At 38.7% G+C, this 71689-nt stretch overlaps 3 protein-coding genes, 1 long non-coding RNA gene and 2 other non-coding genes across 8 annotated transcripts; 2 read left to right on the top strand and 4 right to left on the bottom strand.

Annotated features, from left to right (window-relative positions):
* Window positions 1–3530: 3530 nt before the first annotated feature.
* HMGB1 (high mobility group box 1) lies at window positions 3531–11588 on the bottom strand. Of its 2 annotated transcripts, none has more exons than XM_063305719.1 (5): window positions 11422–11588; window positions 7103–7264; window positions 6788–6933; window positions 6414–6588; window positions 3531–5393 (listed from the first exon to the last, which is right to left on the bottom strand). In XM_063305719.1, exons 2-5 carry the CDS (start codon window positions 7250–7252, stop codon window positions 5217–5219), a joined length of 648 nt encoding a protein of 215 aa, XP_063161789.1. In that variant the 5' UTR covers window positions 7253–7264; window positions 11422–11588; the 3' UTR covers window positions 3531–5216. The 2 variants fall into 2 exon arrangements, with proteins under 2 accessions (XP_063161789.1, XP_063161790.1); XM_063305720.1 differs by lacking the exon at window positions 11422–11588 and adding an exon at window positions 10559–10637.
* An 11928-nt stretch (window positions 11589–23516) lies between these two features.
* LOC134498376 (uncharacterized) lies at window positions 23517–27268 on the bottom strand. The gene is made up of 3 exons (XR_010068030.1): window positions 26957–27268; window positions 25598–25663; window positions 23517–23585 (listed from the first exon to the last, which is right to left on the bottom strand). It is a non-coding gene; the product is annotated as an uncharacterized LOC134498376 (long non-coding RNA).
* Window positions 27269–36587: 9319 nt separating this feature from the next.
* On the top strand, window positions 36588–51050 carry USPL1 (ubiquitin specific peptidase like 1). 2 transcript variants are annotated; one of them, XM_063305717.1, is made up of 8 exons: window positions 36588–37362; window positions 37911–38039; window positions 40011–40629; window positions 41613–41726; window positions 43221–43350; window positions 46141–46266; window positions 46884–47044; window positions 48638–51050. In XM_063305717.1, the coding sequence occupies exons 1-8, from the start codon at window positions 37174–37176 to the stop codon at window positions 50566–50568; spliced, it is 3399 nt and encodes a 1132-aa protein (XP_063161787.1). In that variant the 5' UTR covers window positions 36588–37173; the 3' UTR covers window positions 50569–51050. The 2 variants fall into 2 exon arrangements, with proteins under 2 accessions (XP_063161787.1, XP_063161788.1); XM_063305718.1 differs by having other exon boundaries at window positions 37245–37471.
* Window positions 51051–54670: 3620 nt separating this feature from the next.
* TRNAV-AAC (transfer RNA valine (anticodon AAC)) lies at window positions 54671–54743 on the bottom strand. Its single transcript has one exon. It is a non-coding gene; the product is annotated as a tRNA-Val (tRNA).
* Window positions 54744–55238: 495 nt separating this feature from the next.
* Window positions 55239–55312, bottom strand: TRNAN-GUU (transfer RNA asparagine (anticodon GUU)). Its single transcript has one exon. It is a non-coding gene; the product is annotated as a tRNA-Asn (tRNA).
* Window positions 55313–58470: 3158 nt separating this feature from the next.
* Window positions 58471–70881, top strand: ALOX5AP (arachidonate 5-lipoxygenase activating protein). The gene is made up of 5 exons (XM_063304450.1): window positions 58471–58576; window positions 63830–63929; window positions 67743–67813; window positions 68545–68626; window positions 70154–70881. The coding sequence occupies exons 1-5, from the start codon at window positions 58507–58509 to the stop codon at window positions 70314–70316; spliced, it is 486 nt and encodes a 161-aa protein (XP_063160520.1). The 5' UTR covers window positions 58471–58506; the 3' UTR covers window positions 70317–70881.
* Window positions 70882–71689: the final 808 nt, after the last annotated feature.

Raw genomic sequence — 71689 nt, 5'->3', positions numbered from 1 at the left:
AGGCTATATTTTATGTAGGTTAGCTTAGAGTGCCTTAATAATATTGCACTGTGGTTTTGTCCAGACAGAAAAAGCATGAGAAGCAAACTAAAAACAAATTGTGGCTTTGTTTTATTGCTTTATTAAATACAGCACATCAGAGAATCAGTCTGGCCTAGTGGTTAAGGCTCCAGGCTAGAAACCAGGAGACTGGGAGTTCTAGTCCACCTTAGGCATGAAAGCCGGGCCTGTTGCTCTCTCTCAGCCTTTGATGTCAGGCTCAGGCAACAAGCCAGTCAATCAATTCCTGTTGCAACCAATGGATCAACTTTTGGTTAATCTGAAAAAAGTGGACCCCACATATGCAGGAAAAACACTAGGAAGGAAAAAAAAAAAGGCACATGAATACAAGGTGGAAGTCTTTATTTGCAAGCATGTGTTATCTTGCTCCCCACTTTTACTTAAGAATTCTCTGAACTAAGCCACAACTTGAATTGGCACCCGCATTGAGAATTTGTGTTATAGATCACATTTGTGCGTAAAGAAACGGATACTGGTGCCTCAGTATCAGAGTAAGGGCTAGGATAGGGGGTTTAAACTTACAACCTTTCGGCAGCATGCAGCCCTCCAAATCATTTGCTACAGTTCAAGGCAATACCTTGGAAATCATACTTAGGAAACTGCAAGAACTGAATCTCTCGCATGGTGAGGAGTACCCCAAAGGAGGATAACAGCAGTGTTCCTGCCCATTGCAATGAGTGTAACCAGGGAGATGAGAGCAAGCCAGACTGACAGAGTCAAGAAGCAGGGGGTGGGGCGGTTTAGAGGAATAGAAAGAACTTCATTTGCACACCGAGCAGGAGAGAGACCATTGAGTTTTCCAAACTACATATCCTTCTTTAGACTGAGAAGAAGCAACTCCACATCTGTGCAGGGCCGGCCAAGGAGTGTCTGTGCTCCTGCTTAAGGCTGAGGCCTCACTCGACTGCTGCTTCTTCCACCTCCACAGGTCCTCCTTGCTCCAGCTTTAGTCTGAGGAGAAAGCACAATCCTGTCCAAATGGGTCAGGCCGAAGAGTTGTTGCACTCAGCCCCATATCAAGGCACTGTAGTTCTCGGCCTGGCCTATCTGGACACAGAGCTGTGTTTCCTTCTCCGCCTAAATCCACAGCAATTAGGAGTTGCCGGAGGGGCAGGCAGGTAGGAAAGAGAAGGCCCTAGCTCTTGCCCAGTCTGTGATGGACTTTCGTTCCCAGAGTGGCTCAGGTAAAGAGACGCTGCATGGGCAGGGTACATCTGTGAGCCCAGGGCAAGGTGACTGCCCAGGACCAGCTGTAGCAGGAGTTGGGTGGGGTGGGAAGACATGTTTGCCTGGAGATTCAGCAATATTGCATTACTAATGAATTACCAGGATGTCTTCTGCAGAGCCAACAGTTAAGTTGCTCCTAGAGACTTTCCTATTCACGTATCAAAGCTGTAATATCCCTTGGGCTAATAAACCGATCCTCATGCAAGACTTGTGACATGAGCCTCAGACCTCTGGTCTAGGAGATTAAACAGAAATGTTGTAAAGCAACAAAAAGCTCTTTCTCATCAAAACAGCAAATTGATTCAAAATATGCAGAAAAATGTTGAAAAATCCAGTGCATTCCCTCCTAATGCTCATTTGTAAGATGCTCTTATGGAACTGCTGAAACCCATCCTTGGTTTCCTCAATTTAAGGCTTATATCGCTAAAAAAGCTAGTTTAATTTTAACAGCGCTAAATTATTCAGGCTATAAAATCACAACTACAGTGCAAAGAGCTCCAGAAGTATCACTGAGAAGATGAGTATGAAAAAGACAAGTGCAGTTCAGCATCAGTGCAAAGGGAGACACATTAGAACAGCATTTCTCAACCTTGCAACTTTAAGACATATGGACTTCAACTCCCAGAATTCCCCAGCCAGCCATGCTAGCAGAGGTGTCCACAGGGTGCGGTAAAATGAAGTCAAGATGGTGGAAATCAAAGCCCCGTTTTGTGTGTGTCAAGACATGGAAATTTTTATGTATCTGGTCATGCTTTGCAGAGCTGAGAAAAATGCAGGAAATGGCAACTCAAAAGATGAAACTAAAACTGCCCTAAAAGGACGATCAGTATTTGGGGCTATTTAGACAGAAAAAGGACTTTGCAAAGAGAAAACATCAGCCTTTTCTCACTTAAGGCTGCAGTTTACAATCATCTAATGAATTTACAGCAATTCAGGACAGATAAAAGTAATTCGGTATGTAAGTCTGAAAGAATGATGGCATCACAAGGGATTAAACAAAATTATATTAGATAATGCTGTCAGCTACTACTACTACTAATGGCCAAACCTCTTCATGTTGGCAGACAAAATGCCTCTCAAAACTCCTTGCCAAGGATACACAAGCAGAGGGTGCTATTGTCACAGGTATCCAGGTGCCTGCTTCAGGAATAAAACAGCAGCTTGATTTAGCAAGGCCTTTTACATCTTATTTTTTTAAAAAATGGCTAAAATAGTACTTCAGTCTGAAAGTCAGTTTCAGATATGGAAAGTGCATACTGTACACATGCAAGATCTTTAGTTCAGTAAGACATGAAGTGCATACATTTCCAAAAGCCGAATCTGACTAAAAGTATTTTAAAGATGCCCGGTGCTATGCTTTTAGTGTCAGTCTGAGAAAAGATCACTTTGAAAAGACAGTATTCTCATCCTAGAGGTATTTGCAAGACATGCTTAATGACGGTTTACTCAACCCCATTTCGGAGGAACACCGAAACCCAAGGATTGGGTTCCCTCTTTAGGCTAAAATGTGTTCTCTGTATTGTGCAAATACAACCTGTCTTAAAAGGTGCCCTACCTTACATTTTAGAATTAAAAACTTGTTATGGGCCTCTTATGTTATGATGCATTTAGAATCAACAATTCATCCTTTCACTTCAGTGTGAAAGTTTTCTATTCTTTACTTTCTGCATAATTGGGATTATAATTACATTTTCAAAACCTCTGAAATCAAAATATTTTTTATTAATGGCCCACTAGCTTTCCACATACTCTGAAGTCATGTTATTTGCATTAATTGTTTAGCAAGTACCACCATCACTTATGTGACAGTATTTACAATAGCTGGTGGCTCTTCTAAATGTACGCTAAATGAGGTGCTAGGGCAAAGGGAAATTACCTAAAATCAAGCTTGGTTTTAAGAGTTAACATTGGATGAAATTTTTACTTGCTATCTGGAGAAATCTTGACCTGAGACTAATTTCCCAACTGAGATGCATAGGATTGCATTGTCCAAGAACTACATTAAAAAAAACATTTCTTTTTCCACAACAGATGTCTGCTTAGTAGAAACTGCAGACCCACCGAAGCAATTTCAGGGGTCCTGAAACTCCTTCCATAAACATTTGTATTTTTGAAGGTTAACAATACCACTCCATCTTAGTGACAAATACTACTGCTTATGGAATTTCAATAAAGTGTTTGTATATACTTGAGTGGTTTAAACCAGTGAAAATATTTTAAGTAAAATAATTTAACTAAATATATAAAACCTCTGTAATTATTATTTTATTAGTATCAACCAGGAAATCAGATGTTCAATATTCTCCTGAGGTTATACATAAACAAATGCAAAATTGAAGTAAGAATCTTAAAAGTCAAAATTGTATAACAAAACAATACTCCATCAAAAAAGTGTGTAAAATTACAAGAATGCTATTTTTTAAACACTGGCACCATTATTTCATAACTACAGAATTGTCAATCAATCCCCAGATCATTCCACTGAGTTCATAACTGCCAGCATTTTTACTGAAAATGCAAAAAATTTAACTTTGGTTTTCAAAGCAATCTGTATTTTATCAAATCAGAGGTTGTTGGAATACCATGTTACATTTCACAGCTAAATGAAAAAAATGTACTTTCCCCCTACTGCTATTTTAACTTACAAAATGGGCAGACATCAAAAATGTTATAAAAGATAACAGAAAAAGATACATCTCATTTTAATTTGAGACAATACAAAATTTTGAAAATGGGCTAAAACTAGTAGTGGATTGAAAACATGAATTTATACAAATCAAACAATGGTATCACTTATAAAAAACATTAGCAAAGTAAAGTATTTTATTGTGGGACGTTTACTACCAGGAGTATCCATGGCATAAAGCCCACAATTATCACTTGACATGGTATCCTAAAAGGATTACAGTAATTTAGCATTTAACTTTACCTGCTTAGGTAGAGTACTCTCTCCTCTGTATTAAAGTATTTGCAAATTCAACTTACTACCGGCCAATGAAGAATACTACACGTAAATTCCTTGCAGATCAAAGCGAGAATATACTTTCCCAGTGGTCTCAGAAGCACCCTAAGTTATTTTTCTCCTGGAAGTACTTCATGCCACAGAACTGGGTTTTAATTCTCATCCTTCCAAAACTGGTAAATTTATACAACTCAGTAGAATATTGTACATAGCAAAAGTTGAGCAAATACAAATTGGTTAAGAACATTTTTTTATTGTGACCAGTTACATGGGGAAAAACATGTTTTTGCATATTCTGGTATATATTTATTTCCTACCCTATCATGATTATATAGGGCATGTTGCTCAAAGCTCTTGTATCATTCTATCAACTTATTACATGAAGAGACAAAATTCTGACGTGATCCCAAAAGGGCAGAAACATAAAAAGTTAAGCTTTCCAGAGGAAAAAAAGGGAAAATGTTGACTTTACAAGGGCACCTATTAAAAGGACAACAATACTAAATTTTTTAAAAATGTATTTACTTAGAAGCAATCAGAATGTCAACAGCTACAACTTTTTTTCTTTTTTTGCAATTACAGAGTGGTATTTAGTTAACAGAACAACTATTATTTTATGATGCAGACAACTGAAGATGAATAATAAACTACATCTGCTTGTATAACTAATTTGTGCTGTGCACCAACAAGAACCTGCTTTAAACTTCCATGCCAATTTACAACCCCCATTCTGTACTAGGCAACATTAGTGGCCGCTGAGATACCACTAAAGGACAAGTCTACCAAGAGACGTATTTGGTAGCTTTTAACTATACAAAAAAAGAAAAAGGAAAAAAGACACTGTACAGTTTAAAAACAAATCTTACACAGCCTTATGCTTAATTTTTTTTTCCTTTCTTTAAAAGGAGTGAGTTGTGTACAGGGGGGTTAAATGCTTTTATAGACAAGAAAATCTGATCTAAAAGACTTATTCATCATCTTCTTCCTCTTCTTCTTCCTCTTCTTCCTCCTCCTCTTCCTCCTCCTCCTCTTCATCTTCTTCATCATCATCTTCCTCTTCTTTCTTTTTCTTGCTTTTTTCAGGCTTAGGAGCTACCTTTTTGGCTGCATCAGGCTTTCCCTTAGCTCGGTATGCAGCAATATCCTTGGTTTGAAAAGCAGAAAGAATTTGGTTTACACAATATGAACTCTGTTCATAATAGGATCAATAGTTCTTCAGTTTAAATGCAAACCAGTCAAAATTGTAATTCTGAACCTAAAACATGCTTGGATGACACAGAAGACTGGTTATCATTACACCTAATAAAGTTTAAATGAAAGAATTCAGCTTAATGTCTAACAAATTTCACATTCACTTGAAGAGTAGATAGTGCCACCTTCAGCATGTAAAAACTATATTCCTTTGAACTGCATAGTAAAACTCAATAAACTAATCCTCAAATATTTCATTTTTATTTGTTTTTTTAAAAACTTTTTTTCAATGACACAAGCCCATAAGTGTTTTAATATTCTAAAATGTGTTCTAAATTTAGAAATATTCTGAAAGTTCTCTAGGGCTGATACTCAACTCATAGGATTCACCCTGCTGCTACAAAGCCATAGTTCATAATGTTATTAAGTCTATCTTTAGTTCCAGTTCCAACAAGGGAATAAACCATGTATTATAATCCCAAAACTAAAAGTGGTTTCATATAGTATATTATTTTGTCAATATCTTTAAGTACAAAATCCACATAGTTCCTATCATGGTTGTGAAAATTCAGTGGATACTTCTTTCATATATTCTAAGATAGGAGCCTATTTTTTTATATTAATCAACATGCACTAAAGCCATAATATTATGAATCTATTAAAGTTGACTATGAGATACAAATATCATTAATCCAAATTATTTTTTAAAAATACTACCACCTAGTCTTTCTAATACTCCAGCTTCCACATTTACTTAAAAATATATTCCACTGAAAGGAAGACTTTTTATACCTGGGCGCATTTTTTGGTTTATTTGGTTTTTCAACCAACTAGGAATTTTAATAGAAAAAGAGAAAACAAGAATTCAGCATGCCAGAAAAAATGCACCAACACATGGTTGTATTCCTGATAACATCAATGAAAGTCACAATAAATACCTGGAATATTTATTTATTGACTGATTGTAATTTACCTTTTCATATTTCTCCTTCAGTTTAGCAGCCTTCTTTTCAAAGGGCTGCTTATCCTCTGCAGATGTATTATTCCACATCTCTCCAAGTTTCTTTGCAACATCCCCAATAGAAAGACCAGGATGTTCTCCTTTAATTTTTGGACGATACTCAGAGCAAAATAAGAAAAATGCTGAACTGAAAATAGATTTACAGAACAAGTAAGATTTAATAAATGAGCTATGCATATCAGCTTCAAAATATTTAGTACTATTCACAAACAGTACTATAACAGGACACTAAATATAGTGAAACACTATTTTTCAACTGTTAATCTTCTGCATGAGTATCAGTGTAATACCACTACAATATATCCTAATCATAAAAATTTACTTACGGAGGCCTCTTTGGTGCGTTTGGATCCTTGAATTTCTTTTTTGACTCTCCTTTGGGGGGTACGTAACTTTTCATTTCTCTTTCATAACGAACCTTGTCAGCTCGTGCCATATCTTCAAATTTCCCCTTTTCCTTAGCAGACATAGTCTATATGCAAAATATGACCAGAAAGCATCCACAATCAAAGTCTATCTCCAGTTCCATTTTGGAATTGAACCTCTTGTCAGTAAATTATTTGTTTTAAACAACAACCTTTAAATTATATTAATGTAAGCATGCTTTGTACTATTATTTTAGCAAATAAAACGAATAGTACCTTCCACCTTTCTGAACATTTCTTTGAGAACTCTGAGAAGTTCACTGAAGCATCTGGGTGTTTCTTCTTGTGCTCTTCCCGGCAGGTTTGCACAAAATAGGCATATGAGGACATTTTACCTCTTGGCTTTTTAGGATCACCTTTGCCCATTTTTGAGGATTTCTAAAAGACAAAGTAAAATTCTTGGCAAACCATTTTGGATTTCCATAGTAAATAAGTTGATTAATATTGGTCAAATTTACATTCTGAGATAAAGCTGCATTCTTACCTGCTTTTGGGACTATTTATTTTAAAAGTTGCAATCAAGTCTTCTTTATTATTTATTTATTTAATTTATTTAATTAAATTTATGTCACCATCCATCTCCCCCAATGGGGGACTCCGGGTGGTTTACAGTAAAATACTAAGATACTTCTTTGATTATTATCTAGGCTTGAGATAATAGCCCCACAAGTATGTGCAAGGCCCCCAAAACCCTTCCCTTCTCTGACAGAAGGGGAAAATACTAAACACACGAGCAGAGAATATATTTATTAAGCATAATGTAATTATAATTTAGTTTATGTCTTTGCCACACCCACAACTTTTTGGAATGTGGCCTTGACACCCCAAAGGTCAACTATAGCCCTTGGCCAAGGAAAAGTTTTCTGATCTACAGAATTAAATAATGTTATGGCAATGCACGGAAATCTGTAGCAAAAGTTGGGACATCCTCTGGAAACAGAAGGAAAGGAGTGTATCAGAGCCCTGTATGTGCCACATTAGGTTTCTGGAGATTTAATTGCCAGCATATTTGCAGATGAATAATGAAGATATAAATCAGTGACAAATGTTCCATCTTCCAAGTTTTTATTATTGGATGCAAGTTAATTTTTATTGATGTGCCATAAGATTCCAAACAGCCTGGGCTTATACAAACTATCACAAAATGTTACACTAGAGTTTCAGAGTATATTTTCCTTAACTGCAAGGAATGTGTGTATGCATGTGTGTACACACACACACACAAATTTTATGACACATAGCATAAAATCCTAGATGAAAAATATTTTCTACTTGTATGGCTAGAAGTCAAGGAACACTAAAATTTGAGAATCTTTTTTTTCTGCTTTCAAACTATGCTGCCAAACACACCTTGCTTATTGTGTAACACTACCCCAAACTACCCTATGTGTACACAGGTATGCATGTACATTAACCTGAAGAAATCTGCCCCAGTTATTTCCTATATTTAAATTCAAGTACGCTCACAATTTCTCATTTTCTTCCCTCAGGTATAAAATTAGGCCAAGGATCACAAGTTTTCCTCCCATGTTGCTTGACAATCCTTCATATGAGACCCGTACAGTAAGATGATCTATGTACAGAAGCATTCTCCTTTACTCTACTCACCCTTGTTATGGTGTGGAGTTTAATCACAAATACTAATGAAACCATTGGTATTCATATGCAACAACCAATTTCCCATCAGATGAAACAGGCCACGGCCTGCAAAGGGGCATGCCACATTCTAAAATGCCAGAACATTTTTTGCAGATTAAGACCAACCACAACATTTCTGGAGATGTTTTCAAACCAAACTGACATGCTAATGCTCCACCAACCTTCTGGATTGTGTGAATATAATTTTTCTAAGTTCTAGAACACTGGGATGGGGGGAAGAGGAATGCATGTATCATGGACTTTTCCAGACACTAAGCACACAGTGAGCATATTCATAGAGAGGAATTTCCATGTGCCAATTCAAAACAAGCTTTATAAGGAAGAAAATATTAAAACTGGTTAGGGAAATTGGGGATTTATTAAAAAAAAGGTTGTGAAGGGTTCCAGTATGATTTCTACAAAATGAATAAATAGGCAATAAAGTGACAAATGCAGTTCTGCATGAACACTTTTACAACTGAGCCAAAAAGAAAAGCCCTACTTCTTAAAAACAATGAGAGGTCTGAGCTGCCACCAACAGACCTAGAAAAGGATGTTGGTAACACAATAAAAAGAACTGCCCCAGTGTGAATTAGAGAAATAAGGGATCAAAAATATAGCTACCAGAAGTTCCTACTATGGAGAAGATAGACCTTACATCTGATCCAGCAATATTCAAGTTAATGTTTATAATTTAAGTATTTTTGTTTCTCAAAAGTTTAAATGGTTTTTCATATTTGCATTGAACTTTTAAGGAGCAAAAATACTGAGTTTTCTTAGTCATGAAGCACTTCTCTGCTTTAATTTGAACGACTTAAGTAAGGAAATGTGTAACAGTTTTGGCTAGTATTGTCATAAAAAACACAATTTCCTATCAGTTCGGCCTGTGGACAGAAAAAGATTTTTGTTTTCTGACTAAACATGTCCAGTCTAAAGTTTCTGTCAAGTAAACAAGACTCAAAAATCAAGAACTGCTCATGCCTGTAGTGGAAACACAGGTCAGAGAAACTCCCAGAATTAAATAAGGATATGTGAGTAATTGGACTAAATAATGGAAAAAGACAAAAAAAGGGAAAAAATATAAAGAACATGCTGTTACATTTAATTTGCCTTAACATGTTATTTAAATGAATAATTTGCAAACATACTTTATTAAACGTGTAATATAGCACATCTTAAACTTTTGTTAATTTACATCCTATAATGCAGAACATTTTTAAAAAGTAAAATAGAAAAAAAATCACACCATAGTAAGCATTTTAAACATGCCTTATTAAGTGTTTCCAACATTAATCAAGTATGTAATTTTAGAAAAGCTTTGGGGTAAAGTCAAGTCAAGTCCACATTATGGGTAAGTGAAGTATCACGTGCGGGTTTTTTTTAAGCTTGTTGAGAAAAAATACCTAATAACTAATCGACTTTTTTTACAAGGACGCTGGAACCCAGCAGTAACCACAGCTAAAACCGTACAACTGTGGGATCCATCTGTTTCCATGTGCTTTAATATTATACGAAGAAGCGGGGCGGATTTTTTTTTTTTTTTACAATGGCGCAGGCTTCTGCTTAAGAAGGTCACCACCGGCAGCAGCAATTCTCCTTCCATTTTGTGCAAACGCCTTGTTGATGAGAGAAAGTCCCCTTGAAATGCGATTCGCGGGCGCTCCGCTACAGCGGAAAGGCTGCGCTGCCAGCGGGTGCGCGGGACCCGAGCCCTGCCCGCTGCTTGGCGGCGGCTCTATACCAAGAGCGCTCCCCATGCATTGGCTTTGCAGCAACTCGTTTAGCAGGAAGAGAGGCCGCTTCTCGGAATGGCCGCTGCTCAGAGAATATGGCTCCTTCCTTCCCTTTGTGTGTGTGCGTGTGTGTCGGTGCGCTCTGTACTCTGGCGCACACACTCAGCATTGCAAGCAATGCGAACGGGGGGGAGAAGTGTCTCGTTTCTCCTAAAGCGCGCCAGAACCTCTCCTTTTAATTTTATTTTTTAAAGCCCCAATTAAGTCCCGGGGGGGGGGGGAGAGAAAGGCAAAAATTCACCTGCGGCCGATCTGGACTTTTAAACGGTCGCCGGCGCTCTTTCTCGCCCAGGGAGAAAAGGCGCCTTGAAAAAGTTCCCCTGAACTGCGCCCCCGCCCGCCCGTCCGCGCCTCCCCCTGCCTGCGCGCAAGCCAGCCCTCCTCTCGCCTTGTTTTCTCTTGCTCTACACACGGCTCTCGTCAGCCATGTTACAGCAAGCGCAGTTCCCGAGGTGATTTATCGCCCCGAGGCCAGCAACGCCCAGAAACACTCCTGCAATTCAGCATCGCGGGGCTTCCTGCGGGCGAGGCGACCCCCCCGCGCCCACTCCCCATTTTCCCCCCGTTTTTTCTCCCCACCCGACCGACCACGGCGCCCGTGTGGAGAGTCCGTCGCTTTCCCCCCCAACCCCTCACAGACGCTGCAGCAATGGCTAGATGGCTCTGTATTGCCGTGCTATGTAAGCAGCTTATTCACACTTGGACCGCTTTCCGCCGCCCCGCTTGCCGGGCTAAAACGGATCGAGTCTTCCCTCCTCCATTTACACGGATTTACGGCGCCGATCCTGATCGTGACTGTAGGGATCTTGGGCACGGCGGGGAGGGGGGGTCCCAGGATTTATGGTCCCTTTTCCCCACTTCTTGAAACTCCCCAGGAGGCTTTATTTTTAATGACTTAACCGCCTTCCCGCCACCCTCCTCCGCCTCCGAGGTGCCGAGGAAAGTGTGTGCTCAGTCCCAGCCCGATTCCCCCCTTTGTGTGTGTGGCTGTGAGGAACGAATCCTGCCCCTCGCACCCCAAAGCCTTCACCGTTGCCAGGCTTGGAGCGTCGGCCTCCCCAACTCCGGCTGGCTGCCTAGCCAAGGACCCCGCAGTATACTCACCCTGTGCCACACTCTCGTACACTCAAGAGCCGCAGTTCACACAAGTCGCAAACACGCTCACACTGGCCACCAAGGCTGCCTGGATCTCGTATGTAGTCCAATGCACTGCAATGGCTGTGAGCTGGATCGATACGCAGCCTCCTCACTCTTCTCGGCACTGGTAACATTACTCTCAACACAGCCTTCTTGTCATTGGCTGCCGCCGAGGCAGGAGCTAAGCGGGTTGGAGGAACACCTTCCATTGTCCTGACCAGAAGAGGCTGCTGATTGGTCGCGGCGGGAGATACGTCACTGGGGATTGAAAGGGCGCGCAAATGTAAAAATGAGTGGAAGAGAGATGGCTGAGGCGGGATGTACAGCTCTGAGGCTGAAACTGCTGCTCTAGCACAGTGTATGAAGAGAGCGGTTCGTAGGCAATGGCATAACTTTCAGTGCAGGCAAAAGGAACCTTACTGCTTTAGCCGCACCGTCATCCGCACCGTCAAAAACGCCCTTTCGCAGCCTGGGTAAAGGGTTCTAAAACCACCCTGAACACTGATCCAGTCCTTGTTGTTAAATACAGAAAAAAACAATAAGGGAATCTTTAGCCTGATGCCCTTGTGCTAACTTTAACTAAGCGGCTCATGGATCTTAAGTATACATAACTTCCCAACTAAATACATTTGGCAGAGTATCCCATTCACAAAAGAACAGATACAATCCTACAAAAATTAATCCCATTTTCTATATGAATAAACTGAGGTCTAATTATAAACTCTTTGGTGGAAGACTTCTATACATTAAATGCATATTGTTACTATAAAACCCTTGTCTTAATACTTCTTACAAACTACTTTTTATACAAATATCCTAAGACAAGCTTTTACATAACCTTTATTCAAGTAGGCAACACATAATGTGATCTAAATATGAAGTATCTGAAATACTTATATTTTAGAGTTGTTCAGACTCTCTCCATGAACCTGTAGCTCAGCTGTGGAATTAAAGAACTGTCTTATTCATAGTCGGAAGACCAAGATTCTACTAGAAGCTTTATTTTAAAGTGATTAAAACTGCTGCTACATGTGTGTTCGCAGTTGTTTCATAAACACAAGGAAAAATGAAGTTATATTCTAATTTTATAATATAAAGTAAGACTGTTCCACTTTTCAAAAGTTGTGCTCAAAATGCAAAATGCAGTTCTAGAATGACAAGCACTAGTCATTGACGTTTTGGTTTTCCACATTTCTCATTTGCTTATAATAGATTGCCATGTTTCCATATGCATACTCCAGGATTGTATTACTGTAGTGTTACTACAGGTCATCCAAAGTACTAAATATGAATGATTTTAACCATTTATTCTAGTTTCACTCTATCCCATTATGACTGAACAGATCAAATACTTTAAATGGGGGGGGGAGTTTTCAATGCCTCACACAAGTAGACAGCCCATGTTCAAATGGAGGTAACACAGAGACGTGCTGCAAGTATTTTGAATTTCTTCCAGGCAAAAGGGGAAAGTTTTGAACTCATGGCTATCCAATTATTTGAAGCTAAATCCTGTATGAAGAATTGTTAGATCTATATCCAAAATATTATCCCCAGAAAGGTTCAATCTAAATTCTTGAGGACAGTGCTTTAAATCTCCAAGTATGTCTCAAGTGCCATCCTCTGGCTAGAGGTTGGCCTCCTCAGAGAAGAACCTTGTGCTTGCTGGCAATTAAATTTTTAAATAAAGTTTAACTTTATCCAATTTCCCTGGTCCCTTAATAGTTTCTGGCCAATTCCTATTAATCTGGAAGCAGAGCCTATTGGATAAACTGTGTACCTACAGTCTGTCTCCAGAGGTTTTCCTGTCCATGGGTTCTGATCAAGCTAGAATACCTCTTAAAATAGAAATCCTGGATATGAAAAGGCAAAATAAGCTTAATCTAGCTCCTAACAGTACCAGGCCTTGGAGTTAGAATCTGAAGCAAAGTGTGCAGCCATCCATATATTTCACCACTTTGGAACTACCTAAACCTAGAAGAACCTTCTCTCAGGCCCAAATTAACATTCTTCCAATGGCATGCTTATCCTGGAAGCTCAGGGATAGTCAAAATGGTTTGCCAGGTCCTATTATCCTATAAATACAGTATATAGGGATCTGTACAGTAAACTTGTTATACCACTGTTGGCAAACTTCCCTGGCTACCCAGATAAATTCTTCCTCAGCTTGTTACTTGTGGACAGGCAACCTGCTATGAAGTACTGAATTCAAGCACAGCAGTCACAGCTAAGGGGAACGAAGACTGGGAAGACAGATGTATGTGAGGCCACTACAAGGAAGAACGATGCGGAGAAGGACAAGTGGGCTGGGGAGGTATGTGGCAGCTAAAGGAAAGGAACAGTGGGAAGAGGACAAGGTGAGTATGCTGCACTAGAATCCGGGCACAATGGTAGCTAAGGGGCGGTAAGGGAAAGCAGGCTGGCACACAGGGAATGTGAAGGAGAAAGGAACAAGGAGCAAGACTGGTTACATCAGCCTTGTCCTCATCATCTTACACAGCTCCTCCAGGTTTTTTCTCAGCCAAAACCTGGAATCAAAATGATCCATGTTTTGTTTTGGATGGACCACAACCCATCCAGAACTGTTTTCCCAATTCTGAGACAAAACATACTTGTTTAGTGCACCAAAGAAAACACATTTTCTATTTCATGGACACCTATACTGATATTTATTTATTTATTTATCAATCAATCATATTTTTATTACCGCCCATCTCCCGCACTCAGGGGACCCTGGGTGATTCACAATAAAACAATTTAAAATTCAATAAAATCAGAATAATATCGATAATCAATGAATATATAATCAATAAATAATATAACAAAATTGGAGGATGCAGCAATAGATAACAAGATGTCACCAGCAAAACTACTGATCTCTCAAAAGTCGTGGAAAACAGTCTCCCACTGTTTTTATATTACTCTTGGGTATAGTTCATTATACCAAAAAAGGGGAACACTAAAGAATGTTCAAACTATCGAACAGTGGCACTCATTTCACATGCCAGTAAGGTAATGCTCAAGATCCTGCAAGGTAGACTTCAGCAATTCATGGAGCAAGAATTGCCAGATGTACAAGCTGGGTTTAGAAAAGGGAGAGGAACTAGAGACCAAATTGCCAATATCCGCTGGATAATGGAAAAAGCCAGGGAGTTTCAGAAAAACATCTGTTTTTGTTTTATTGACTATTCTAAAGCCTTTGACTGTGTGGACCATCACAAATTGTGGCAAGTTCTTAGTGGTATGGGGATACCAAGTCATCTTGTCTGCCTCCTGAAGAATTTGTATAATGACTAAGCAGCAACAGTAATAACAGACCACGGAACAACAGACTGGTTTAAGATTGGGAAAGGAGTACGGCAGGGCTGTGTACTCTCACCCTACCTATTCAACTTGTACACAGAACACATCATGCGACATGCTGGGCTTGAGGAATCCAAGGCTGGAGTTAAAATCGCTGGAAGAAACATTAACAATCTCAGATATGCAGATGATACCACTTTGATGGCTGAAAGCAAAGAGGAACTGAGGAGCCTTATGATGAAGGTGAAAGAAGAAAGTGCAAAAGCTGGCTTGCAGCTAAACCTCAAAAAAACCAAGATTATGGCAACCAGCTTGATTGATAACTGGCAAATAGAGGGAGAAAATGTAGAAGCAGTGAAAGACTTTGTATTCCTAGGTGCAAAGATTACTGCAGATGCTGACTGCAGTCAGGAAATCAGAAGACGCTTAATCCTTGGGAGAAGAGCAATGACAGATCTCGATAAAATAGTCAAGAGCAGAGACATCACACTGATGACAAAGGCCCGCATAGTTAAAGCAATGGTGTTCCCCGTAGTAACATATGGCTGCGAGAGCTGGACCATAAGGAAGGCTGAGAGAAGGAAGATAGATGCTTTGGAACTGTGGTGTTGGAGGAAAATTCTGAGAGTGCCTTGGACTGCAAGAAGATCAAACCAGTCCATCCTCCAGGAAATAAAGCCAGACTGCTCACTTGAGGGAAAGATATTAAAGGCAAAACTGAAATACTTTGGCCACATCATGAGAAGACGGGACAGCCTGGAGAAGATGTTGATGCTAGGGAGAGTGGAAGGCAAAAGGAAGAGGGGCCAACCAAGGGCAAGATGGATGGATGATATTCTAGAGGCGACAGACTCGTCCCTGGGGGAGCTGGGGGTGTTGATGACCGACAGGAAGCTCTGGCATGGGCTGGTCCATGAAGTCACGAAGAGTCGGAAGCGACTAAACAAATGAACAACAACAACAATAGTTCATTAATATGTATTTACTATAACTTCTATGCATCTCAATCAAATCAACTTACAAGTTAGATGAAACTGCAAAACAATAATATACAGGTAGTCCTCACTTAATGACAATTGGGACCTGAATTTCAGTTGCTAAGTGAAGCAGTTGTTAAGCAAATCCGACCCAATTTTATCATCTTTTATGGTGGTTGTTAAGTGAATCACCACAGGCATTAAGCAAACCACATGGTTGTTAAGTGAATCATGTGGTTCCCCACTGATTTTGCTTCCCAGAAGCTGGCTGGGAAGGTCAAAAACGGTGATCACATGATCACAGGATGCTTCAATAGTCATAAATGCAAACTGGTTGCCAAGTGCCTGAATCGTGATCACGTGACCACAGGGACACTGCAATGGCCTTACATGTGAGTACCAACCATAAATGGGTTTTTCCAGCACCGTCATAAGTCCAAACCATCGCTAAACAAATTATTGTTAAGTGAGGACTACCTGTAATATATAATCATAATGAAAACTTTCCACAATTCCTTCGTATTTTCATATTCTCAATACATATATTCTAGTATTATCAATATTATCAGTTCTGGAAGGCTCTTTGAAATAGCCAACTCTTTACAAGCTTCCTATATGTCACCAGGGAAGGGGCCTAAATCACCATCAGGGACAAAGAGGGGTTCATAGAGAATACTTTTTTCTGTGTCCCCTTCCCACCAGATTTCCCAGTGGTTGGGATTACCAAACAAGTCCTATTAGTGCAGATTGTATCTGGAATGGGCAGTTTCAAGGATATCCATGTTCTAAGCCATTATAGAATTGTACAGATAATAACCAGCACCTTGACCTGCACCCAGAAATAAACTGGTAGCCAAGTGCAACTTCCATTAAACAGGGATTAAAAGGTTGTACACGGTTCCAGTAGAAGAGATCTGTAGCTCAGGACTGAACTGTGGAGTCCTTCGTGATCTCTGAGCTTGGTTGTTTGCTTACAGACATTTGATTACCTGACTAGGTAACATCGTCAGTGCCTGTGACAGCACTGATGATGTTACCTAGTTGGGTAATCAAACATCTGCAACAACCAAGCTTAGAGAGCACCAAGAACTCCACAGGTTGTATATGGTTTAGCCCATTAATAAACAGGCAATCATATTCTGCACCATCTGAAGTTTCTAGGTGGGTCTTCAGGTTGGCCTTATATATAATGCAGTAAGCCAATCAAGAGGTGTCAAAAGCATGAGTGACTGTCACCAGACTCTCCCATTCCAAGAAAGACCAATTGATGCACCAACCAAAACTGGCCAAATACCTTCCTGGCACAACCTTCATCTAGTCTTCTAACAGAATGCAGGCCTGATATTTCAGGAAGAGCACAATCACATTTACAGCTAAAAGTGGAGCCATCCTTGAATCAGCTGGCTTCTGGATCAGCAGCCACTCCAACTTGCTAGGGTTTAACTTGAGCTTTAACACCTGATCTACACTTCTACTAGACCTCCTCTTCAACCTAGGTTGGTGAAATAAAGTTGGATGTTTGTTTGTGTATTGATGATACCTCTTCCTGTGCCTGCTCCAATAGCTTCATACAGATGTTAATCAAAATAGAGTAGAGGGCGTAGACTTGAGATACCCCATACTGGACTGCTTGAGGGCTTGACCTTTCCTCCCTTACAACCACTGACTAGTATTGCCCAGTTAGGAAGGAATGGAACCATCACTGATCATAGCAATCTGGAAGGCTGATGGTATTGAAAACTGCTGAAGGATTCAACAGTACAAGGAGAATCATGCTCCCACCATGTAAGTCTATCATAGATCATCCATGAGAGCAACCACTGTGATTTTTATCACATTTCCAGGCCTCAGTCTTTGCACAAAAAACCCTAGATAGTCCACTTCCTTCAGAATTGTTTGTAGCTGCCAGACCACCACCTTAACAACTTTGTCTAGAAAAGGAAGTTTGGAGACTGGGCAACATTCATCTAATAGAGCCAGGTGCAAGGATGGCCTCTTAAAGAGGGGTAAATAAGAAATTAAGATCTGGTTGGGACTCCCCCTCCACAAAAGGAGGTAGTCACTACTGTCTGGACAGAGGCATGTGCCTCTTCCTGGCAACTTCTATTAGCCAAGTGCGACATGGTTCAAGTCCACATGGTTTTGTCAAGATCCACAGGCTCAAACATATGTCAGGTAATACTGAAAGGCACCAACCATCAACTCCTTGGACCTCACCCAACTGGCCTCGAATTCCAAGCAAATGTGATTTTATCCACAAAATGGCTAGCCAATTTATCAGAGCAGCTTGTTATTGGTTCTTCTGGCTCATCCTTCTTCTATAAGGTGATCACCTTGCAAAGCAATAATGAACAGTAATTCACTAATCCAGTAATAGAAGTAATGACATTTTGCCACCCTTATGGCCATGGTGTAGGCTTGAACCTGAACTTGTACGTGTGTCCGCTCATATTTGCTTTTTGTTTTCTATCATCGTTTTAGGCATGTTTTCTGTTGCTTCATCTCCTATAACTTCTCAGAATACAGTGCCAAGGAGTCCACAGGTAAACAGAGACTGCTCAGGAGAAATCCCATCAAATGCTTTTATGCCTCCATATTCAGAGGTTGACAAGGTACCCAATACAGCTGCCCTTGAGATCACTGGAAAACTCCCTAAGTACCCTTTGAAAGTCCATAGGGTTCTTCTTAATTGACTCCAGTTAATCCCATAGTTATGAGAAAGCGATCTGTCTACAAGGGGCTGATGGAATGCTCCTCCAGCATACCAGATTTAATGTGCAGCCTCCTGTGTGGGTTGGGCCCAAGATGACTAGACAAGCCCATGGTTGTTATGGCTGCCATGAATTCCCAAGCTGCCTCTGACCCCAGTACCGTGCAAACAGATTGAAATCTCCCACTAACAGCAGCCTATGTTAATCAACCAGCATTCCAATGAGATCAAGTACTTGGACAGGAATGCCACAATGCAGCTGAGAGGACGCTACAACAGTAGTAGCATCCCTAGCTTCTTCCTTGAGCCCAACCACAAAAACAGGGCCTACATTTGGTCACCCGTGAAAGACTGCTTCTCCTAACCCTCCAGGTCTCCCAGAAAGCAATTGCCACTCCTTCTCTCCAACCTAGGATTTGAGGCTGATGTAGCACCAGATAAGCATATCTCAGATAGGGGAACACTCCCATCCTCACCCACCCAAGTCTCTGTAATACCTGCTAGGTCTTTCCTTTCATCCATGTCTGCAATAAATTTTCCCCACTCATAATGTCTCTCTTTCATGAGGGAAAGTGAAGACCAGTACAAGCAGCAGTGGAAAGAGGGGAAAGATTGAGTGACAGTAACTGTCATTTTTTAAAAATCTGTTCAATCATGTCTGATTCTCGGTGACTGCCTGGACTAGTCCCTGAAGTTTTCTTGGCAAGACTTCAGAAGAGGTTGGCCATTGCCTCCTTCCTAGGGCTAAGACTGTGTGACTGGCCCAAGTCACCCAAATGGCTTTGTGCCCAAGGCGGGACTAGAACTCAGTCTCCCAGTTTCTAGCCTGGTGCCTTAACCACTACACCAAACTGGCTCTCAGTAATACCTGCATATTAAATTGAGATTAGAGGGCTAGAAGTAGGGGATGGTCATACATGCCAATCTCCCTTCTCCTGTAACAGCTCGCCCTTATTTCCTGCATACTTACTTCAGCCACTCAGTCATAATCCACTCCTCCTCTCCAGCTCCACACTTACCTACATTCATCTAGCAAAACTCCCCTCACTTTTACTTCCCCTCTAGCACAGACCTCTAACTCATCCCTTCTACTGAGTTCTCATCTCAGTTCAAAGTTGGGAGCCCTCCCAGTTCTCTCAGAGAGGAGTGCGGGGAGCCTTTCTTCTCCATTCCTCATCTCCCACCCAAGAAACAAAAGTATTTTCCATCGTTTTCTCTGCCATTCCTCCAATTTTCCCTTTACTAGTCCAACACATTGAGCTGTAAGCTTTGGATAAAATCTGGCTGAATGGAGTCCATTCACCTTCCTATGCAGCTGGTGCCTAGTTCATTCTCAGCCACTCTTTTTCATTTCTTGTTCCTTCCATCTTTCTTTGTTGTCTTCCTGCAGTACTTTATGAGTTCCTTCGGCTCAATCCTCTAGCCTCCCAGCCAAAGGGTAGCAATGGCCTATCTTCCTGCCACCACTTCCACTGCTGTTCATGCTGGCTTCCACTTTCTCTCACGATGGATGCAAACTAACCTCCACCCACAAATACACTTATCTCTGGGCCCAGCAGTCACAGCCACTGAAAGCCCAATTTCTGGCCTCTCCAATCAGTGCTACCAGCCCACAGTCTGCAAAAATGATAAAATTTCCATGGGATGTGCCTGCCTTCTTTCTGCCAGCTTGACAGAATACGTATATATATTATTTATTATTCACTGTTTGGACTTTTAAATACTTGTTGCTGGCCTTACTCCTATATCTGCTGAAATTCCTAGTGCTGATAGAAACTCTTCATATATTTGGAGCAATCCAAATATTATAGCCCTGTAAATATTTAATATAAAATATATTATATTGGACAGGAAAAAAATACAATAAAAATCCATTCCTGCCATTCACCAAGGGAAAGGCCTGAATGAAACAATAGGTCTTCATGAACACACCTAGAATAACAGGGGGAAAACAAACTTATACCTTGAAATATTTGATAATCCCCATCAAAATATCACATTCAGTAATGTTTTAGAAATATATCTAAAACCTATCCTATATATACATTGGATTTTCAAAACAGGATGTCCACACTGAGGCCATCTGTTGCCTGAGGATGTAAAGCTGTTTTCATCTTAGATTACCATTCTAAACATACATATTCAAAAATATGTCCCATTGTAGCTGGCTATACACATATCACTGAGTCACCATATCTGTGTCTTTGATTATGCTGTAAAGGTTCACAAGAATGTTGTATTGCATTGATCCTGAAAAGTTTGAGAAAAACCAAGGTAACTTGTTTACAACTTTTGACCTATTACCAAAAAACAAGGTAATTTGTTTGTGACTTTTTACCTATGAGGGCTTTCAAATTATACTTAAAAAGATGGACGTTCTGGGAATCACAGTTAGGTCTTCAAGAATAGTCTGTCAGACTGAATACATTTATTACATTAGGTTAATAAATTATAAAAAAAATCATCATACTGTTTCCATATATTGTGTTTCCATTTCAAGTTGTGCTTTGTCATTAAATGAAAACCCAGATTACCATAACTTTGTTAATTTAAAAATATGCATTCAATTAACTTGATTTTGTTAAAATCCAAAGGCAAAAGCAAAAACCAATGGCAGAATACAACAGGGAAATGTATTTGTCAGCATGTTTACAGAAAAACTTGTATTGATTGGCCAGTTGTTTTGTGGGCTTGATGTTGGTTCTAATCATTAAATTATTCAGTGGTTTAAGGCCTGGCTATTTGAGGGACGAAGGCTTATCATTGGTCAGTTACAGATGCTTATTTTGGGGGCACATAGGATGAGACCTCTAGAAGAATTCCTCCCAGACTGGAATGAATTCCTTTTGGAGTTGCTGTAACTCTTCATTCAGTCTACACCCAAGAAGAGTATCAAGATACATCTTTTTGCCTTTTTGAATAATCTTAATGTTTTACTATATGGTATTATTTGATATTTGTGTTATTACTTTGATTAAATGAACTTAAATATAGTTGTTTTGCATCTTTTCTTTTTGTTACATTTCTTGAGCTTTGATTCTAAGGTAAAAAAGTAGAATATAAATTTAATAAATAATAGTTTATGCATACACACGTTTATTTATTCATTCATTCATTCAATTTCTATGTTTGAAGAAACATGTTCTCTGCTTTCTGATACAGATAGTCCTCAGTTAATGACAGCAATTGGGACTGGAATTTCTGTCAGTAAGCGATACAGTCATAAAAAAGGGACTGTGGCGGCGCAGCGACTTAATGACTCTGGAATTTGCCGGCCAGAAATGGTTGACACTCCAACGGTTCGAGCCCAGCTCCGCATGATGGAAATGAGTTCCCATCATTTCACCCCTAGCTCCTGCCCACCTAGCAGTTTGAAAGCATACCATCTGCGAGTAGATAAATAGGTGCCCCCGTTTTGGTGGGGGGAAATGCTGGCGGCGCTCTGCGTGAGAGCAGGAAATGGCGCTGGATCTGCCTGGATGCGAATGGTGGAGGACTGGTGGAGAAAAAGCCCCGGATGAGCCGACTTCCCTAGGAACGCTGCTGGCCAGGTGGTGTGAAGCTAGCTCACCCTCTTGTGGTGCACCAGTGCAACAAAGAACTAGCAACTATTGGCGCCAGAACATCTACTGTGTGGAAAAACATTGTAGACTCCCTGGCATTGTATGCCATACGCTAAATAAATAAATAACAGTCATAAAGTACAATGCCATGTGACCAAATTGCTTAGCAATAGCAGCTCTGGCACTTCCCAGTTGCCATCGTTAAGTGAATCCTGTGCCGTCATCAAGTGAGGAGTCACAAAGTCATCATTTGTGACTTCCTGCCGGCTTCCCCATTGACTTTGCTTGTTGGAAGCCGGCAGAGAAGGTCACAAATGGCGATTACATGACTGCAGGACGCTGTGAAGCCTGGAACTTTGAGGAGTGGTCGTAAGTACCACTCATTCAGCACCACTGCAAGATTGAACAGTCGCTGAACGAGTGGTCGTTAAGCAAGGACTCACCTGTACTGACATTTCTAAAAATATTCAAAGGCAGCCTCCTAAATAACAGAGTTGTCCTAACAGTGAGACACACGCTGAGACGAGGAGTAGTTCTCTAATGTTTATTACTGCTACATAAACAGAATCCTAACAAACTGAATAAGCGTGGGAAAAACCCAGACATATAAACCCCAAAGGCTAAGGCGGGCCTGATCTGTGTCTCTTTGAATGGCTGCTTAATTCCTCAGTACTACGCATGCGCTTTACAGCCTGGATGGGAGCCCCTGCTCGCCATCCTTACTCATGACAAGAGTAGTCAGCATAGTAGGTCCACATTGTAATTAATTCATGTTTGTTTTCACATGGTTTATTGAAAAACCTATAGGCACTAGATTCATAAATTACATTAAGCCCACACCCCTACAGCCTGTGACCTGAATTGTTCTTGCTCCTAAGTTGTTTCGGTCACCCTTTTGGGCATTTTCTCCAGTTCTGTAATACCACTTTTGAGGTTCCATAAACAGAACTGTACATAGTATTCCAAGGGTGCTTGCACAACAGATCTATATACAGGCACTACAATACAAGCAGCTTCTTTTTCACCCTTTCCCCAACAAACCAAACATGAAATGTACTGTTAAACAGCAGTTATACACTTAGTTTTCATCCGGCTATCTACCACAACCTCATTACACCTTTCCTGGTCAGTTGTTGCTAAATCAGATCCTATCTGTATATATTTCAATTGGGGAAAGGTATGGGTGCTTAAAATACCCATTCCCTGACTTTGGAGAGCAATTTTTGAGACTGTTCGAACTATCTAAGAATGGCATAAATCCCTCAGGTGCAACGTAATGTGTCATTCAACATTTTCAGGACAAATTGACCCATCTAACTTTTATTTTGGAATAAGAAATACTGCTAATAAATGAATACATATAAAAGTGAAGACCTACAAACCAAAAACCAACATACAATTCAATGCCTGTCTGTCTGTCTGTCTGTCTGTCTATCTATCTGTTAGGAAGAAGAATTTTTTCCCAAAAATAGTTACCTGTGAATTTGGAGAGGATGTCATCCTACATTTGCTAAGAGTAACAGAAAGCAAAGTTGAAAACAAGGAACTGGCTTGAGGTATAAATGGCTGCCCACATACCTGCTGAAAAGCATGGATACCTTTGAAAGTTAGCTGGAAGATCAGCTGTTCCTCAAAACAGATTATTTGCCTGGTGAAACCTTTTTATTATGCCCAAACAGCAATTATCTCTCTCTCCTCTCCTTTACTGTTCAGCTACCTCTTTTCCTTACCTCATATCGATCTGGTTTTGTTCCTAACCTTCTCTTTCCTGTCCTCTGTCTATACGGAAATCTATAGAGGCAAGAATGTTAGGCATCTGTGCAATTTATTTGTATGTATCACAATGGAAACAAAGATATTTCAAGATATCTTCAAGTAAAGATCCTTGTGACACCTTGCAGACTAATATTTTTATTACAGCATAAACTTTTGTGGATTATAGGCACCTCACCAGACACTTCCGACAATAAAGTTATCAAATGTTAAAGAAATATACATCTTTAAAATAAAACAACTGGGTTTACATATTAACCATTTAAAATACATTTCTTTACTGCCTTTTGTAGCAGTACAATTTGTATTTGTATGAATTAGTTTATATTCAGTGGTCACATTAATTCTAGTTTTCTCTCTGAAAAGCAAGTAGATCTTCTTGGGAGAAATCTTATATTCACCTAATAGGAATAAGTCCCACTGCTGTTATTGGAATCCGTCAGTAGTTATATATGGGATTGTACTGATATTTTACAAGAATTAGCTTATTGTAATTTAATCTTGTTTTTAAAAATTTTTAAAAATATTTTTGCCTTCAAGTCAGTTTTTTTTTTAACTCTTGGCAACTGCCTGGACTAGTCCCTGCAGTTTTCTTGGCAAGATTTCATAAGTGGTTTACCATTGCCTCCTTCCTAGGGTTGAGAGAGAGTGACTGGCCCAAGGTCACCCAGCTGGCCTCATGCCTAAGGCAAGAGTAGAACTCACAGTCTCCGAGTTTCTAGCCCAGTGCCTTAACCACGACACCAAACTAGCTCTTACATAATAGTAAAACAATTCCAGATAAATAGTGAAAATACTACTCTCACCCATCTTAGTGGGACACATCCAAACTAGGACTGCAATCATATCTATGCTGAACTCAGTGGCACTTCTAAATAAAAATGTGTAAGCAAATCTGGGGAAGGTGAGAATCCAGTAAACTCCAGACTGATTACTTAATATCTTTTCTAGATAAAATAGTGAAACAGATTATTAAAGATAGAAATCATCAAGCACAAAAACGAAAAGTTTTGCTAACAAAGAATCAGTATGATTTCTGTATACATAAGTCCTTTTGCAATAAACTTTCAAAATTCTTTTATTCATTTATTTACTGAATAAATTACAATTGGCTGATTTCACATTATACCCTAAGCCAGGGATCAATGTTTCCAAGCCACTGTGGCCAGATTCAAATACACACAAAACCATGGGTTCTGGGCTAGAAACCAGGAGTCTGTGAGTTCTAGTCCCACCTTAGGCATGAAAGCCGGCTGGGTGACCCTGGGCCAGTCACTTTCCCTCAGCCCAACTCAGTGCAATGTAGACTAGCCTCCTCATGGTGCACCCCATGCAACATGACTTGTCACGGCTAAATAGTCTACACATCTGGCTGCTGGACCTCACAAGGATTTCCCAGCAAGAAAAAAAAAAGCAGCATGAACACTGAACTGCTGTGCCATACGATATATACATATACATAAACACTGGAGTTGGTGGCCAATACATTTAAATAAATAAATATGATTTATTGAATAAGTCACAGTGGGATTCACATGATACTCTTAAGCCATTAACTATGGTTTACAAACCATAATCTCTGTAGTTACCCAACATATTTAGCTAAAACCAAAACACATTATGGCTTAGCGCAACACGTGAGGCAGTAAGGTGACTAAGTTTGCAGACAACATCAGCTTATTAAGAATAACTAAACAAAAAGGATTAGTGAAAGAATAAATATTAAAATGCCAGGCATGTTTTAGAATAAACAAATGTAAAGTGAGCATATAAGAGCAAAATTCTGACTTCACATATATACTAATATAAAAGTAACTGACCATGAAAGTGATCTTGAGCTTATGGTAGATAGATCAATGAAAAATGTTGCTTCAGTTGTGCTGCCGCTGTGAAAAAGACACAGCACAATGAAGTACTTGGAGGTCAATGAATCAGAACTGAATTTGTCAATATTATAATGCTTTTCTACAATCTAGGATACATCCATACTAGGAATATGTGTACAAGTTTGCTATAAGTCCCACAAAAAGGATACCATATAACTGGAGAAGTTGCAAGATCAAGAAACTGGAACAGCTGTGTGAGTTGACAATTAGGCAGCCTTACAAATCTAGTCAATGTTTTCTTGTCACAATTCAAGTTGTAAATTTTAAAGTTGAAAGCCCTAATAGCTTAGGATTTGACTACCTGATGAACAGTTTATCTTGATATGAACCTGTCTACACATTAAGAGCAATAGGAAAGGCCCTTTTGAAATTGACTTTACTTTCTAAGGTCCATTTCTTGGACACATAAGGGAAAGCCATCTCTATGTTGCTTCCAAGTTGTAGAATATATCCCCTCTTCAGCATCTGTTTTTCCTACTTTCAGAAAAAGAATCTAGATCATTTTCTTCAGTCAGGACTCTTCTGTTTCAATTTAGTTTAATAATGAGAGTTTCATAACTGTACTGTATTATATTTTAAGAGTTTCTTCACTTTGAATACTGGAAAAGCAGGATATGTATTGTAAAAATAAGTAACAGAAATGAAGGTAATCCCATGAAACTGAATGTGGAAGATTCAGCAAAGAAAACAGGAAATGTTTCATGGAGATCTTAATTAAAATGTGGAATTTGGTGTTTTCATCAGGCACGGGCAGACAGCTTTAAAAAAAATCTCAGAGAAATTCATGGGGGATAAGGCCTTAGACTCCCAGTTGCTGGAGAACAGGAGGGTATACATGCTATTACCCTTGTGTGTTACATGCCAGCTTCCCCAAACAACTGTTTTTAACAGTTTATTATTCTTAAGAATGACTGACTAGATAGGCCTGACCCAGCATTTGTACGGTCCCCAAACCCAGTCTCTGCCGAACCACCCTTTAATTTAAACTCTTTTTAATGAAGATTTCCGGGACAAGTCTTAAATACAAGAAAAGCATAAACCTAGCTAAAAAGAGAGTAAGGAATCAGTTTTAAATCACATTATTTAAAATTCATCTGTTGTTTAAAATTAGTTTACTTGTACAATTTTTATAAAATTACATAAAATACCGACCACATAAAATACTATAAATTTAGGAATGAGGACTAGTATCTCCATTCCCTCCCGTCAAAGATATGGAACGAACCAGTTTTGATACTATAAAATGGCGAAGAAAGAAAACCAACCCGCAAGCAAAAGGTTAGAGAGAAATACCTCGGGAGTTACTTTGCAATCCTGTAGATCATCCCCTCGGAGGCTCAACAGGATTTATTCTTAAATAATTTCATCTAGGACTGTAGCCTCAAACAAGCAATTTATAAGGGAACTCCTCCTTTGGAGGAATCTATTTGGGACCGTAGCTTAAATCAGGAGTTTTAAATTCCGCCGCCCCAAAACTAAAAGAAAAAGTTCTCTTTTTTCATCCTGAAGAAGAACTTTCTCATTACTGTAACTTCCTCGCTCCCCCAGTGGGCGTTTCCCCGACTTCAAGGAAAAGAAAATTCAAACCGCCGTCTTTCCCAAGGGGCCTTTTTCCCTTCGCACCCTCCCACCACCCGCCTCACGCACACGCTCGGAAGAGGAGGCGGGGCAGTTCGGAACTCGGGCTCTTTTTCGCGGGGAACGGTTTCAAGAGGACGCGCCGGAAGTTGCGCCAGGCCTCAGCCGGCCTGGACGCGCCGCGAACGTCGTTAGGGAAGCGCGGCGGGTGGTTTCTTGAGCGAGGCTTGACCTGGCGTGGTGTTCGTGGGCTACGCGCGTGGCGACCCTGAAGGTGAGCTGCGCCCTTAATCGTCCCCGGGTTACAGGTTCCTTTAGGGCGGGAGCCCACGCTGGCGTTTTGCTAGCCCCATTTTCGCCTCATCGCTGCGTGTTTTGGCTTCACCACATGCAACAGCATGTTCTGTGCTATGTGGTGTAAGCGATACCCTTACCTGCGGTCCTCCACGTGTAGTGAAACATGGCTGCTTATCTGCGCTTGGGGAGGGCAGTGGCTCGGTGCGTGCTTGAACACGGGTTTCGCCGTGTCGCTGCACTGTCGTGTATGCATCTGGATTTGAGTATACGCAGCCAAGACAGGGAAGTAATTTCCACGAACATCTACGTTCACGATAATGCCCTTCAGATCTATCTGACTGCAACTTCCAGAAGTCTATAAGATAGCTGGGAATTCTGGGAGTTGTAGCTCCATGCACCTGGAGTTCATCAGATGGTTGAAAGCTCACCTAGGACTCTTATGGAAACCAGGTGCTGGGTTTGCTAGAAGGTGTGAATCTTAAGAGAGATCCTGGAATTCTCTGAGAGTAAACTCAATTGAACTCCATAGGACTTACTTATATACACATGGTTTATATAAAAGACAGTATTCTACTATTTTGCTAATTCCTCTGTTGTTTTGCACTATATTTTTTAAACAGCAATACTATCCTGATTAAATTCTTTGTAATTTTTAAGCAACTGCTTGCATCTCAGGATGCAGATTTTATCTAATCAACATACTGATTTTTTTTTACTTTTTTCAATTCTGAGGATTTTAGGTACAGTAGTAAGACAAGGGAATTCCCTTTTTTAAAAAAAATGTGTAATCAGTATAAACTAACATTTTTCTGTGGGGGGCATTCCAGTCACCTACATAATTTAATTATATATGTGGTAACTATATATAGTGGCCTTACATCAGATATCTCCAGAGAAATGTCTAGTTTCACTTATATGGGGGACTTTAATAAAAATTTATTATTATGCGTGTAGAGCTCCATTACATGGCACATAGAAGTGTTCATGGATAACCCCCTTTGCTTTGCTTTTAGTATATGACTGGTATATACTGCTTTTACTACAATTGGTCATGTCATTAGTATTTATTTTTATTCAATACTATATCCCTTCATTTAGAACATTGTACTATGGGCATAAAATGTTGTTTTCTAAAGGCCATTTCACCACTGTCTACTTATTGCATGTTTATCAGTTATCCAGTCATTGTGCTAATGTAACAGTAATGAGGACAGTCATTATATTGCTTCAGTGATGGTTAGACAATGCTTTTAAGTGATGGGGAAGTATTGTAGCCCAGATGAAGCTGAAACACAGGTAAAAATAAGGTTTAATGCTATATGGTTTTAATGGTGTGAACTTGAATTCTTTGGATGCTTATTCAATATAATTGCTACATGTGTATTTATGGGCTACATTCATTTTCAGATGCACAATATTATTTAATCTTAACTGCAGAAAACTTTCATGGAAATGTAACAGCCTTCAGTATATTTTCAATCAATGTACATATATAATGTACTTAATCTCTGGACATTTATATCACTATGTACTCATATTCATTAATCCATAATACTTTGATATTTGTTTACCACTGAAAAGGATTAATAATACAGTTGTGATTCCTTGCCACATCAGGGAAATAGGCAAACATTGTATTTGCTGTGTTCTGTCATGTATATGTTCTCATTATATTCATTTGTATAAATGCTTTACTTTATGTGGTAATAAAGTACATTATTAGACAAACCTGAGTGGAACCATTTTAGATAGCAAGTGTAATACTGAAATTGATAAAACATATATCTGAAAATGGCATTTCTTAACATGCATCTCAAACATCTTTTTGACTGGAGCAGTGACATCCTAACTCGTATCTGTATAGCTAATGCTGAATTCTATTATCCTTCCCATGCCAGAAAGTATACTGAAAGTATTAAAAATGATTGTGACTTCTGATGTTTCTTAGCATTCTTCTATGAAACTATTATGCAAAAATTGTGCTTGCTGTTATTATCCAACATTAATCTATTTTTTACTTCCTTCAGTTCTTCACTGTGTTTCACTGTGTTAGGCTGCAGGCATAGTGCTAAGAAGCTGCAGTATTGCCATGTTGCCTAACTTCTTGTCAATATATTATAGTATAGTATAGTAGAAATCACTATGGATCAATATGTACAAGACAAATAGTATTTATCAATGTGCCTTGTTTCAGGTAGCTACTCCATTTAACCTACAGTGATGATGATATTGTTGGCATTTTCTATTTGTTAGAATTGTAGCCCATGAGTTAGAGATTGGGAGAGGGGTTTTTTTCCCCCAAATTTAGTTTTATTTTCACAAAGAAATAATGAAATAATTTAAACAGAAACCACAAAGAACCCTCCTTTTGCAGTCAGGTCATAAGGATACATTTAAACAGTGCAGAAAAATATACGTAGATACATTCCGAGCAAATGACTTGATAAATGTAAATTAAATAATGGGATGCAGAAAAATGAGAATTTTGTGGTAATGCTATAGGAGGGGCCACCTCATGAGTAACTATTTTTGAAAGAATGAGATATTTAAACGGCGCATACAATCTTCTGTTTTCCAGCTTGGGCATTACAACTACTGTATATCCATAGCCAAACTGGTGTATTTGGTCCAAAATATCTAAAAAGGACCAGGTTTTATTTGCTTTTTTCTGTGCTTTTGCCAAGCTTTTTGCAAATCAGAAAACTATTCTGTCTTTTGTGCCCTGTAGTAGTCATAAAAATGTTATAGGAATTATACTTCTGTGGTGAGGATGGCAAGGATGGATAAACAGTGCTAATTGTAATCAAAATGTTTTTTCCGCAAACTGGAAAATTTAGTTTTATTCCATATAGCTTTATGTCTGCAACCTTCCAGCTTTGTCCAGATTCTGTTCCTTAATACAGAGTGTAGATACAATACTCCTATGCACACTATTTTTAAAAACAATAGTGTTGTAACATTGGATTATAAGAAGCATAGCTTCCCTAATTTGAATTGTTAAGTCAATTAATGTGGCACAGGACAATGTTTCTACGAAGAATCAGTATTACTTCAGTAGACTTATTCTTTAAAGATGCCTGAGTTCTCATCTCGTCCGTTAGTTTGGATTTCTAGGTGCTGCCACCATTCATCAGAAGAAGCTGAAGGAATACTGATCTCCCACACAGACATAATTGCAAGGTCATGCTTGCCATTAGGCTTTGCTATGAATTATGGTATCTGTGTATAGAGCACCTTAGTGTTACAGTTTTTGTTTGCTCTGCATTGTGTGTACTTTTTGCATCAAGGGCATGTAAAAACCTTGCAACAAGAATATTGTAAGTGCATTAATAGACCTAAGAGCTATAGTGCCTGAGTATTAATTTACTTGTAATACGCATATAGGAAATGTTGGAAGTTTATTGTTTGGCTTACATTTTTTTTCTATTTCATTAAACAGCAACCCCTGGTATGCTTTCCTTCACTGCAATATAGTTTACATTTACAGTTTCTTGAATAACTTCCATTTTTTATCCAGTTGATCATATATATGGAGTGATGCCACTTGTTTTGATCATGATGGTTTTATATTTATACCTATGTCACTTCCTGTGTTTTTCTTTTGCAAAATATATAAATGTGGTTTTGTTAGCATAATTGTTCTGGGCCCAGATTCCTGATTTATGATAAACCTTTCGTAAACTTCTCATTCCAGATGTTGTAAGCTCCTAAAGGAATATGAGAAATAATGCACATAGATTCAGTATCCAGCTGCAAAGAAAGTGGGGCAACATTGTATCCATATATAAAACAATAAAGAGTTTCACATTTTTCACATACAAAAATGAGTGCCGTATAATAAAACAATGATAAAGTGGCAGTAGGCAAGATTTGTGTTTATGTTCAGCCAATCTATATTAGAGCGGGTTGTTGGAGTTCCATAGATACTCTCATGCCTCAAAGATAAAGACACTTTCTTCCGCATCTAATGTCTTGGCATTGTGTATAAATATATTTCTGAGTGCCATAGCACAGAGAGCCTCAATCATATTTCAAGTTCATCTAGATCTGATGCTTACATGAATGTGTTTGCTAATACAAATCATAATCCCTATGTTCTCAAACGTGCATAGGGTTGGACACTAACTTGGATAAGCCCAATGTACCTTCATATGTAGGTAATACTAAATTTATGACCACAATTGGGGCTGGAACTTCTGTCGCTAAGCGGGGCAGTCATTAAGTGAGTCACACTTGATTTTACAACTTTTTTGCCACAGCCATTAAGTGAATCACTGCAGTTGTTAAGTGAATTGTATGGTCATTAAGTGAATCTGGCTTCCCCTGTTGACTTTGCTTGTTGGAAGCCAGGTGGGAAGGTCGCAGATGGCGATCACATGACCCTGGAATGCTGCAACCATTGTAAATGCATGCCAATTGCCAAGCACCTAAAATTTGATTATGTGATTACAGGGACAGAGCAATGGTTGTAAGTGCAAGGATGGTCATAAGTCACTTTTTCAGTGGCATGGTAACTTTGAATGGTCACTAAACGAATGGTTGTAAGTCAAGGACTACCTGTACATGAACCTATAATTTGCATTTTTCTCCTATATGATTATTTTTAAGTAAATGTTTTCTTTTTAAATAGTGTATGAAGTCTGTAAGATTTCCTTGGAAACAAAAATAAGTAAAAGTGTGTGTGTGTGTGTGTGTGTGTGTATCACCATATTAAGACAGGCACACTGGATGTCAGTAGTTTACCCTCAGCCATGGAAACTCATTTGATAACTTTGGGCCAATCCATCTCAGCCAAGCTGTTTTGAAGAAAAATTGGAGGAGGGAATGCTGTGCATGCCACTTTGAACTCCTGAAAGAAAGGCAGGACATAAATCTAATAAGTACTACTTTAGGATCATTTGAATCCTAAAATATTACTAACATTGACTAAAAGTGTTAGCTTCATAAAATAGAAAATAATATAGGCTTGTTTCTATGGCTGTTGTTAAAATTTAACAGATTGACCAGCTTTGGATGAAATGGAAAACTTCAGTTGATCAAGAAGTGAGGTTTCTTTAAGCTTATTCTTGGAATACGAAACCATGGAGATACACAGTTCAACCAGTGTACCTGTGAAAGAGAAGGGAAATTATTCAACAAGATCATTGTTTCTTAGTTCTGAAATTCCAGAAAGCAAAAAACATTTTTGAGTGTAGATTTATAAGGCTGGAATAAATTGGATGGAAGAACAGAATTGTTACAAATATTCATGTATTTATTTCCGTGAATACATTTTCCAATGAGCAGGTTGCTGATATTTCTGCCAATGCGAGATGAAGATCCTTTTACAGTAAGTTGTGCAAGTGATGTCTAGAATTTTATAGATGTGTTCATCAACAGTGACATTTATAAATGTTTTTGCTTGAATGCTCCAGTGTGTCCATCACCTCCAAAATTAAAGTAGTACATTAAAAAAAAAATTGAATCTCACAAGATTGCCAAATCATCAAATGCTTTTGATCAGATCTTAGTCATAAGATAAAAGACTTTTCCCCATAGAAATCACAGATTAACGAATACAAGGTAAATGTGTAGCTCTTTCATTGGTGAGTTATAGTTGCATGGGGTGCTTTTTAAGCAGCCAAACAGAATAAAAAAGTGATACATGTTTTAAGTAAATTAAGAAAGCAGGTCTCCCAAATAACATTTTTTGGAGCAGTGTAATTTAACTTGTACGGTAATAATTTCATCTGAAATTAGCAGGGAAGGGTTAGGAACCTTGTTCTTCCAGAAAGTCTTTTGGAAATGGTTATGAGCTATTCCTTCTTGGAGAACAATGGTTGATTTATATCTCACTTTTCATTCAGAAGCTCAAAGTGACATTTGAAGCCACTCAGATATTTTCAACTGGAGTGGAATATAAGCCTCAGCAAATAATTAAATAATGTTCAGTGTTAGAAAATATAACGAGATGTTCATAGTGACAAAATATTCTGATTCTCCATTTATACTGCTGGAATCTGGAAAAAAGTATTTTTATTTGGTATGCATGACTGAGGATGGTATCCTCATTCTTAGTCTTTAATCGCTAGAAGTTCTGGAAGAATATTCACTGAAAACATCAGTTCAGGAAAAAGGCAAGTTGCAAGGTGAGGATTAAATATCTGGTCACTGTTTAACACAACTTGTTGAAACCTGTTGAAAAAGTTGATAGAATGTTCTCCTTTTGTGTTGAATCTATCTGGTTCAAAAATTGTGTTCAAAGAGCGTTCATCAATGATTCCTCACCAAAAAGGGATGCCAGAAAGTTCAATTGTAGCTCTTCTGGCTCTTCAATATTTTCATTAATTGGGATGAAGAAGTAGAAGAATTTGCCAGTGATACAAAATTAGATGTAATAGCTGATATCCTATAGGACAGAAATAAATTCGAAACTAATGTCATAAGTTAGAAAAATGAGCTGGAATTAACATCGTTAAATTTAGCAGAGACATGTATGAAGTTCTTTACTAGGAAAACAAGAATAGGATTGAGAATACCAGGCTTGGTAATAGTATTTATAAAAAATCCTTTGAACTAATAGTTGAATGCAAACTTAAAGTAAGTGAGCAATGGGATATGGCTCCAAAGAAAGCAAATGAAGTTTTAGGCTATATCAACAAAAGTAGGAATTTCCCCTTACAGGAAATAATCATTCCACATGATTCTGCTTTGGTCAGACCCCATCTCAAATATTGTGTCCAGTTCTGGATACCTCATTTGAAGAAGGTTTAAGAAAAATTGATATACTGTAGATTGAGACATGGGCAGTGAGAATGATCAGAGACCTAGAATGTAAGCCCTGTGATGAGAAATTGAGAAAAGGTGCATATGTGTAGCCTTGAGAAAAGTTGGGACTTGATAGCATTCTTCAGATATCTGAAAGGATGTTATATAAAAGGTCAGGACCTATTACTGATTTCAGAGTGCAAGATAAGAATTTAAAAAATAATAGTACGTGTGCCTTTGAGTCAGTGTTGACTCCTGGCAACTGCCTGGAGAAGTCCCTGCAGTTTTCTTGGCAAGATTTTGGAAGTGGTTTGCCATTGTCTGCTTCCTAGGGCTGAGAGAAAATGACTAGCCCAGGGTCACCCAGCTGGCTTTGTGCCTAAGGCTGGACTAGAAGTCACAGTCTCCTGGTTTCTAGCCTGGTACTTTAACTGCTACAAGAGACATTCTGGTTGAATATTATGAAAAACAGTACACACAAGTTGATTGTGAGTCAGTTACCCACAGAGGTAGATTCCACTTCATTGGATGTTTTCAAGCAGAGGCTAAACAGCTATCTGTCTTGGGTGCTTTAATATGGATTCCTGTACTAAGCAGGGTGACAGCCTAAATAGCGTTCTTCAACACTACAATTGTGTGATGCTGAATAGAGCATAATACTAATCAACTTTGTTCATTGTTTGCATCTATAGTCCCTTCTATCATAGCCTTGTTTTCATTATTTTTCTATCTTGTCCTCTTTTTTGCCTTGGATGCTAGGAAGGCATTTCTGATCTCCTAGAATAAGCAACATTTGAAGAGTCAGAGGCTGCAGTTCAGCCTTCTTGGCATTCCAGAAGACCAGAGGAGGCTGTCCAAAAATGGCTGATTGGGATATGGCTGAATTCTTCCCCCTCTTTTCCTGAGAGAGAGTTTTTAAAAGTGGGATAGGAGTGGAAGAGCTCTGATAGGCATACTATTCCCAGTCCCACCCCTAAACCTAAATAAATGTTGAAAAAAAGCCATGACGTCTCTGTGTTCTTGAGCTGGTTTCAGATGTGTATGGGAGATATTTACTTCCCAGAATCTTTCCGTTATATTCTCACCCTTAATGTGATGATTAGTAAGGTTGGCAGGGAGGAGGAGGAGGGCAGGGACACTGACTGCTGATTGTGATGGTACAGCCACAGGTCCTGGGGTCGTGTGCACTGAACTGTATCCCCATGGAACAAAACACTGACAGGGAATATCCAGTGGAAGCAAATTGAATAGCTAGAAAGTATTGTACAGGCTATTTCAGGGATAGGCAGTCTAGTAGACATTTTGGTTTAGAACTTCAGCAGTGGTTTGTCTTTGACCATGTTTATAGGGATTGAGTCCAAAATCTGTGGAGGAAGCCTGTTAATTATCTCTAAGACTATCTGAACTAAAATTGCAGTTTATATTTGTTTCTTAAAGACCCAATTTATATGTGAAATGGGCAACAGAAAAAGCTGGGTAAGCATTCCATGTACGTTCTTTCATGTTTACATGCACATCACAAGTATAAATTCAACTAATAAAACAAATGTGACAGTGACATATAGACACTCTTAATTAATGTGGCATTGTTGCTGTATATGATAGAAGTTCTGTATATAGTTAGTGCATTTTGCCGAAGACAGATTGATTTATGCAAGTAAACACTTCTCCCATAAGCAGAACACATACAGAATAGGGCTTTAGTAGTGATCACACATAAGATGATAATTAGCTCCAAAACTTACAGATTAATTTAGATATTTTTAAGCAGTTCTCTTGAGTTCTACAGGACTAAGGAAAATACTAGTTCCTCTTATCCTATCTTTGGTCTAATTTGAAGATACATTTGCTGATCTCTTGATTATTTTATACTCCTGCACTATTCTACAGCCTCCCAATGATTTTGCTTAGATTTGTGTCCCTCTCCCTTCCACATTTCTTTTACTTGTATGGCATTATATAATTTTTTACTTGTTAAATTTACCTTCTAAACCAGATGTTGAAATCATGATCATTACATTGGAGCTGTTGTAATGCTACACCATAATTAACATTTATTAAAGCTAATAAGAAAAGGATATGAAGTTAAAGATGTGTCCACAAAGCTTCCTAGGTCTAGTCCTAAAACGTAGGTCAGGTAGTATTGTGTACCATCATACATAATAATACTGTATCTCTTGCACCTGAGATGGGGAGCTAGAGGTGGCCCAGGATCAGCTCTCACTTGCCTGATATGAATAGTAGGTCTTAAGGGATGAAGGCCTCATCTGTTGACAAAAAACCCAGCCTCCTGATGTAATTAATTTCCCTATGCAGAAAGAATCAGGGACCCATTATTTCCCTTCTCCTCCTGCATGAGACAAGTGCTCTGCACTGAACAAATTGAAGGCCAGTTCTTCCTGTGTTACCCTGCCTGATCTCTGCTTTTCACAGAAAGGCTTCTGTTATGTTCCTCCTTTCCTAGCTGGTAGAAGTGCAGGAACTCTGCTGGTTTGTATCTAGCTGGAGTTCCTGCAAACTGGATTGATTATAGGAGGAATGGGGCTCAAGAGAGGAGAGGAGGCATCACCCAAAAGCCTGTGAGTTGTAGGGACAAGTCTGGGGGGCCACAGGAAACCTGGCATACAATATAGGTGGTTCTTTTTTGCCTAAACCTAGTGGCATTGCATTAGGCAGGACAAAACGTAAAGTCATATTCTGTAATGAGTTTGGATCAAATAAAGAGCATAGGTAGCGGCTGACCTGTTGAAACATTTCGTTCTCTCTTGCTTCTAGCACAGACCAAAACAGCAATATTTTAAAGAGAATTTAGGTGGTTAATTTACCTGTTTTGTAAGAAATGTGATTTTCTAAGTTTAATTAGATGCATTAAGTCTTCGTTGTAGTGTATGTCACATTCCCCTGCCCCATTCTTTCTTACTCATCTTGATTCCCATACACTGAGTTTCCTCAAGGCTATAGTTTCTAAGAATTGCTATGAGAAAAATGCTCATGTAACTTCTTTCTGTCCACTTTTTATTTTTCAGGATATATGGAAAAAAATCCTTAGGACTGTTGAAAATGTTACGAGTGACATGGTAATTTAGCCAGAGCTTCAGAATGATGGATTGCCAGAAGATTGGAAATGGTTTGCAAGTGACTGATGTAGGGACATCTGCACTCCACATGGTGGGGTATTTGGGAAAAGTCAGTTCAGTTCTTTTTCACATTGTGCAAAGTTCCTTTTTATTCTCAATTTTGAGATTAAAAAAAAAAAGATTCTACAGGTCTAATTTTAGTATATGACCTCTATTAATTTTTTAAAATATATTTTTTCCACGGAAATCTTACTGAAATGGCGAAAGATTTACTATTTTCAGATCTTAGTACAAATATGTATATGAAAATATTTGTTCTAATTCATGAAATATATATGGGAGTTCAGAATTATAGTAATGTCTATGCTCAATGTAAATAAAAGTGAACACTCAGTATGTATGTGAAATTATCAATAATATAACTTGCTCTAATATCTGTTTTAGTATTTCTGTGCTGTCAAATTTAGCTTTGTATATTACAGAAATCATTTAGCTATGTTTTGATCCTTCACCTCAATACATTTATTGTCTGGCATTAATCATTTTAGAATTGTAATTCTGCTGAAGTAACTCCAGATGGATGCTGCCCAGCCTGTAAAAAGATGGGTTTGATGCAACATATAAGAAAATACCACATCAATTTTGAAGAATCTATTTTCCTATGTGAAAATCCACAGGTATTTCAGTAGTTTGGGGGGTTATTGAGTTGAAGCTTGTCCAACATTTCTGTATTCCATCCTTCATAATCTGGACACCTTTCCTGATATACCAGATAATTATCATTCTATTTCATAACTGAGTAGGTCCCTGACACAGAAAATAACAGTTAACTATCTAGGCATGTTTCCTTTCAACAAAGGGGTTGTTTTCAAGAAACCCTATTTATGATGAGTTGTATGATATGCAATGAAACAGATAAGAAAGCAAAATAGACCATTCCTTTCCATGATCTGTGGCATTCTTAGACTTCATAGATAATTTATAGAGCAGTCTGCTTAGGTCTATTCAGAGCTATATCTGAAGCTGTAATGTCCCTATTGATTTTTAAATGTAAAATATTGAAGCTAATTTCTAGACAACATGTTTTCATATTAATTAGAGTTGGTAAACCTGTGGACTTGTGCAGTTCCCCAGACTTGTGGGTCGCAGAATCACTTCTCCCAGTTTACACAGATGGAGTATGAATTAAAAACTAACATAGGTATTTAAAGCCTAAGATACGTTTAATGTGCCTATGTTGAGTTTAATTCTCCTAGACCACCCAGAATACAAAAAAAGCTTCAAATGTTGGCCTTTTTCCCTTAAGTGATGTCACCATCTCATCACCTTTAGCCGCCCCCCCAAACTTCATGTAGTTCAAGAACTTCATGTAGTTAAGCATTTCTTCATTCATGGATATTGGGTGGCTGCTGCTGTCCCTTCCTACCTCAGGTACTTTTGTCTACATGAACCCTGCTACTCAGTAGTCACCTCCTAATGTTTTAGAAGTGAAAAAAGTTCTGTTACAAGAGAAAGAAGAATTTTTATGGAGCCTTCACAACGTTCTAAAATATAGAGGCATCTTAGCACAAAAAGGAATTGTGAGAAGGAAAAGAAAGAGCCTGAAAATAATGAAGTCTTTCTTGACTTTTCTGATATTAAACCCATTCTCACCTTTCACTTGTCACCTCTTAGAAGAGTAGGCTGCAACACATAGGCGCAATGAGAAAGCAGCAGGTGCACTTCTGGTTGCAGTACCGCCAGAAGATAAAGACATGAAGAAAGATTGCAGCATTGAAAGGAAAGGCAGGTTAATCAGTGGGAAAAAACCAAGAAAAGGAGAGAGAGAGTGTGGCTAGAGCAGTGTTGATGTCATGAGCACTGATGGTGAGCAGGAGGGGGCCCCTATCCAGGGGAGAAAACGCATGCGTAGTACTGAGGAGTTAAGCAGCCATTCAAAGAGACACAGATCAGACCTGCCTTGACTTTGGGGTTTATCTGTCTGGGTTTTTCCACGCTTCTTCAATTTGTTAGGATTTTCTGTCTAATGTAGCAGTAATAAAACACTAGAGACCTTGTCTCAGCGTGGTTTCCTGACTGTTAGGACAGTTTCTTAATCTTGGCAAGTCTAAGATGTGTGGACTTCAACTCCCAGAATTCCCCAGCCAGCCATGTCCATACATCTTATAGCTGCCAAGGTTGAGAAACACTGGGCTAGAGCCTTGGGTCTCCGGTCAGTAAAGTTTTATTTAGCCTTGACTCAAGGAAGCTAGAAATATCTGTCATTCATGTGGAATACAGGAAGGAACCACTAGCAGAAATGTAGTTATAAGCACACAGATGTCTAGAAAAGCAACGCTTTAAAATATCCTTCAAAAACACCCCCTGAATAATAAATATTTTTAAACAGACACTCCATGCAAAGCAAATACTTTTATAGTTTTGTTTCTGTGCAGTGATCAGGGATCTTTTTAAAAAAAAATAGTGTATCAGAGAACAGTACTGTTAAAAATAGACTGAGATTTTAATAGTTTTTAATTAGATGCTTAATTTCTATAGTTGACATTTCTGTAGCTCTTTCTCATTTCATCTCTGACATGTGCATCATATGTTATTAATCTACTCAGACTAAATGTAAGTCTCATGTCTTTGTTTTCTTTTTATTTCAGTGCATTTACCCCCTAGGGTCTGCACCACTAAGCACTATTATAATTCCCGGGGTTGCAAAAGGTCATCCATCTCAGGGCACTTGTGGGAAAAGAAAGTTACTTGACAGAAACCTATGGACCTCTCCTATTGAACCATGCTTAAAATTGACTAGGACTGATGACTTGATGGACACTGAGCAGACAGTGAGATCTGATCTTACTCCCATCTGCAGTGGAAATAATCTAATTAGGACTTGGTCAGAGCAATCTGATTTTTCACAAGCCAAGCAGCCAACTTCTTCTGATGCAGCTGAATCCATCAACCAGAAAATGGGCTTGGATGCTCAGGAAAATTCACCAGAAGCGCTCAATGTGCAAACCCAACTATTGTCAGACTCTGAAACAGGTTCATCAGCGTCTCAGGATCTGCAACAAAGCAAATCATCTCTGCGAGAGCCTTTGTGGCTTCAGTGGAGAAATACACATGCTCTCTGCTGGTTAGATTGCATTCTGTCAACACTGGTACATTTGGAAACACTAAGAATAATTCTGACTGGAGTCTCCAAAAACACTTCAGTAATCCAGAGACTGCTCACAAAATATAACCAAGCTGCCGTACTTGTGAACACTTGCCAAAGGGGTAAGCCCAGTTTGGAGGTGTGTTACTTATTTATTGTATTTATGAGTAAATAAATTATAGTAAATTATAGTATATGTAAGAAGTAAGAATCACTGTAGGGCTTACATTATCCTTGTTTTCCTCTGGAATCAGATTTGTGTTTCTAGTATGTACACCAGCCTTTAATACTGGGAAATAAATGTTTAGGTGTGGTGCTTAAAAACCCTTAGAATAATTAAATCACCTCTAATGAAAGCTGGTCACTTAAAAAGCTGTCAAGGTTTTCTTTTGCGTCGGTCTCATTTCCACTTTCCCATGCCATTCTTGCCATTTCCATCCTGCCCCCAAAATAAACATTTACCCCCAAAGCTCCATTTTTACTGATCACTTCCCCATCTGGTATTAGCATCCAGATGCAACCAGATAAAATGCAAATGTGATGGCTGTTTGATATTGAAGATTCCTTTCACTGGGCCTTGCCGTGACCTTGGATTAGTTACATGTATCAAGTGTGATGCCAGGCATATAATGAAATTTCAAATTGATCTTTGGGGAATCGTTCCTGCATCTGTTTGTCTGATGAGCCCCTAAATGTTTGATAAAGAAACCCAGGCACGCTAGAGTGGATTTCGGAGTACGTTTCAGGTATCTTTGTATAAGAATGGGGACAAAACTTAACAACTCCCGCTGGCTGCCTCATCTTGTAGAGAATGATCATCAGTATTTGCAAACGGTTTTTCAAGAATGCTAGTATATCAGTAGTCCTATTCTTCTGGTGGGTGATTGGGGGAATATCTGATCAGTTTTTGAAGGATCCTAAGTTTCCTCAGAGTAGTGTTTAAAAACCATTTCATAAGATGCAGAACATCTGATGGCTGGAGGAACCAAATTAAGTAGCAGACTTTTTCTTATGTATACCTGGAATGTTGTATGGATGAAACATGTTAGGAAATAGCAGGTTTTGGAGGGAAAAAAAGTATTGATCAGCAAACTGTTTTGTACAGATGAACTTGCTTCAGAAGTTCCTTTGGATGTTTTGTCAAGAGCTGAATCCCATCTAAATGAAATCAGGGATTTCATATTTGTCCAACTTCAGCCATTGCTTAAGTGTAAATTTGGTAAGTAATTGCTAAATGTGTATGCCTATGTTGGGATTGTGTTTGTTTTTGCAAGCTATGGGGGGGGGAGGGAGAATTACTAAACAATGCTTTTTTCTGAACTATATTTCTAACCACTGCAGTTGGTTTTCGTATGTGTTTCTTTTTTTCCAATTCTTTCAATAGAGCTGCAGAAGAAACATTCCAAGTTATGTGCTAATACATTAACATGTTAAGCTTGATCTGTTCATCAGCTGGAAACTTGATTATATTTGTCACTAACTTCAGATTCTTATCTCAGTGGTGTAGTGTTTGTCTGTATTCTTGCTATTTTCTGAGCCATGCATTACTTACCTAGTCCTAAACAGGACGATCCTAAATCAATCCATACAGCCAGCTTTCTTCATCCCATGGCAGCCAGCCCTTTGTTTCTGGGAAACTCACAAACTGAGCATGAAGTCATAGCTAGTATTTCAGCAGCTAGTGTATAACAGTTGAATGATATTTAGCAATATACTTCCTTTGAATGTAGAGAGTTTTGAGTTTCAATTTAGAATGTAGGAAGCAGCCACATATTGAGACAAACAGTAGATTTGACTAGCTTATCCACACACTCATTAGCAGTAGCGCACTGGGGTTTTCGGATGAGTCTTCCCTGGCTCTGTGTAAAGATGGCTGGAATTAACCCTGAAACCTTTTTGAAAGCAAACCTTGTGTTACAAGGCAGAATGGAGGGAGATTCTGGATAATAAAAAGAAAATAAATGAACTATGGCATTTGCTACCATGAAGTGTGATGGCTGCTATCTTAGATCAGATGACTATTGACAGATTTATGGAGAATAAAGATGCTAGTCATGATAGCTGTATATTACCTCCACTTTCAGAGGCAGTATTCCTCAGGATATCAGTTGCTAGGGAACCTGAGCAGAAAAGTGCAGTAGCACTCATATTTGTGGGCTTCTTGAAGGGAACAGACTGTATATTTTTATCTCCAGTTCATACTATAAATTGATATTCCTAGATAAGGGCAGGATTGGTGCCTCAAAATATACATATTTCACATATCTGAAAAGCAGCATAAGGCTACAACTTTGTAAGAATTTGCCAGGATTTCTTGAACTCAGATTTACATAATGATTGTAAAGATGTTTAGGACTATAGTGTCAGTTCCTGAAAAATATTGCTAAATGTATTTTTTCAGCACTAGGACACAAGATGTATAATCTGAAAGCATGCCTGCAGATCTTTCTAACTAGAGAGATTCATATTAAGTATGTATAGGTGTATAAATCAATGTCCTTGATCCTTTCATCCCTTATCTTTTCATTATATGAACGATCAGCAATATGTACTATGCATATTAGTATAAGCTGCTGCACAAATACTTTTTAAGGATTGGCTCTTACAGCTTCTTGGAAACTTGAAGTACCCCTTTTTTAGAGTATGTTATATCCATTTCTTTGAAATAATTAACATTACATGTATTGTTACCACTCTTTTTTTCCCTTCAAAGGGGAGGAGGAAAGCCCAGTTTTTGCTTTTCCTTTACTTCTGCGGAAAGATCATCAAATAGAGAACCTCTTTGTCCATTCTTTCTCCTGGAAGTTTGAATGTTTGCAGTGTGGCTACCACATCAGCAACTGGTTAGTTTCTTTAAAAGTTTTGCATTTCTTTCCTCCTCTGTATAAGCATGCATTTCAAGTCAGTGTTTTTTTTAAACAATACATTATACAAGCAGGAGGGGGCAGTTGCAAACATGTGATTTGCCTACTGGGCATTTTGCTCTGAGACAGAATAACCCTCTGCTGTAACATTTGAGGTTTTATCCTGGCATTCAGGATTTACCCTCACCATTGCAATTGTAAGTTAAAAGTATGCATTCAGACATAAACATTATAAATTTTAAAAATGCCTTACTATATGTTTTGTCTCGGCATAAAATAGAGAGCCAGGTACGCTTCATCCTATGGAATTACAAGTAGTAGCTTCATCCTGAACTTCCTTCCAGTTTTAGCCTAAATTTACAACTTACTTTAATCCTTTCATTTCATTTGTGATGGTCAAATCAATTCTGACCATCACAAATTAGCATTCATATTCAGCTCTGCTGGAATGTTGCCTTACAGTTTAGACTACTGCAACATGCTCTACATGGGGCTGCCCTTGGAGAGCATTTGGAAGCTTCAGCTGGTGCAGAATGCAGCTGCACAGGTTGTAAATAGTGTCAGCTACTCGGCACATGTAACCCCTCTGCTTCGGGAGCTGCGTTGGTTGCCAGTGTGTTTCGGGTGCAATTCAAGGTGCTGGTTGTCACTTTTAAAGCCCTTCATGGCTTGGGACCGGGTTTCCTTAGGGACCGTCTTTTCCCAGTTAGTTCTGCCCGTCCAATCCGGTCCAGCAGGATGGGCATGCTCTGGGTCCCGTCAGCTAAGGAATGTCGGCTGGTGGGGGCCAGGAGACACACCTTTTCTGCCATCGAGCCTGTCCTCTGGAATATCCTCCCTCCTGAGATTAGGATGGCCCCGATCCTGCTGGCTTTCTGGGAGGCCTTGAAGACCCGGCTGTGTGCCCAGGCCTGGGGTCCCAAGCATGTGAAGGGCCCCATTTCCTAGTTGTGCTGACACTGACGGATTTTAATATCTCTTGGCTGCTATATGTATTTAATTTATTTTGTACTGTTCTAACTGTTTAACTGTTTTTATGATTGTTAGCCTCCCAGAGTCACTGGTTTGAGATGGGCAGCTATATAAATAAAATTAAATTAAAAAATACAGTGCATTAGTATTTATTCTTTTTAAACTAAAGCAATATCTTGGCATTACATTTACTTATAATCTTTCTTGGGTAACTCATCATAATAAGATAATTCATTTGGCCAATTGTTCGGCTGCCCAGATTAAACAATTTTATTTTACAAGAGGTAACCAATTTGCACCTGCAGCGATTAGAATTTTTAAAGCCAAATCTCTTTTTCAAATACTATATGGTATTGCTATTTGGCTAAGAGTCTTTAAAGTAGAGGGTATTTGGGCATCCCTTTTAAGGCAGCTTTTAGGGGCTCCTAATTGCGTCTCTTATCCCACAATTTGCTTAGAAACTGGTCAAAGCTTAATTGAAACTAAAACTTGGATGATAACAATTAAATACTGGCTTAGAATTTTATTTAGACCTGCTCCTCAAAGTCTGTTATCATATCTTAAAAAAAATAATTATACTTCGCTTTGGACTTGACATACTATATCCAAGCTCAGGCAAATTGGGATTGCAATTGAGGATTTATATCTCTTGGATGAAACCTATGTATTTAGTATTATTAAACAGAGATTTTTGGACTTAGAATATCATAAACTCAGACCAGCTCAACCTCATGTCTGTTCGCCTGCTACACTTGGTATAGAAAATCATCTGGGCAAGATGGCGCATTATTTGCATGATCTCATGGTACTATCTCAGTGTAGGGCCTTCTTTCTGGCCAGAGTAATGCTTTTCCTTCCGAGGTACTCTGAGAGGCTCTGTTTCTGTGGCAGTCCGGATACAATTCATCACATCATTTTTGACTGCCGCTTATTTGTGTCTCTTCGGCATGAATTACTCTTAAAACCTTCACAGAGTAAATACCCATTAAACATTGTAGATCCTGTATCATCTAGCCAATATCTACTGAGTGATGCTGTATCTGAAACCACCCAAATTGTTGCCAAACTCCTAGAGGAAGTACTTAAAAGGAAATGTAACCAAAATTTTCAATGAGTATCAGTCTTTCTTTGTTATTCTCATGATATGTGAATGTCTTTCGTATTTTATTGCTTTTATAATGCCCGTAAAGGTTTGATTGATTGATGTAAAACTAAAGCACAACATCAAGGATGAAGAAAAAAGACATAAGGGTTGGCGGGGGACAAAAACAAGATGAATAAATAAGTTGGGGCTACATATACATGAAAACACCTGTAATTTTTAGGAAATAACAAACATTTTAAACACCTATATTCAATATTTTTATGCAGAAAAACGTATTTGGAAGAAGGTAGCTATTAAGAAAAACTTAAATGGAGAGCATGTTTTTCAAAGAGATAATTTGCACCAATTTGATTATAACCCATTTTTAAAATCTAAAGTTATAATTAATATGAGATTTACACATTACTGTATCTTGATGGTTAATTTTTGATGAATTTCTGAAATGGAAGTAAAACAGTTTTATCCCACAAAAATTTCCAGATGGATTCATTGAGTTCAATCTCAAATTATCCCTCCAGAGTTTAAGTTTTCCAAAAGATACAATTTTTATAATATTGAATAGTGTCTCATAATATTAAATGACATAAGTGTGCACCATTCTTTAAATTTTAATTATCCCAACTGATGAGATCTTGTAAGTATAAGAAGAAATTATTAAACTTGTTTCATTTGAATATTTATTTTATTATCAGGTGTCAGCAGACAATGACGACATTTACAAATATAATCCCAGAGTGGCACCCACTGAATGCTGTTCATCTTGCTCCCTGTAATAAGTGTAATCACACATCTCAAAGAAGAAAAATGGTTTTAGAAAAGTAAGTGAGAATTTTATTATAATCCCCAAATGAAATAAAACTATGTCGGGGTTGGTAAGCAATAATAAGGGACAGCTAATGTACATAATTAGGATCTGTGTTTATGGCTTCTTAAATTCATAGTTAGGAGCATTATTGGCTAGATTCATCCATCAAGCCAAGCCAAGCCAAGCCATAACATACGCACATACATACATTGCATAACATGCTGTGTTACCCTAACTATCTGGTTTATTGAACAAATCATGGTTAACAGACTTGGCTTAACACAGCGTGTGAATTTGGTTCTTGGATCACATTATATATATATATGAAGAAGTCAGTTAGGAAATGGATCTTTTTCAGGAAGTCTGCTCTTTAAAGGTTCTATTTATGAAATAGAGTTACAATAATATCCCAAAATGAGATTATATAAATTGTACTAATTTATTTAATCTCATTTGGGATGTTATTGCCAAATATTTTGCATTTCTTGAGGTCTTTGTGAAAACTCACAGATACTTTACTGACACTTAGCTGCTAATCTTGTTGCATTTTTTAATTCTGGTAATGTAATTAACACTAATTTGAGATTTTTTTTATTTCTAAAATCACAAATTGTTGTGTTTATTTGGTAGGATCTCCTCAGTTTTGATGATGCATTTTGTTGAAGGCTTGCCACATAACGATTTGATGGCCTACTCATTTCAGTTTCAAGAATATTCATACCAAATAACAGCTGTGGTTCAATATCAGGAGAAGGCAAAGCACTTCATAACATGGATCTTGACTTCAGATGGTAAGTACGATATTCTCTGTATCAGCTTTTCCCTTTTTAAACATCCATCTATCTGTTTCGGCTAGTTAACACCAACATTTTCCTTCTCAGAATCAATAGCAAAAGGAATAAATTTTGTGTAACAGTGGCAAGTTCATTCTCCATGTGCCAGTCAGTTTAGCTAATACAGTGGTATTTGAGCCAAGTTTGGAATAGAACAAGGGTTGCAGAAATATAAAAGAAGCTTTAGGAGCATAAAGATCTGGGGGAGAAATCAAAAGTGATAAAAAAAAAAAAGGTGGAGAAAATAGCCCAAGAACAGCATGTTCACTGGCCCCAAAATAGTGAGTCCGATGTTGAAGGAAGGACAATAGTGTCCTTGAAAAGGACTGGCTAGAAATGGAAACATTCTAGAAGTCCCTCCTGCTAGTTTTTTTTCTCCTCAGTTTTATTGGAAATCTAAGCTTTTCTTTGCCAATGTATGGAGGCCATCACTTTTCCACAGCACTTACCACACACCTTAGTTTATATATATCCTGTCCCAGTTGCATCTGGAAGCCTCTCATAAAAATGATTGTCTCTGTCATATGGTTATATGATGCTCCAAAGTCAGTGGGAAAGGACCTTAAGAATAGTTCCTGCACCAACTTGTCTTTACACTGTTTGTAGTCAAAGCCAACCTCATGGAACTTCAAGTCCAAAGAATAGTTTTTAGATGTCTAGGGACCAGTTTAGTGTGTGCTTCTTTGTTTAATTGTATCCAGATATGAAGACCTTTAGGGTAAATCTTCAGAGCAAGCCAAATCTAATTAGATTGTAGCTCTCTTTTTCAGATTTTTGCATACACAGAAGTAGTTACCTATTTCCAAGAAGCAGTAAGTTCACCCTGCTTGAAGAAAGTAGATAGTAATGAAGAAAGTTAAAGGCACATATATTTGTGTGAATCACCTGATGGACATCTGTGCTTAATGGAGTCTTATGGGAGACTTTAAATAAGTTATAAACAGCAATTTTTTTGATCTCCCTTGGTGAGCAAAATAGCCTCCATGCAGTCAAGCAGAGATGGGCTTGTAAAATATCAGATAATTGTGTTTTTCTTTTGAGACTCTCCATGGAACATGAGTGACTTACATAGATTTTTGGGCAGGGGAGAAACAATAGAAATTGACTCAAACATTTTGTAGACTTAATGATAATGCTGATTTATACAAGATACTTATATTGTATAAGCTATAATGTGATGTCAGTGAATAAGCCACTGGTTTTTATTGTGAGAGGTCAGTAAACAACACTTTGAAATCATGGGGGTGTTTTGGTTGGCTAATTGATTTGCAGTTGAACCATGGAACCATGGTTTGTGGCTGTCTGGCTGTTCCCAATTTTCTAACCAATTCATAGAGCTGCAAGGCAACAACTATAGGGGAAGAGGGGAAAAACAAACAGATATAGGTTAATAAACATGGCTCAAAACTATCTGTTTTCAACAAACCCTGCATAAATTATAGTTGAACATACATGTATGCAGTGAGTATGTACTGAAGGATAGTTTATCTGAAATGTATGATGAGAAATTATGTATTCTAGCATTCTGAGTTGTTCATGGTTTATTTTCAGGAATGTGGCTTGAATGTGATGACTTAAAAGGTTCATACTCCAGAAGACATGATAGCTTTGGGGTTCCTTCTGCAGAAGTACACATTGTCATTTGGGAAAGAAAGCCACCACAAACCACCAATTATCTGGATTTGCAGCTACAAGGTGAAGAAGCAATGAATGTTTCTTCTATGACAGCACAATCAGAAACTCCAATTAAATCCTCTAATGATGAAACTGCAGACAGCGCACCTTCAACTTGTCACAAAGCAGTTGACATGCTGAACACACATACAGAGGAAATTGAAAACTTAGTTAGCAATCAGAAAAACAATTTGCTTCAGGGCTTGGAAAACCTGTCTGATGATGATGTTATAACACTGAATCTTGTTAGCATCCCACTTGACTCAGGTGGGCAGCCACCAGAAGGCAGACATATTGTAGAAAATAAGCAGATAATCACAACAGACCCGCAGCAGTTGCAAGAGTCAGATCAGAAAGGTGTGTGTTCACTTACTTCTGAAGGAGATGTTCAAAAAGAGAGAGCAGTGGTAGGGAATACCAGTGCTCCCATGCATCAAGGACAGCCATCTGATGCAAGTAATTTAGTTACTATGCCATCAGTTATTTTAAGTAATGGCAAAATAAATTTCTCATCAGAAGTATCACTACCCCAAAGGACAGCATCTGCAGTCACCTTAGTTCCAGTAGAAGAGAGCAGCAGTTGCCACCCAAAGAATCCTCAGAAAAAAATCAGCAAAACAAAATTGGGAAACACTGTGCTGGGAATGTCTAATGTTGTAGAGTCCAGTCAAGTAATAGCAATAAATTCTCACATTTCTGCTCCATCTCCCCAAAGTCCTACCTTTCAGTCACCCAGTACAAATGGAATTAAATCATCTGTAGCCAGTTGGGTAAATGGCTTACTTGGAAAATATCCTTCCTTTATGCCTAAAAGTGTGTTAGTTCCTAATAAAGCAAAAAACTCTAAAAAAGTAATGCCAAAAGAAATGAATTCCAGTTCACTCGTTAGGCATGCAGGCCATTTCTCTGGATTCCAAGCTAAATCTTCAGAAAAATGTAAGGTTGCAGCATTGGATTCTTCATGTGGAGCCCTGCCAACATCATCCCTGACCACCTTTTCTGTTGCAAACGTCCCTATCAAAAATCACGTCACTGATGGCAATGATAAAGCTGTAACTAAAAGAGCAGCTTCACTGGGTGCTTTTACTGAACAAGATAAGCTGAAAAAAGCCCACAATGAAAATCAAAACCCTACATCTGTTGAAAATACAGAGCCATTTATTGATAAAACTCATCAACTACGCTTAACACTTTTACAGCAGCTTAACGCTAAAAAAGAGAAGTTAGCTTCCCTAGATAAACTGGTAAAAGCTAAGAAGAGATACAGAAACTCTTCCAAGAAAACTACCAAGGACCAGACAGAACTTGGATCCCAAAAGCAGACTGAACCCTTGCAGACAAGCTTGTTAAATGCCCAGCAAATGCAGACTGATGTTTGGGATAGTAAATCTGCTAATTCTCCAAGCACTGATATGTCACAGTGCAGCAGTTCACATTATGATGATATTTTATCTGAGCTGCTGTTGTCTCCAGCTACAACTGTTGGTTCTTTAGAAGCTCCACAGGAGGAAGAATGTAGATATTTGGAAATGGGAGATGGCAGTTCAGACACGCCAATATGTACTGACCAAAACGCTGATTTGCAGGTCACAGATACTGACCTTAGTTACTTCAGTCCTCTAAAAGAAAATGGATTTGAAGGCCATAGAGACCTGTTAGCAATCAAATCACCTCTGAAGAAATTCAGTTTTGAAAGTTCTGCAAAGCAGGATCTTCTGGATGATCTGTTTTCATGTTCAATATTAAATTCAGTAATGACTGATACTGAAGATTTGCATCAATTTGATGAATCGTTGTTAGCTTGGTGAATTGTGTTTTAACAATTTCAGTATTTTCTTTTGGTTGACTTCAAAGCAGGGTGTAATTTAAATTCAACCTAATTTGCACATGGTTCTACTTTACATACTTAAAGTAAAAAATTTTTACTATTGCTGTTAATAAATTGGGTTTGTTTTTCTGCCTCAAAACAACTATTGTTTTGGAAGAGATGAGACTAATTCTTGTGTAAAATGGTGGTGACAAAATTTTGAAACTTTAAAAGCCATTGAAGTGGAGTAGTATTCACCTAAGATCTCTCATATCTGTGGCTGAGCTTAAAAAACCTTGCAAGCATCTCTAAAACTGTATAATACCAGATTTCATGGTAATTTCATTTCTGGTAAACCTCCCTTTTCAGAAATATGCCTGTAGGCTAAGCTAAAAGAAGCCATTTTATTTCCATTATTTTCTGTTCCAAGGAAATGCCTATCTAAAATGATGGTCTTTGTAACAATGTGAATGTTAATACACAATCTGTCCAGCCTGTTATTTTTTTATTAAACACTAGACAACCCTAACCCATTGGGTCATTGTTTCAGAGATACTTCCTTACCAGAGTCCTCATTGCCTTCAACAATGGCAGAGCTTCTAATGTACTGCTTTCACTGGAAAAGTTCTTAAAAATTCAGGGAGATATTCAGAGATGTATCTGCCTTGAAAATAGCCCATGTCATTCATACTGACCTGTATAGCACAGTCAAACATCAGGAGTTGACAACAGGAAGTGTTTTATCACATTTTGTATTATGTCATAAACTGTTTATGATAATTTTAATGTCAACATGTTTTATAAAATTTGCCAAATTTCAGTTCCATGGGAGTCATGGGTCCTGGATTTCAGACACATTCTTTAAGTTAGCCCATTTGAGGTACCTTGGTTCAAAAACAGAGTTTTAGTAGTATGTAGATTAGGCCTTTAGATGAATTACAAGGTTAAGATTTAGCTCTGAGAGATTTCTGCTAAAACCAGGGATCTGTGAATCCTGTTAATCCCCAATCCTTTGGACTTTGGTTTTGAAGTGTTAAAGCAACTTTTGAAGCTTGAACCATATTTCCTTTTCATCTGCAGCTCTTTGGGTTCAGTGTGTTAAATATTCTAGCCCATCACCTGGAATACCAAGACAGCAGTTCATACATCACAGTTCACACAGAAATAATACAAATAAATGCAGACTAAATAAATTTTAAAAATGGCTAGGTTCCATTACATGTCAAACTACTGTATTGTTTAGCGTATTGTGTGCAACAGGACAATCATTCTTCAGGTGGGAAAAATCCACTTTTATATTCGCCAGACTACCTTTATTTGCAGGTTATTAACTTCAAGTTATTTGCAACACTGTTATTGTTTGCACAATTTTTAACTCATCCTAAAATTTTATTTCTTGGATGGAGAATATTGAAAAGTATAAGAAATATAAATTATCGGCATGCAAACACACTTGATATACAGTATACTGTATTTCATGGATACTGAATTCCCTGTTGTTTGAGGTTTACCTGGCTACTGAGTTTTATGCTGACAGTAAAAATCTTTTTGAGTTTTATGCTGACAGTAAAAATCTTTTTGTTTAAATAGGATACTCTGTTGTTCTACTATTTTTTCTTATGTTTTAATTTGTATTTTATATTTAGATTGCTACAAGAGGTGGCAGCACCTAGCAACTTTAATTCTGAACAAAACTAAACACACACACACCTCCAGAAGTCAGTCAGTCAGTCAGTCTACCTACCTACCTATCTTCTCCAGAAGAGGGTAATGGTGAATTACTTCTGTGTTGTTGCTAAATAAATGAATCTAGTTATGAGGAATCAAGCTTGACCCAATGAAGATTTGACCTTGCTTTCATTATAGTTTCTTGATGTTTTAAAAGTACTTTTATCTGATTTTAATGTTTTCTTTGTGAAAATATTTTACTGGATTTTGTTACTGGCCTCCTTGGGCAATTGTATTTTAAAGAAAAGGAAATTATACATTAAATAGTAGGGTAGAACCTTGATTTAATGGATCATTTGGGGAAGGGGCATTAGTTCAGAAGGTCTGTGAAATCTGAATGTGTACAATTCGTCAAGTAATTTAATATCAGCATGCAAATGATGGAAATTGATGGAAATAACATTTAAATGAATCATTTACTACTTTAGACAAAATGGAAATGTCTGTTACTTCAGGGGGATGTCAGGACACCAATTCGTTCTGTTACATCTGAAATTCATTAAGGGGATCCATTAAATCAGTTTTACTGTATAACTGGTTGGAGCAGAGGTGGTACAGTATTTGCGAAGTTAAAAACATTGAAATTGGCTGTTTTGAAATTGGCTTGAAGGAAAAGTGCTTTTCCAGGGTCCAAATTACTGCAGTAAATGTTACAGATAAGCCTTTTGGGGGATAACATTTCAAAAATAAAGTCCCAGCACAAAAATCACAAGTCACTGTTTCACATCAGTGGTATCCCCAGGATAATGGTTTCAGTGAGGCAGGTTGCTAGAGAAGGTGGATCAAGAAGTATTTGGATTCTAAGACATAAATCATCACAATTCAGGCAATTGTTGGCTGGCTGGAGAATTCTGGAAGTCCACACATCTTAAAATTGCCATTGTTGAGAAACACTGGTCTAGTCCAACCTACTGCCCAATGCAGGAATCCACTACTATTAATATTGCTGACAGAAGGCCATCAATCTGTGTTTAAACATGGCCAGAGAAAGAGTCCATCAGCTTCCAAGGCATCTTATTCCTCTCTTGATCAATTATTTTAAGACATTTTTTCTGATGTCCAACAGAAATCTGCTTACAATTTACACCGTTTCTTGTCCTGTCTTCTGGAACAACTGAATGATTCTGCTTCATCTTTTTTTAGAATTAAGCTTGTTTAAGCTTTACAAACAGAAATACAGAAAATGGGGAAAAGGGTAATGAAAGAAAACATAACGAAGGAAGACTATATCACATATTTGGCAAATATCAAACAATACTGAAAAGTTTCTAAGTTAAAACAATGATTCTCTAATGTTACAAAATGTCGTAGAATCTATGCCAAAGGGGAACATAATTGCTTCATTTTTTATTGCCCCACCTACATGATAGCCTATCATATATGTAAAGATGGTGACCGGGTTTCCCTACCATGTTCTCCAGGCTTAGCACACCCAGCAGCAAAATCATTTGTCATCGTTTTTTCCCCCTTTCAGGCCTTTAATCTTTTGGTTGCTTTTGGGACATGCTTCAAAAGCCACATGGGAGAGCTGTAATTGAAGAGTGAGACAACAGGAAGGTTCAAGAAATGATCATACAATGAAAGAGTCTATTGATGCCCATCAAGTCAAGCTGTCAGTGACTTCACTTCCAAAGAATGATTTCTAAAGCAACTTCCCTTTCACCAGATTGAATGAGAATTGGTTGGGGAAACATCTGGGAGAATTTAAACTAGCCCAGTTTGGTTTAAAAAGTTACCAATATTCTAGAAATTCTGGCCCTACCTGGGCCATTTGGGGAAGATGGTGACAATACTTCAGCACGTTAAGGCAATATTGCAGAGGCCAGCATCACTGAGAGCATTTTAGCAATCCAAGACGTATTTAAACAAAATGGGGTTTCAGGTCTTATTGTTGAAGACTGCAAAAAAGAACAACAGAATAATCAATCAGTACAGAATATCATTTCAGCAACTAAAGCGTGAAGTGTTGGTACTGTGAATTCAGCAACTACTAAATGTGAAGTGTTGGAGTGTTGGTACTGTTAATCTACCCAGGATTAAAATAATTACACTTGATTATAAAGACTGATCAGCTGCTCCTTAGTTCTGCATTACTAGTTTGGCGTAATTGGGCGTGTTGGGAGAACAATTCCCACCACCCCCGTCAGGCCGGGTGACGGGATTTGTTCGCCACCCCGTAAAGTTGAAGCACCGTTTTCAAAACTGACTGAAGTAGCTGTTTTGTTAAAAGCCTTTTCCCTGTGCAAGGCTCATGGACAGAAACAACTGAACCTCTGTCGCTGTCTTTATTAGCAGTGCAGTATTTCATTCGCTTGGCTTCTGACACACGCGTTTCCTCTAGTGCAAGAGTTCGAAGTGATGGGAGACGAAAAAAGTGTTTCCGCCCGGTTTCGAACCGGGGACCTTTCGCGTGTTAGGCGAACGTGATAACCACTACACTACGGAAACTTCAGTAAGAAACTTTTTTCCCGAAGCAGTATTTAGAATACATACTAAAAAACAACAGCTCTTGGAAAATATTATAAAGGTTGTAGTTTATTAATATAGAGACAAAAATATATATGAATGAAAAATCTATCTATTAAAAGAATTGGATCGTGTCGGCTAGCAGTGTGTTCAGGAGCTTTCAGTTACATGTCGAGAAACTGAAAGTGCTTGTATCTTAAAAGCGCCATCCTGTCCGGTTTGGCAAACATAACGCAGGGCAGCCCCAGCTGGCCACCCATCCAGCTGACTGATGTTCAGCCCTATTTTGCCTACCTTTCCTCTTGTTCTTCTGCTAGGCGCTGTCCCGCTCATGGAGCAAAAACGCGGGGTTTCCGTTCCGCCCCGTCCTCAACGTACAGTACTCGAAACCGGAGACCCAGAGGTGAGAGGCGCTTCCCTTCCCACGCACGTGCGTTTTTGTAGACTCGAATTAAGGAAGCGGCTAAAAGAGACGCTCGTCCCTGGGTGGGCTCGAACCACCAACCTTTCGGTTAACAGCCGAACGCGCTAACCGATTGCGCCACAGAGACCGTCCTTCTACAAATATCTGCCACAAAAGTACTAATGGTTTCACTCCTCTAGCATTATCTTGCACTTCCTCAAAACCGTTCGGAAGTTTATTTCCAAAATCAGTGCTACAAACAGGATTGCAACAACAGCAAAAAAGTTTTTCTCCCGAACGAAAGAAGGAAGATTGGAGCATTACCTGCATGAAAGCCGTTAGAGTAGCCAACAGAGTCAGGGAATTGGCTGAGAGCAACTAAATGGCCCAAGATTTCTAGGGCTTCCTTTGTGATGGCAAACTCAAATTTGTTAGGGCCACCCAATCCGGGCTACAAAAGTTCTGTATAGATTTGCTGCCATCCAGTGGTAATCCGGATTTTTGCAGTTTTGAATTAACTATCCCCCCACCCCACCCCACCCCACCCCATGAAAGGGGAAAAAGAAATTTAAGCGAGGATTGTTGGTCTTCCTGCAGAGGCAAAAGTACCAGGGGCATCCCAGGCACGCTTGAATTGCTGCAGGGGTTGACTTTTTTGACCCCTTCCTCCCAAGTATTATTCCATCATCTGGAGGTAGGGCAAGCTAGGTTGAATTGGGAAGCTTCCTGCTCAAACTATAAATGGCGTGGAGGACTTTGCTGCCCCCAATTCTGTCCTAATGGAAACCCCGGTTCTTTTGGGGAACCCTTTTCTTTTGAAATTCATGTCTAAGCAATCTATTCAAAGGAGCCAACGGCCGTAGGGGACATAGGGAATGGCCTTGAAGGGGAGGAGGAAGAGCTGCTCCAAGTCAAGAGGCAGATAAGAAGGGCTTGAGCCTCCAAGAAAGTAACTTGAGAAATCGTCTCAGACAGGACCTTCCCTAGTTCAAAGAAAGAGAAAGTGAGGGAAGCACATTCAGACTTGCAAGGTTCTGTTACTAAAACTGTTGCAGTAAAGGAAGAGAGACTAGATTAAAAAAAATTGTGAATGCCTCTTTGAGAAAGGAGGTGGTACCAACTGCCTTGAAAGGGAGAAGTGGTGCACTCCCTTCACAAGAGACCGCCCTTGATCTGCAATTATGGAAAATTTTCATTCAAAGAAAATGGTGAGGCAACAATTACAGAGGGTACACTTGCTATAGCTTCAGTGGCTCTTGTGCCTTTTCTTGGGCTCACATAGTCAATGCCTCTTTAACACCACCTTAACTCAAACATGTATTTTCCTGAGATCATGGAGCCAAGGCGGCAAAATAATGCCACATGTCCACACACAAGAGATTTCGGAAGGAAAGCAAATCAAGGGGCAAACTGGTACTGAATATAAATAGACAGTCATAGAGAATGAAGAAGGGTTTTCACAGGTTCCAGTTTTTATCTCCAACTTGATGACTTTGTGTCCCAGGCTTCAATCCTTCATCTTAAACCAATTGGACAATAGATGCAGGGACCCCCATTTCAGTCTCAATCTGCTGTCACCAGGAGGGTACTAAGAGGAGCCCCAGTCAGAGTATGGGCTGCAGGTACACTGATAAAAGGACCAGTGCTTTCCTAGTTGCCCTGGCTGCTGGCCTCCCTCACTCTCAGAGGTCTCCTTGGTTCCTCTTTCTCTTTGAGTCCTATGTAGGGACCCTAAGAATGAGCCTGCTGCAAGCTTGACAACTGCCAGCCACTGTTCCTGGGAATTTTGTCTGTCTGTCTGTCTATCAAATTTCATCACCATCCATTTTCCCCAAAAGAGGGACTCTGAGCGGTTTACAATAAAGCATTATTGTAATATTAGGCTTCTCTTCCCCAAATTGGCACTCCAACTTCTGGAAATGTACTTTTAAGCTGGCAGTGGTGAGGACAAAATGGGGAAAATGCAAGTTACAAGAACTTTGAGATTGAGTCATTCAATAGATAGGTAAGTAGGTAGGTAAGTAGATGATAGATAGATAGATAGATATGCTAGAGAAATAAATAGATCTACACAGTTTTATGAGGGGAGATTGAAAAGCTGTTAAACTCTTTTTCTCTGTTAAATTTAGGACCTGAAAAATAAGATGTGAACGGTGTTTCGGCCAATGGACTAACCACAATTTCCAAAGAACTGCAGCATTTCAAAAAAAGTCTTTATTTGGTAGCAGCTGACTCAGAAATAATCAGTTCAACTTTAAATCCAGATATATTTTCAAACCTGCACAGAGTTTTCAAGTGGCAGTGCCCTGATATTTAAGAATGTAAGTGATTACAGTGTACATGAATTCTGAACAGGGAACATTGCATTACTATTCAATGTTTTTTGCTAATTTTTAAAAAATTATTATTTAAGATCCTATATGCCTATTTTGTAATTTGCTGATTTGAAAAAGTAATGGAATCTAATGCTCCAGCCTGCTAACAATTAACAATTATAAGGGCCTTCATTTGTTGTAACTGAACATTGTTTTCATAGGTGACATTAAAAGCTAACTCCCTACTAGACTAACTAAAAACAGCACGTATGATGGCCATTATATCTGAAGAAGCCTTGGGAACCACGTTAGGCTGCAGCCCTATATTCCTGAAGCTCCACCGAAATGAGAAATTGGATTTTTTGCATTTTTGAACCAACACACAAATCTAAATTGTTATCCTTTTTGAACCTCTGAATCTTTCTAAGCACTTTATCATTCAAATGGTAATAATGCATACTGTATTAGTAAAAACCTACACAAAATGCATATATTATATTCAGGAAGACAATGTACAAAAATTATTCCTATTTGACAAAAATATTAAACCAATGTACATAAGCAACATTACAGACAATTGCACATAGTTTGGAGAGCTGTGCATTAAAGTTAGTATACACCATGTAGTAAAGAAATGAGATAAACTGAAATGAACAAATTAAAAGGCAAAGCTAAAAGGATGACAGATTTTGAACATAGCAAGATTCATTCAAATTTATTTCAATTGTACACTAAAGGATATACTTTGATTAGTATATTCTTAAGTATGGTTACAGTGGCTTATCAGATGAAGAGAGCCAGATAGAGTGAGTGCTGTGTAGCTTGCAGCTGATCAATTTATTGTATTCATAAATGAAAACAGCTGAACTGAATATATCTACACAGTATCAAATTGCAGGCTGTGAAGCCATCCAAAAAGTTCCATTATGCAAGAGAAGGAAGACAATAACTTCCTCTCTGTGTGGTTTGTGTAGCTGAGTTGCTAAAGAGAACTAAACAGAATATCCTGACAAGTTGAGCTGTCAGCATGGATCAAGACATGGTGGGATACATTGTTCTTCTGGTGATTGTCACCCTCCTAAGTGTCATCCAGAATGGTAAGGCTGAACTTTGTATACGAACCCAAGAAACTGTATACAAACCCAAGAAAGAAGGATGTATTTTGCTCTGGGGTGAGTGGATTGAGTAAGATGCATTTTCATGCACTTGTTTTTGAGTGTCTTCATGCCTGTTGGTATCATTGGAGAATTTCAATCTATTTCCTCTTCTTTTTCTTCAACTTTGGGGGGTCAAACACAGCAATTTTAATATTATGCTTTTAAGTATTCAGAATGGATTAATAGTATGGACCTTCAAGTAAAATTAGCTTAACAAAATTGAAGGAGAAAAAGTTGGATGTGGCAAATTACAAACTGGAGTAGAAATTCGCTATTCAGCACTGTATTTGATTCCTTAATTCCTTAGCTCTCAAATATAAGATGTGGCATAAGAGGAGTTTCTTGATGGCAGCAACCCTGCCCCTCGCTACTTCAAGAGGTTAAATTCCCTTCCTTTTTATTGATGTTCCACCATTTTCTTTCAATAAGCACATGCCTCTGATGTTGTTAAAACTAACAACTACTTTTTGTGTGTTTTGTCTTTGTGTCGTTGTAAGTGAGCTCTAATAGTTATTGTTTTTGTACATTTCTTATAGTTTCCATGTCCTTCTGAGCAACATTTTTTCAGAGGAAAGGAGGATATGTATTTCTTTCTAATAATGGTGATAACTATAACAACCATCTGCCTTGTACTGGTTCAGGCTTGTTGATTCATAGAGCTGAGTATTGGTTAAACTCTACAGTGACTGGCAGAGGTTCTACAGATGTTTAGAGTGGAAATGCCAGGAATTAAAACTGGAGTTTTGCATGCAAAACATGGACTCTACCATTCAGTTGTAGGTCTTCCATTCCATTCTCTTGCTGTCTGCTGGGCTGGATGCAACGATAAACTGGGGAAGATAATGGGAGTGATGAGAAGGGTTAGGCCATTTCCCCACTAGTCACTTACCGCAACTTCCTGAATCATCCAACCATCCATCTGCTGATATAATAGGCTTTTATACTGGCCAGCTAGTGGGGTAATGGCCTTAGAATGCTCTGCTTTTAAGACTTTAATTTCCATGCACAGATGTTCATGCAAGCTTTGTATTCAACTTAAATGGTGGAAAAGTTCCAGATGAAGAGCAGAACTCACACGCACACACACAAGAGTGAAAGAACCCCATTACAGATGTATTGAAACGATGTATGTGTATTTATGTGTACATGAATATATCCATACATTCCATATTATTCCATTGTATTCCATATTATTTGAAATGGATTGGGAGTAACTTTACTAGTAGGCTTCTATCCTCTCTCTTTAGGTTCACTCCTTGAAATAGCAGCATGAGATCAGTGCAAATGTAACGACATTATGATTGGCACCTAACAATAACGCAAATACTGTATGTCCTGGCAACATTTCTTTTCTGTTAAGTCCCATGACACTGCTTTCATTAAGTCCCCAGCCCACAAGTGAGTACTTAGTTGTACTAGGTTTGGGGTAGTGCTTTCCCCCCTATTCCAACTCCACCCAAGGACAGCCTTGGTTGTGTAGAATCTGATTCAGGAATCGGTGGAGAACATCTCAGCTCAGCCATGGGAAAGGCCAACCAAGAGGGATCTTGCTAGGATAATGTTTTCCAGTGCTAGACAGGGGTCATTTCCTTTATCTGACATTTTTCTTAAGGAGTTTTTGAAGAGCCATATTTTCACCCTCTTCCAGGCCAGTAAAATATTTTGAAGTTCCCAAATCATTTAACAAGAAAAGAAAAGAAAAAGAGAATTTTAGAAGTGAAATAGGAGGAGAGAGATACCAGTCTTCGTCCGCTGTTTTTTCTGTTTTCTCTCATTCCCCTCTCTCTTTCTCACATAGCTCCGTCCTGCAGAGTTCAGAAACAATCCATATTTTAAACTCAATGGATGAAATGTGGGAAAGCATTTCTAGCACTGAAAGGCTGTGTATGGAAAGGGTTAAATTCCATCACCATAGTGGTTCTTCCCTGAAATATTCCCCAAACTGCCTTTAATTTTTAAAAACTGGAATCCAAGCTTCATTCATATGTGCAAATAAGGTCCAGATGAGCTCAGAAGTGCAATCTGCAGGCAGTAGCAGCTGAATTTTCCATTACCTTAGAGCAGTGTTTCTCAACCTTGGCAACTTTAAGATAGGTGGACTTCAACTCCCAGAATTCCCTAGCCAGCTGTGCCTTGAGAAACGCTGCCTTAGAGGCATGTCAGTATACAGGGAGAGTGAGACAAAAGTCCATGGCTGCTCTGATTGTGTGAATCTGCAGCTGAACTGGATGTGTAAATATGAGTGCAAAGCATATGCAAAGGAAGTGCAACACTGGAAAACAAAGTTGAGGTTTCTTTCCAGGAAGTTGTGATGCAACTATGTAAATGGACCTTGGTCGCTTAGGAAAAAAGAAAAATTTAAAAAAAAGATAGCCATGTGGGTCTTTCAGATGATTGCATTTAAGTGCTTTCCACTAGGCCTTTAGCTGGCAGGAAAGTATGCCCAGGATCAACTATGCTGTCCCCATGGTCATCCCTATTGTGTCACAGAAATAAGGCCAGCAAATGGTGATTTCCTTACTGTTTTTATCAGGCCAAGTTAAAGAAAGCAGCTGGAGATTCCTCTGGCTCCATTTTAATACCCACCAAGTGTACAGTCACCAACCACACACTTTAAAATGTGGTGGTGCTGGTTTGGGTGTGCTAAGCCACCTGTTTAAGGAGGAGTATGGGGTGAAGTGGAAGGGAGCTTTTCCAACATTCATGCTCAGGGCAACTCTTTCTCCACAGCAGGCAATTGGGGGTGTTTCTGAACATGGGTTTAGCGCTTTTCTGAAAAAGCGCTACACCTGTGTTCAAAAAGAGCCTGGATTACAGGTCACACGTACAGACTAGAATGTGGGGTGAAACAAAAGGGAGAAAATGAGCTCTGTATTTGACTAGTGCTGCAAAGCAATGTACATGCTCGAAATGAATGACCCAGGAATCCAGTTTTGACTTCATTACCAGCAGCGCTTGGAAGAAACTGGGAGATGCCCATGTAGACATGTAATTGGGCTTGGCCAAAACATAATAATAACAGTAATCACAAATGGCATCTTGTCATTGTTACTGTCAAAGCCAGAATAGTGTTGAACACACACACATACGCCACAACATAAGTAATTGTGGTGCACTGCAAAAGCAGCCAGGGACATTGCAGCTGCATGTTGCCGGTCAGAGTGACAGTTTTAGAACTCATCTTCATTGGAGGCCTTGAAGACCCAGCTCTCTGGAGAAGGGTCTAATGCTGGGAAAGGTGGAATGAAAGAGAAGAAGAGGACGACCAGCAGCAAGGTGGGTGGACTCAGTTACGGTGGTGGTGATGAGTGCACCGTTGGGGGACCTGAAAGAAGAGGTTAGGGATAGACTGTCATGGAGAAAATGTGGTCGCTAGGAGTAATGAGTAATGTGCTGAGGATGAGACAAAGACAACTTGATGAGGACATGTTGAAGAAAGTGGCTACTGGGGCCCTGTCATGCAGCAGTTAAGGGGAAGTGATGAAAATTCCTTAGCAGTCATTGCTTTTTCTCAGAAAAGCAAACTAGTACCTTTCTTCCTTCTTCTGTTCAGGATCGGCCTTTTCATGTAGATGGAAATCTAACTGTGAGCTAGCAGCTTGACAGTAGTGGTTTTCAAACTTCCTATCTGTGGGAAATGTTGGCCTAGAAACTTCCCAGTATGTTTTAATCGTGGTTGTACTCTGCAAGTGAATGCCGTACAGTAATAGTGGACATCTTTTGATAAGTTCCCAAGAAATGCAAGGATTCTTTCTAGTCAATGCCTTTAACTTCTGTAACAGATTTTAGCTGAACTCTTAAGGCAATAAGAATAAAACAGAGGGAAGATGATGCACCTGAGTTCCACAGCCCTGTTTTGGTTCTTTCTCAGCCCATAATAAAAACCACATTGTACTATCTGTATTAACGTACAGGTAGTCCTCATTTTGCAACTACAATTGGGTCTGGCAACTTGGTTGTTAAACAAAGCGGTCACTATGTGAAACCATGACTGTGCTTATGAATTTACTTCAGTTTTCCTTTGCTTTACAGACCTGAAGGTTGTAAATGTGAGGATTGGTCATAAAGTTACTTTTTCATCACCATTGTAACTGTGAATGGTCGCTAAACAAGGCAATCGCTAAACAAGGACTACCTGTATTGAGAATAGAGACGTACAGAGCCAAAGAGCAGGATTTGGCTTACTAATCTGCTTCACCCAATGCATAATGATAAGCCAACACTGAATAAACCACATTATGGCCTAGTATAAGGATGAACACCCTACAGTCCTTGAAATCCTATTTTGTGACTTCTGGAACCGTTTCTGAGAATGCCTGTTGAAAATTAACAGCACAGCTTCCTGCCGTTTTGAGGCAGGGAATGTGTGGAAATTGTAGGATAAGCCCTCAACATGTATAACACTTTACAGTACATTCTAGAAAACAAAAGAAGCCCTCAAAACACAGGGAAAATGCAAACTTCAAGCACAAGACGGCCTCTATCCTTTTTACAACATCATCTACCAGTGAGGTCCTCAGCCCTTCTAAAAAATATTAAATGTCTTAAAAGTTTGTCTATCTCTGGCTTAGTGTGCTCTCTGAACCCAGACTTGGCATGAGGAGACCTAGGTTCCAATTTACCCTCTGCCATAGAAGATTACTGGATGACTTTGGGCCAGTTGCAGTCTCTCAACTAAGCCTATCTCATAGGGCTGTTGTGGGAAAAAAATGGGAGGGAACATTCTGTTCATCACTTTATGCTCTTGAATGAAAGGCAGCCTATAAACCTAATAAATAAATATGGGATCCTTCCAATGAACACCCCACCACCACCACGATGAGGCGGCACAGCAGGACTTTGAGGGGTGGGAGGGAATGCTTTTAATAGGTTTTGTTGATTTGTTATATCTAACCACTACTGTTCTGAATTTTTTTAATATCGGTTGGAATGAAACATTTCTGTTTAATACTGACATTTTGCTAGGTAGCTAGCTATTAAATTGTCATAGAAATATTTTCCTTTATTTTTAATAGGTTGCTATTTTAATAGAAAAACTAATAATTTTAACTGTTTGCTTAATATGAATGTTCCACATTGCTGTTTTTGATATTATAATTATATTAATGTACCTTAGTAACTCTGGTGTTCTACAGCAACAAAAAGTAAAACCCCAAATGAAAATTCACTGTGTATTTTTTTAAAAATTCACAGCTTTTTTTGCAAGCAAAGTCGAACAGGAAAGCAAAAACAATGCAGGCAAAACAATTCAGAGGTGTGGTCCATCTGCCTTTGACCGTGTGTTTACTGCCAAGTGAGTATTCCTTTGCATATTCATGGGAAGAGAGAGAGTTCCATATTTATTATTTATTATGAGTGTTGCAGTTGTGGGTACAAGAATGGCAAAATCTAAAGAGGCATTCTGGAACTCAAATCTGCTAAGGCTGCTAAACATACCTGTTACATACCTGGGAATTACTTGGAGTAAAGCTGCACAGAATTCTGATTTTAAACCCAATTCCTATCTACCTCACTAGCCCTAGAAGGTGGCCTTCAGTTATGAAGCTATTTCTTGGTTGACTTGATGGAGATAATAGGGCATTCCGCCCACAAACTTGGGCTGCAAAACTCCAGACAACCTCTAGTGGGTAGTAAAGGGTTAATGGTTTCTGTTTCTCTTTGCTGTCCACTAGTGGTCATGCAGATTTTTACAGCCCAGATCTGGTAGCCCCAGCACACAGTGGTCTCTAATTCAACTATTGTGTGCATACCCAGGAAATGACCCAATCAAGTGTATCATACAAAGCAAAATCAAGGGTGTCTACAGGGTATAGTTAAAAAAATTCAAGATGGTGGCTACAATGGTGCCATCAACACTCCACTTGGGCTCCGTGTGCATCATGATACAGACACCCTGCAAAGCTTGGAACAAAATCTTGTAATGCGGAATACTCCAGTTCAGATTCCAGACAACCACATCTTCTTCCAGAAAACTCTGGAAACCACAACCACCACCACCACCCTGCCATTTTTGCAGTCTGCCATCATCCTCTGCCTGCAAAGAATGCTCAGTTCACTGTCCATCCTTTGTACATTTGTTGTTGATAGACTTTTTCCCTGATTTTCTCCCTCTTCTTTTGTATTCTCACAACTCCCGAAGTTTGCCCAAACTTGCTAGCTACTTTTTGGGCACAGTTACACCCTTTGGATATATAATGTCTGTCACACCGAAAAAAAAATTTCTTTATTTGCTAGATTTATATCCTACTTTTCAAAGCAGAAAAGGAAATTTTATGTGATCTCCAAGAGTAAAGACTGACCCAAAGCCCCCCCTCCCAAAAGTACACGATTAAAACTATCCATCGCTAATAGCCACATAAGTTGTCAAATCAATAAAATAACAACCATAGGTGCCAACAGAATTAAATTAGAGCAAGAAAACTTCATACTTTAAAGGCCATATGGAAGACTTCCATTTTGTGTAATGCGCAGGAGGATGGGCCACAACCAAGATAATGTTCAGATAAAAGAAATTTGAGTCTGAGGGAGAAATGTAATTTGAGAAAGCATCTCAGAGTTGACCTTCCCTAGTTCTCACAAAGATAATGGGAGGGAGGAGGGAGGTGCATTCAGACTTGCAAGATTCTGTTACTGTAACCTTATTAATAAAAGTAGTATTAGCATTCACAACTTTGATTTCCTAGTCTGGTCTACCTTGAAGAGCAGACATTTTGGCATACTTATGAAAAAACAGAGGGCTGGTGACAGCCAGACTTGGAAAGGGGGCTCTTCTACAGAGTGGGGCCTCCACAGAAAAGCAGTGCCTTTTGACCTTCACAGTTCTCACTTTCAATGGGAGGGAACACAACCATCCCCAACAGAAACAAATGCACAGGACAGGGCAGAGTTTCCTTGAGGAAGCAGTTCTGAAGATACACTCTACTCCAATTTTTTCCCACAACAACAACCCAGTGAGGTAGGTTGGGCTGAGAGAAAGAGTGACTAGTCAAAGCCACCAAGTGAGCTTCCTTGGCTGAGGGTAATTTGAACCTGGGTCTTCCCAGTCTTAGTTCACTATACCATATTGGCTCTTACTGGTCCTCTAACCAGGTTCCCAACCTATGCTTCTGGGACATATTCCAGAGGGCCATGTTGATCACTGTAATTCTGACTTAGACTGGGTTTGCATATCACACTCAGCCAGGGTGTATGAAACAATGGTTTACTGAACAAGCCCCATTCACACAAAAAGTCATTATAGGTAAAATCAGACATAACGTTAATCCAAAACCAGACAGGAATCTAAAATCCAAATTTATTTATTTATTTATTTATTTATAGTTCAAATTTCTATCACCACCCATCTCTCCCAAAAAGGGGACTCATTATGACCCTGTGCGGTGTTTTACGATCTTGGCAACTTCCAGATATGTAGACTTCAGCTCTTAGAATTTCCCAGCCAGTATGGCTGTTGCTGAAAACTTGAAGTTTACACATCTGGAAGTTGCCAAGTTCAGGAAACACTGGCCTAGGCTTTACAGATCTTTTTGTTTGGTTTTGGTGCCTTCAACTCAGTGTTGACTCCTGGCAACTGCTTGGACAAGTCCCCCCAGTTTTCTCAGCAAGATTTTTGGAAGTGGCTTGCTGTTGCCTTCTTCCTAGGGCTGAGAGAAAGTGACTGGCCCAAGGTCACACAACCAGCTTTGTGCCTAAGGAAATTCAGTTTCCCACCTGGTACCTTAACTTCTACACCAAACTGGCTCTCTAGACTCAATCTACCTCTGATATAGTACACATTCTACATAATAGAATGAGGTGACAGATTTCTGAAAGGTACTACTTAACAGGGTGGGTATTTTTTTCAATGAGTACATTTATTAGTAACTTTTAAAAGGCTCTTCAAGAAGTATAGCCTGGCATAGGACTCTGATTAGGTATATATATTAACATTGTATAATCTTACTTTGTTTATTAGTGTGCTTACCTTAACCAAACAATCAAATTTATTTATATATATATATATGTATATGTATATATATGTATGTATGTATATGTATATATATGTATGTATGTATGTATGTATTGGCTGCCCAACGCCAGTGGACTCTGGGCAGCATACAAAACTAGAGAAAACATAAAAACAGCTAAAACATTAAATCAAGCAGACAGCCCAGACTAAAATAATGTAATAGACAGCAACATCAACAAAAGCAAAACAGGGGCTATTGAACAAATAGTAAACATCATCCCCAGGCCTGAGACCAAAGCCAGGTTTTCAAAGCTTTCTGAAACCCTAGGAGAGAGAGCACAGTCCTTATCTCTGGGGGGACACTGTTCCAGAGGGTGGAATTTATTGTTAATAAATTAATTTATTAGTTTATTCTTAAATTTGTATGCCACCTGACTCTCAACAACTCTTTGGTTTTTCTGTTTCACCTTCTCACAAGGTCATATACTATTGTAACACTTGAGAATATTTTTACTTTTAAATATTTTAGCTGAAATTTCACATTGGAAGTTATATATATATTGATGCACATTTCTCCAAAACATGCACTTTTGTTTCTAATTTTGCCTCATGTGCATAGTTTATATAACTTTCCTTAGTATAATACATTTTATACATTATTTCCTTAATATATGCACATTTGAATAGACCTTTTCCAGTTTTTAAAATTCATTTAATTGCAGGCTGTTCCACTACAAAATATAGAGAACTATAAATTTTAAAAACAAGAAATTAGATAAACGCAAACTAAATAAATTTCTTACTCATCCTTAGCAATGATCACACAGTCTGGTATATAAAGCAGAGCAGACCTATCTTAAATTAAACTTTGGGTAATAATATTTATGCTGAACAATTTCACATAAGATTCTTAACAGTTAGGAAGTGTTTCTCAACGTTGGCAACTTTAAGATGTGTGGACTTCAACCCCGTGGCTCGGGAATTCTGGGAATTGAAGTCCACACATCTTAAAGTTGCCAATGCTGAAAAACACAGGTAAGACAGAATTGGTTTTAGTTCATACACTACTTGTTAACTACTTTTTAAAATGTCACGGCTATGGATGCGTTCCCTTAATCTCATGTGCCCTCACTCTTCCTCTTCCTAATTTTTCTCTAGCCAAAATTGCAGAGATGCCTATCCTACCTTTCTTGCTGTTCTTTGGTGTGCCGGCCTGCTGTGCAGCCAAGGTGGGTAGTCCATTCTTCAGATCCTGCTCTTCAGCCTGGAAGTCTCCCAGTCAGGCAGGCAGGCAGGCAGGCATTTTATAGCATGATGTTGACATGAATGTAGGCTGACAACCTTTTTCTTGGCAGATTTTTTATGCCTTTAATTATTATATGGCAAGGAAATATTTGGCAGATAAAACCTGGAAAGCATAATTCAAGTGACAGTTGATTCTAACTAAAATGATGGCTATTCCAGGTTCATATGATGCGTGTATGTATGTGTGTGCGTGTATGTGTGTGTGTGTGGTAAGTATGTACACACACACACACACATGTATATATAAAGGCAAGCTACTTACCATGGTTAAAGAATGGTGCAGAACCAAAAATGGGGCATGGTGTATATTCTGGTTAACCCTCTCTATGGCGGAATGTGTCATGCAAATCCCTGGATGTCTACATTGCACCAAGCCATAGCACGCTTTACTTAATTTTGATTTAATGTTTTCAATAAACCTAGCAATCTTGTATCAGTCATGGTTCATGGCTTAGCACAGAATGTGAAACCAGCCAGCTGTGACCTAGGCAATAAACCATCATGGGTAACCGCAGAGCGGCATGTGACATCATGTGCATTATGACATCATTGTGGCTTCTAACAGATGCCTATGTAAGCCATAGCAAATGTGGCTTATAACAACATGTGAAGCTAGTCCATGTCTAAAAATTGGTTCCTTCTTTCTTCGTTTCAGCTCCTGCTGCCTTTGCTGGGCTGATGTACTTGTTTGTGAGACAAAAGTACTTTGTTGGCTATTTGGGAGAAAGGACCCAGAGGTAACTCCACAATTATTCTTTTCCAGAGTTGTCAGATGAGCATTTATGAGTTTATTTCTCCCTCCTGCCAGTGCTACTATTACTAATCCCATATTCTGTAACTCTAACTTGCTTCTCTCCAGATGTCTTACCCTACAACTCCCATAATCAGCTGGAATTACAAGGGTTGTGGTGCAAAACATCTGGAAAAAGCTAAGCCAGGAAGGATTGTTTCAGATTCGCCCTCTCAAGTTAATTCTGTCTGACAAATAAAAGGTGAACAAATCTGCAATTTTAAATAGGATTGGGGGGTTGCCGGGCAGAGGAGGAAATGAACAGAAGGAAGGAATTAGATCTACTTTGTTTTGTTCTCTGCAGTTCTTTGTACTTTTAAATCCATATGCAAACAACATTCATATATGCATGAGTTACAAAAACTAAAAACTTATAGCATGTCCGGTTGACAAGCCTTCTCCTCCACAAACCCTCCAACATAGTTCCCCACTATTTGGACAATTCCAGATCCTTTCTGACATCAGTATGCTGAAAATAAATTGGAACTATGCTGAGATCAGTAACTTATTTCTAGTGACCGCCATGTACATGGTGGTTATTGGGTTTTTTGCAAAGGCAGAGTGGTGGAACAGAAGGGATGTTTATATTCTGAAACCAAGTCTAAACTCACTCACTTAACACAGATCAGTTGTATCTTAAGTATTTAGACATCCTCAGTGTGCACTTTTGCAGAGTGCATATTAAGAGCATATTGTTGGATTAAAAGGATGTTAGATTTAAATCACAAAAAAGAAGACCACAAAAATGTTCATCAACCCTCCTTTGGACTGGAACATCTCTTTCATCCTGTTTGCCTTTCCCAGTGCCCAACACAAGTTTCATAGCTACTACAATGTTATGTACAGGCTGCATCAGCTCCTAACAGCAAGCACTGGGGTTGTGGAATAGTCAGGTAACGCAGAGGCAAGCAATCTTTTTGCAACTTTTAAATGATTTTTTAAAAAATCTTTAACGAGTACAAGAGGCAGTAATACCAGCAGAAGGGGTGGTGTTGGAATTTTCAGCCTCCTATTGGGTGGGGGTGGGTGCTGTTATTTGGATTACTAAAACAGGCATTTTAACAAAACTGTTTTCACATATTTATTCTAGCGAAGATTTCAAAAAAATAAATGAAAAATCGTGCTGCCAAAAATTATCAATATGCCATCTTAAGTGGACATACTGTATATAAAGAGGCAAATTAGGTTTAAACTTATGTACTGTATTTTAAGATGCATACATTATGCACTTGCATCAAATTTATCTGCTAATTTCACAACTCTGCTGCAGAAACATGGGTTTGTGCAGAATTTGACTCCAAAAATATCTAAGCCAGTGTTTCTCAACCTTGGGAACTTTAAGATGGGTGGACTTCAACTCCCAGAATTCCCTAGCCAGCATGGCTGTATTCAAATAGATCTTGGCTTTGGTAACAGATTGAGAAATTTTGGTCTTTCCTAGTGAACTGATTACACTCTTCCATTCTCCTTTAAGCACTCCTGGTTACATCTTTGGAAAACGCATCATCGTTTTTCTGTTCCTGATGTCTGTTGCTGGAGTCCTCAACTATTACCTGGGTGTTGTTTTTGGAAGTGACTTTCAAATGCATATAAAAACTGTAACCAATACTATATCTCCACTGTTGCTCATTCCTTAAATCTTTGTAGAATTGAAGGTGAGAGAGGACAGAGGAGATTTTTGTACTTAGCCAATCAATATCCAGGAGAAAAACTGAAATGGATGCACAAAGCTCCTTTTAGATTGCCATAAATCTAATGCTCCTAGAGTCTTGTAGTTTTGATTTAACACAGCTTTTTTCATCCTACAAGAAAGTGATTTATTGTGCACAACTGGCAGATTTGTAGTTGGAGAAGAATAATTTCCTGCAAATTATAGAACCTACCATGGGTTTAGTCACTGTAGTTTTACCTGCAAGGAGGTTTTGTGTTATTTGTTTTGTTTTGTTTTTATTTACTTTACTTTTAATATAAGATACAAAGAAACAAGTGTCTGATTTTATACCAAAGCGTCCATCGATTTTATATATCTATGATTGTCAGTCAAATTCAGATTGTTCTTCGGAATATAGATTCAATCACTTGGTAGTTATTATCCTCAGCCCATGAGTTTAACATAATAATAGAACAGAAATTATGTCTTTACCTGGATTGTTTTGTATCATGCTGGCATTTAAAATAAAGTTGTTCACAAAGATGATATTAGTCCTTTAGTGCTTGATCCTACATGTTGCTTAAAACATAGTGTAATAATGTAATATTGTACACACACACACACACACAATAGGCATAGGTATATAAAGGAAAAACAAACATGTTCAAAAGAAAACCTGGGACAAATTGGTTATTTATTTATTAGACTTATATGGCCACCCATCTCAGCATATGACTCTGGGTGACTAACAACAATTTAAATCACCAACAATAAATAAAATAACCGTAACAACCATCAACTCAGTTCAAAAATGTTGAGTTCTAACTCAAAAACTCCCAAGATAGAAATCATATGAACCAGGCTCACATAACAACTTGGACTGTTGAACACCTGTTACGTGGATGCAGGAAGATTATGCAGACAGAGGATTTGGAGTGGCACAATAAAGTGCCCAACTGGACTCTTTGGAATCTTAGTAAGAATTAGAACTTACCAGCCACAAAGAATTGCTGGAATCACAATATTGAAAAAGTGGTTGAGAACAAAGAGGTTAAGATCCTGCAGGATTTACAGATACAAACTGATAAACATTTAGCCGACAATAAGCTGGACATGACTATAGTTTCAAAGCAGTAAGGACTGATAATTGACACTGCAGTAGCTGGAGGTACAAGGGTCAATGAGAGAGTACCAGAAAAAAGAGGGACAAGTAAAAACCTTCAAATAGAGGTTGAGTGAAGATGGAAAAAGAAAGTAATAATGATACCAATATTAGATAGTGTGCTTGGTGCCATTGCAAAAAATCTGGAAAAACTCTTTTGATATGGAATAGGAATGGACAGAATCTCAACTTATCAA

Source organism: Candoia aspera, chromosome 5, assembly GCF_035149785.1.
Source record: "Candoia aspera isolate rCanAsp1 chromosome 5, rCanAsp1.hap2, whole genome shotgun sequence".
Classification (NCBI taxonomy): domain Eukaryota; kingdom Metazoa; phylum Chordata; class Lepidosauria; order Squamata; family Boidae; genus Candoia; species Candoia aspera.
The sequence above is the reverse complement of the archived record's forward strand: the minus strand, read 5'-3'. Positions and strand labels throughout refer to the sequence as shown.

Bases quoted from the DNA above. Each gene is read 5' to 3' on its own strand.
- USPL1 (XM_063305717.1), top strand. From the start codon at position 37,174: ATGTCACATTCCCCTGCCCCATTCTTTCTTACTCATCTTGATTCCCAT. The intron at 37,363-37,910 runs GTAATTTAGCCA...TAATCATTTTAG, and splicing joins AAAATGTTACGAGTGACATG to AATTGTAATTCTGCTGAAGT. The intron at 43,351-46,140 runs GTTAGTTTCTTT...TTTTATTATCAG, and splicing joins GGCTACCACATCAGCAACTG to GTGTCAGCAGACAATGACGA.
- ALOX5AP (XM_063304450.1), top strand. From the start codon at position 58,507: ATGGATCAAGACATGGTGGGATACATTGTTCTTCTGGTGATTGTCACC. The intron at 58,577-63,829 runs GTAAGGCTGAAC...AAAAATTCACAG, and splicing joins CCTAAGTGTCATCCAGAATG to CTTTTTTTGCAAGCAAAGTC. The intron at 67,814-68,544 runs GTGGGTAGTCCA...TCTTCGTTTCAG, and splicing joins CGGCCTGCTGTGCAGCCAAG to CTCCTGCTGCCTTTGCTGGG.
- HMGB1 (XM_063305719.1), bottom strand. From the start codon at position 7,252: ATGGGCAAAGGTGATCCTAAAAAGCCAAGAGGTAAAATGTCCTCATAT. The intron at 6,934-7,102 runs GTACTATTCGTT...TTTTGCATATAG, and splicing joins AATGTTCAGAAAGGTGGAAG to ACTATGTCTGCTAAGGAAAA. The intron at 6,589-6,787 runs GTAAGTAAATTT...ATCTATTTTCAG, and splicing joins AACGCACCAAAGAGGCCTCC to TTCAGCATTTTTCTTATTTT.